At 46.1% G+C, this 69861-nt stretch overlaps 3 protein-coding genes across 12 annotated transcripts; 1 reads left to right on the top strand and 2 right to left on the bottom strand.

Annotated features, from left to right (window-relative positions):
- Positions 1-6281: 6281 nt before the first annotated feature.
- Positions 6282-9721, bottom strand: DBI (diazepam binding inhibitor, acyl-CoA binding protein). Of its 2 annotated transcripts, none has more exons than XM_030485992.1 (4): positions 9520-9721; positions 9201-9318; positions 7334-7396; positions 6282-6584 (listed from the first exon to the last, which is right to left on the bottom strand). In XM_030485992.1, exons 1-4 carry the CDS (start codon positions 9634-9636, stop codon positions 6511-6513), a joined length of 372 nt encoding a protein of 123 aa, XP_030341852.1. In that variant the 5' UTR covers positions 9637-9721; the 3' UTR covers positions 6282-6510. The 2 variants fall into 2 exon arrangements, with proteins under 2 accessions (XP_030341852.1, XP_030341853.1); XM_030485993.1 differs by having other exon boundaries at positions 9441-9694.
- On the top strand, positions 9481-20733 carry C5H2orf76 (chromosome 5 C2orf76 homolog). 6 transcript variants are annotated; one of them, XR_003991422.1, is made up of 7 exons: positions 9818-10145; positions 11619-11771; positions 13491-13541; positions 17203-17240; positions 17378-17459; positions 18589-18682; positions 20522-20733. XR_003991422.1 is itself a non-coding variant. In XM_030485987.1 (6 exons), the coding sequence occupies exons 1-6, from the start codon at positions 9617-9619 to the stop codon at positions 20596-20598; spliced, it is 426 nt and encodes a 141-aa protein (XP_030341847.1). In that variant the 5' UTR covers positions 9481-9616; the 3' UTR covers positions 20599-20733. The 6 variants fall into 6 exon arrangements, 5 of the variants coding, with proteins under 5 accessions (XP_030341847.1, XP_030341850.1, XP_030341849.1 ...); XM_030485987.1 differs by lacking the exons at positions 9818-10145; positions 18589-18682 and adding an exon at positions 9481-9641; XM_030485990.1 differs by lacking the exon at positions 18589-18682 and having other exon boundaries at positions 9795-9842.
- Positions 20734-30459: 9726 nt separating this feature from the next.
- STEAP3 (STEAP3 metalloreductase) lies at positions 30460-53413 on the bottom strand. 4 transcript variants are annotated; one of them, XM_030488147.1, is made up of 6 exons: positions 52957-53023; positions 44511-44608; positions 40656-41139; positions 39675-40202; positions 37960-38124; positions 30460-31918 (listed from the first exon to the last, which is right to left on the bottom strand). In XM_030488147.1, exons 3-6 carry the CDS (start codon positions 41136-41138, stop codon positions 31628-31630), a joined length of 1467 nt encoding a protein of 488 aa, XP_030344007.1. In that variant the 5' UTR covers position 41139; positions 44511-44608; positions 52957-53023; the 3' UTR covers positions 30460-31627. The 4 variants fall into 4 exon arrangements, with proteins under 4 accessions (XP_030344007.1, XP_030344008.1, XP_030344006.1 ...); XM_030488148.1 differs by lacking the exons at positions 44511-44608; positions 52957-53023 and adding an exon at positions 53395-53413; XM_030488146.1 differs by lacking the exon at positions 44511-44608 and having other exon boundaries at positions 52957-53060.
- Between the last annotated feature and the right edge of the window lie 16448 nt (positions 53414-69861).

Here is a 69861-nt window from a genome sequence, read left to right as displayed (position 1 = left end):
ATTGGTACTTTCATATTCACTCTTTACTGAAGTCATCGAGGACGATTGTAACAGTTGTGTAAATCAAACAGTAACAGTTTACTAGCACTTTGTTTTTGCTGTTGCTTTACTTTCTGGTAAAGGTGTCTAGATTTATGAAGCCTGCTAGAACTGTGCACCCTTGTTTCAAAGGGAAAAGGAGTGTATCTTCATTGGCTCATAACAAAACAAGCCACATATAATCTCTGTCTTTTAAAGGTTAAAAAACCAAAAAAAAAAAATTGCTTGAGAAGATGAATTGTGGGAAAATGGCTTGAGATTATTATTTTGGAAAATCGTGTGTGAAATCAGCGTTTTACAATCGAAAGAGCTCAGAGCTTTAAAAGGAAAAATAAGTTTGTTTTGGTTTCCCCCCTCCCCTGAAAAATACATTACCTATGTCATAACAACACAGTAAATGACCTTTAAAGCACTTCAGATGTATTTTTGGTTCAGCTGTGTTGAGTTCTTGGTATATTGCCAGTTTCATTATTTTGCTTAGAAAGTCCCTTTTCTCTATTGTTTAAGTGGGTATTTCACATCCTATCCCTGGACAGAAAGTTTTCAGGGAAATGTGTTCATAAATAATGGAAATTACCAGAGACTGTTGTAAAACATGGGAACAGTTTTATCTGGTTCATTTAAAGGCATGAGAAGTTTAACACTGAAGAATCTGTTCCAGCTTTTCTCCTGCAGAAGCCTGAAGAAGGTTCAGGACTGAAGCCTGAGGGCCACCAGGGCTTAGGGAACAGTTTCCTAAAGGAGTATTTCACTTCAAGGTAAAGCAAACACCAGTGACCAAACATCACCAGACTGGGTTCCTCTAATTTTGAAACTGGTTACATCTGTAAATGCATTTTTTCTGTTGAATAAAATTCTTTCTGACCATCTCTTCAGCTCTTGGCATAGCAACTGATCTGGCTAGGCATTTAAACCATCATCTTTGTCAAATCCCTATTTTAAGATGTCTTTCCAAACAGAAGTTGACTAGATCTTGGAGACAAATAGTATCTCACGGACTTGAGACTTTGGGAAATGCCCAAAGCCTATATGAGGGACAAAATGGTTTTCTTTGTGTCTTCCCCAGAAAGAGAGCATGTAGAAAATGTCATGAGGAAGACAGATGACACTAGCTGTCTCGTGTCACTGTGCTTTTACAGATTTTTATTTTCTTTTTTCTCCCCCCCCCCCCCCCCCCCCCCCCCCCCGGCAGTAGATTGAAAATCCGAGTTGAAGAAGCTGCATTCAGCTCCGCTTGGGTTCAGCCAAGCTGGGCTCAAACAGAGCTTCTGGAATGGGGCAAAAAGTCAGCAAGTTGCTGGCAAGCTGTTCAAGACTGGCAGCTTGTGGGAACACAGGCACAGTCATTATCAGTGCTCCAGGCAGCACGTATAACATAAGGGGAGTTGGGGTTGTCTCAGGGCCCATATAGCTCAGACCAACCCCCTATCACAACTACTTTAGCTCATGATTTTCCTCCTATCACTGTAAGTTACTGCAGACAAGTGGACAGCTGCCTCCTTCCAGCACATAAAATAGATGCAGTTAAATACATGAAGAGGAGAGAGCTCCTGGGCCAGATGGTTTCACTTTGCCCCCTGCCTGGACACCTCTCCTGTGCCACTGGAAGCAGACTGCTTACGCAGCCAGGGGCCGCTACATGCCGCTGCAGTCCCAGCTCTCCCACTCGCTGGTGGAGAGAGAACACCCACCACCAGGGTCTGGGATCTTGTTGTTCATCCAGATTAAACAGTACCTGTTGAAGCACTCATAGCTGGGTTAGAAACATGCCAGTAATATGCTGGTCCATTACAGTGACTTTAAGCCCTACCCCGATTAATGCAAAGAATGAATAGAGACTTTAAGCAGAAGAGGCTTAAAGGAATACATTTTGTATCCTGGAAAGAATTGTTTCTTTACTTCTGATCAGTTTCTGGACCTACTTCAGCAGCACGTTGGAGAGAACTAACGTCGGGTGCTTGCTCACTCACTCTGCTTTGGATTCAGCCCTGTTCAGGGATCTCTGGCAATAATCGTGCTGGCTTAGAACATCCCTCAAAGTATTTGCATCTGTCCATTGCAACAAATCGATGTTTTGAAATATTCACTACAGAAAATAAAACTCTAGCCCTTTCAGCACTACTAGAAAAATTGGGATCAGTATTTCAATAGTGCGTAAGCTGGGGAAATTACATTATTCAGTTTCTCAGCTGCCAGATATACATTTCTTCTCTCAGTAAAAGCTCAGATCAAGGCAGCTAAATACTCAGATTTAAAAATACCAAGTATGTTTTTTTTCAGATTCAGGACTCATTCACATGAGTGGTGTTTGTTAAGAGGAGGTGGCATCCATCTATCTCAGCCTTTTGGGGAACACAGTACAAGTCAGTGCCTTGCACGCTGTGGTAGGGACAAACAAGGTGTCTCCCTGGCTGCATTAGCCAAGCAATGTAAGCTGTGTTTAACTTTCACAGATGCGCTGGTTCTAGAGGAAATACAAGATCATTCTATAGACAACAGACTCATGCCTAGAATGGATTGATGTTATATTTGCACTTTAAATGAGCAGCTGAAGATTGGCTAATTTATAGATCAATGATCTGAGCCTGAAGATAGTTCCTAAACTTGTGGGCAGAGGGAAAAAAATAATTAGATTCTAACTTATGTTCAATTCTATCAACTTTTACAATTCTGAGTTTATTATTCCAACTCTCAGATGTTATGTCTATGTAATATCAACTTGTCTTACCTCTAAGCAGCTTCAACAATTTGCAAGACTGAATAACCCTTTTTAGGTGCCAGCTGTGCTATTCAGAAACTTAGTCAAGCCAAAATACATACTTATTTTTTTTTGTCTTTCCCAATTTATAATCAATCCCACCAAACCCACAAGATGGCTCAGATGCCCAGTCACCCAGCTCAAATGGCTAGTCACCCCAAAGTGTTATTGCCCAATACTGTTTGCTCTGAACACTCAGGGAACAGAGCAAATATTTTAAACAGCAGCAAATACAATTGTCATTTATTTTTAACAGTATCATCACAGTCAAATAAGTTCAAAGGTTAAAATGCTTGCATTGTGAAACAAGATCACTCCAGATGAGGACTGAAGAAATGTGACAGGAAGAGGCACACACTGCAGTCAGCCAGGGAGTGCTTTTTAGTTGAACACAAAAACCAGATTTTTCAACTCTGAAGTTATGGGCCTTAAGCAGCACCTCTGTAGCGATTTGTTAAATCTGTGCTGGAAGCATTGCACCTTCACATAGATTTGGTAAGAGCAACCAAAACCCAAGGAAAACAACATCCCCTTTACAGCTTATCTCTAATTGCACTGGGTGCTAACCAACTAGTTTCTCTGTCCAAGAACTAATAGCAGAAACACGATAGAAGGAACAGTCTTATCACATAAGCAAGTTAACATTTATTATTGCCATATCCAAAGTCCAGATTCTGTCCTGCGCACTCCGCTAACTCAGCAAACCAGACCTGAGTACACACATGCCAGCTGGCCTCTGACCTCCTGTGTGTTGGGCTTGTTTCAGCACACGTCTCTTCCCCTTCGCAAGCACTGTGAGGATCAGGATGTTGCTGATCTTTCTTTGAGAATACAGAGGAAATAGCAACTCCCTGAATGGGTGTCAGAACAATCCCCTGTTTTGCAGCACTGCACAGCCATCAAAAGCATCTGTTCCTCAATCAAGAAGACTTTATTGCAGACAAAGCAATGGTTCTGAAGTTGTATCTTGGTTTGAGGCTTGCCACTTCTGTTTCAAATGCCAAGGCTGTATACCTTAATGGTTGTCTATTTTTACCACTTTAATAAAGAGATAAAAAAGTTTAATAAAGGCAGTTACCTCTACCTACAAATCTGTTTGTAGATGTCCTTAAACCATTGTTCCCCTAGCATCACTACTGCCACTAGTATTTATGCAACCCAGGAGTCTCACACTCATACTAGCAAGCACTACGTGGTCAGGAAGTCAACATTTCCAGGCAGCCCAACATCCCATGCGCTTACAGACATTCATCCTGCTGCTACACAATCAGCCCCCTGACTTGGTACAGTCTTTTCCAACACTTCCCCTGCAGTGGCAGTACCCACAGTTAATAGCTGTGCAGCCAATTTCTGTGTTGCTGCTTCTCATCATGAGCACTGTGTGCAGATATTGGTACCTTTGTCTCTGCCTTAGTGCTTTTCATAGCCTCTTACTGCACAGCTCTTACTTCCACAACTTGAATTTTTCAGCTTACTCCTGATATGCCCAGTTGATTGCCAAATGGTAGATTCATTGCCAAAGGGCAAGCTAAATAGTAAAACTGCTGCTGTTATTATCCTAAGAGGGGTGAAGCTTCAAGCAGGAAAAAGGTGTTACTACAGTAAAAATAAAGTACCTGAATAAGGACATCCAAGGTAGAGCTCTCAGTCACTGCTATAGACATATTATAGCAGTGATAATTAAATAATAATAGCATTATTTAAGTACAAGACAATGTGTAACAGCCTGGCCAAGGCCAATGCCAAGGCCTTTCTGGGATTAGCACTGTGTAGACAGTGATGTCTTCCTAGTGCCAGATGGTATGAGAAGGGAAAGCAGTACTGTAACAATTACTTAAGTCTCACAGGGGAAATACAGCCAAATGTAGGACTAGGGTACAGAACTTGCTACTCGCAGCCTACTCTTTAGACAGAATCCAATTCCACTGCTTTTAGCAATCAAAAATTCTGAAAACACCAGTTTTGACAGAAAACATCTTAGCAAAGCACAGCATGCTCACAGTGCATCAGCTTCCAGCAAACAAGAGAAGTGGAAGCACTTGCCAGTATAAGCTACAGTCTGCTACAGGCTGGCAGAATCCTCCAAGGATAACCAGCTTCACAAAACACAGCTGTGAAAAAGGAGTTGGTTGTGGAATTTAGGGCTGGCAAAGAGCTAAAATGATCTCTCACACTGAACGTCTGCTTTGACCCCTCTTTTGCAAGGCGAATGTAATCAACACAATCTCTAATAACTAACAGATATACAAAAGGAGAGGAAAAAACCCTCCAAATACCTAAGTTACTTACCAAGAAAGAACAAGAATAAACCACCTTTCTCCTTATGAGACAGGAAACAAACCCTTCTTTATTGTAAGAAATTTTTACGGGTGAGCAAGTAAGTCCAAGAGCATTTCCCATTAAAAGTAGCAAAGGGAGGGAGTTATAATTTTTGAAAGCATGTGAGAAGTTATCTCTGCATCTCTTACCAGCAGCATAAGAAAGTACAAGTTAGATACTACACACAGCAAATCCTGTGTAACCTAGTACAGAACTATGTATTTATCTAAACAGACATGTAACAATAGGTTTCATCCCTATGTATTTCTATAAATCAAGTACTTATCTGAAGACAATTTCATTTGAAGCCTTCACTTGTTCAGAGGCTAACCAGTACAGCTGGAATTAGAATGTCTTATTCCTGTGAAAATCTGGGACTTGATTCTCATATGCTCTATGCTGGAATAGTTCAACGTCACATTTTAAAAGTAAATTCTCCCTTTTCAGCATCAGCAGCTCCAAGAGACTATACGAGGCAGACCATAACAGGTAAACGCCTACTAGAGATGGTCACAAGTGCAGGCTTTGTAGTAAAAATTGCTAATGGTCACTGTAAGACTTCCTGTTTGAACAGCCTTGCTAGTGTTAAGCCAGCCTATATAGAGCTGATCCACCCCTCACTGTAGCCTCAGTATATGGCAGCATCAGTACTCCCTATTTACAGCAGCACAGTATCAAGGGCATGGACTCTGCTGTCTGCAGAGCCTTTTCTTTGACAGAGGTTTTGTGTTCAACTGCCAAGTGTTTGCTTTCTCTGCAGAAGCCTAACGTTGTTGGGAAATAATACCTCCAAGAAGTGTTTATGAAAGATGATTTGGCAATTGTTAAGGAAGTCTCTGAAAGTCCCAGGCAACCAATATCAAGCACCTTGTTTTTAGTATACACAGTGTTAGACCTAGCCTCTTCACGATAATCTTTGTGGTGCTCCAGCTTTTGTGGGTCACCACTCATCTACGCGAGAAAGGAGCCAAAGCAGGATCAGGCATCAGCGGATTGGGTTGGACTCCATCGTGCGCTGCACGAAACACAGATTACTGAGCTCCCTCTAGTGGCACAACGACTGGAGAGGCTGGCTTGCGCCTTGCAAAGGGGCCCTCGGCAACTGCAACATGGCAACCGAGGGATGAGCTCAGAATAATCTCGAAGGGATGACCATCACAACAGCTAAAGTACCAAATGCACTTTAATGAGTTCCAGATTTTGTTCCCAGAAGGAATTTATACCGTGTCAGTACATTAGGTGGGTACACAACTTCCCCTGAACTACAGGCATGAGTGGAACCGACTACAATATACTAGGTATTTAAAATTATTCATTATTCTCAGAAACCGGTTTTCCACAGTATTAGAAATAAGGCATGTTTCAGGTGTGCAAGTGGCTGCTATATCCAGTTCTCAGATGCCGTATTTGCCCTTTAGCTCTTCCACTTTTGCTATGTAAGCTTTCATTGCATCTTCTTTGGACATTCCTGAAGGACAGAAGACAGGAAGCAGTGAGATACCTTTACATGCAAGTCACAATTCCTTGCTATAGCACGTAACCACATGCTACCAGAGAGCAAAGGAGCCAAGAAGGTCACTTCGCTGCAAATCTAGTAGCAGAGTTTTAAACAAATGTATTCAGCAGTCACAAAAAAACAGTGTTTCAAAGCAAAGTTATACTTGTATAGACAGTAACAGTGTTTAGTTCTATTAACTCCATTCACTATTATTAAGGAAAGCTATTCAGTCAGCTTCGGCTGCATTTAGATATAGTGCTGGCTCCTTAAAACACCAGAAAAAATAAATAAATACGAAATTCATAGATAAGACCACTTGTTTGGCTCCTCACTTAGAGGACAGCCCAGTTGCAACCTCCTGTTAGGAAAGCTTTAAAAGAAACACAACTGGGTGGATAGCTCAGCATCTGGGGTACTAGACTGGGACTTAGAAAACAGATTTAGGTTTCTGCTGCTGTGGCAGTTCTCCTTTGTGTAACATCTTGGGCCAGTTGAGCATTTTGCACCTTAATTCTTTTTCACACAGGCTACATTTTTCAGGATTACTTCTGCCTTGTAGAGGTAGTCAAAAGAGTTTATTACCACAGCATTCTGAACTTCTAGAACTCTTGTCTTATAAGGCAACACTATTTTATTTCTTGCTGAACCACATATGCCTTTTCTGACTAGTTTGCCTGCAGTTTTATTTATTTATTTTTAGCTTTTAAGCAGACACTTACCTTTCAATGCATTCCAGGCATCCCACTTTGCTTTGCCTTTGAAGTCCAGCATGCCAGGTCGGTCTGAAAGAGACAGGATAAGCAGCAGAATTAGTTTGTGTGGTCTGGGGGTAGGTAATACCCACTCCTTTCCTGAAGGCTATTTAGCTCCTAAGATAAAAATACAACAATTGGTCTTCGCAGCTATTACTTACTAACCTGTGGTCAGGAAATCACCTCAAGGGAGCATGATGGAACGCTATTGGTGGCAACTGAGGTAGTTCTCCAGTTTCCTTAAGACAGCAGCATTGGTGTGATTTGGTTTTGTTCTACTTTCTGGAGAGACTGTTGTTGTGTGACAGCTATCCAATTAAAGAACATCTGCTCCAAAGTAAAGCAGAAATGCCCTAAGGTCCTTTACACAGAGACATGAGAACAAAAGCTAATAGCATACAGCTTAGAACTCATTATCATCAAGTTAATGGTATGTTTCTAACATATAGGTCTTATTTTGTTCTGTCATTTAGGGGTATCAGCTTTGAATTCTAACTCACTTCATTGCAGGCTACATTGTGGCCAGAGAAGAAATTAATGAGACAGGCACATGTTATTCTTCATGTAAAGTCCCCTTTGGGTTTTCCCTTCCTGACTGATTCCTTAAAGACAATTCTTAGGCTTAACAAATGGAACTGGACATTAGCCACAAAAATACCCTTGGCGATATGACCTGCAGAGCTAGTTGGCAGCTTTGCTTCTCTGCAACAGGAACCCTATTAGCTTACTCTTACACAGATTGCTTTTCTAGCCAATTCATGTTATCCACCGCTTCACAAGAATGCAGCAACTTACAGAAATGTTGGTATACTAACAGCTCTAGAGCACCATTTCACCTTGACAAACATTAATAATCCTAAGGTCCAGCCACACCAAAAGGATCATACCTTAAAACCAAAGTCCATGCTGCCCATCTTGGTAAAGGGACTGCAAGCACCCATGCTTACCATTTCCCATACACTTCACTGCCAGCTTTTAATTCAAGCAACACACAATAAACTTCTCCAGCAATTGGGTCAGGAGGCCAGCACTCCAAACAAATGACCTTTTTCCCTTTCTAATTCTAGTCACTCAACCGTTACACAAGGTCAATAGAGACAAACTTCATTGTAAATACTATTCCTAGGCTGAGCTGCCACTGACAGAAGTGTAGCAGCAGAAGCAGCAGGAGAGATTTTGTACAGGCACCTGCAGAGATATTTCTGCTACAGTCTTTCCAAGATGTGATATTTAATTGCAGCTCCTATAAAAGCCTTCTCCAGCTCTTTTGTTTTGTCTTTCCAGTACTATTTTTAGCAGCCAATCCAGTTTAAACAAACTGTCCCCCTCCAGCCCATACTGCAGTTCTGCACTTCCAGAGTTTGCTCTCCTGTTTAAGCCTGTTTAACTGCAAAGTGTTTGTATTCAGGCAGCATTCCTTAACCTAGGCAGCTACTTACTGATAGAGGTCTCCTAAAGTCCCAAACCCAATATTCGTACAAAGCTAATAACAGAAAGGATTCTCAGACTGTTGGTGTACGATTTAGAAGACTGCAGCTGAGTTAATCTAAAGTTCACAAGTTGCACAAACCCTTATCAGATCAACTTATGCCTGCCTGCATATAAATCTATGCCAAGTCGGTACTGAGTCATTTCGGCTAACCCGCAGGATTGCACGAATGGAAGCACGCAATAGGGGAGAGTCTCTCAAAGTGCCTCCAGCTCGGCCCGGGCCGCAGCCGCCTCTCCCCCGCCCGCCGGGTCTCCAGCACAGGCGCAGAACCCAAGAGGGTCGCGGGGCGGCGCTGCCCGGCCGCTACCACCCCGCACGGCGGGGGACTCAGCCGGTACCTACCCGTGTTCACGTCGCCCACCGTAGCCTGCTTATAGTGGCTGTAGATGTCGAGCATCTCCTGGTCCGTGGGCTGGGACTTGAGCTGCTTCACCTCCTCGGCAGCTTTCTGAAACGCAGCCTGGAGAGGGAAAAAGCCCCAGGGCGAGGCTGGGGTGAGCACCGGCAGGCGGCAGGCTGCCGCTGCCGCCACCCGTGGGGGAAAGGGAGATACCCGCCGGCTCCCCCCGCCCAGCACCGCACCTCAGACATAGTGACGAGCCCAGCACGGTCCCGACCCCCAGGCGTCTGGCGCGCCACCCCCGCCGCTCAGCTGCCTCACCCCTCGCCAGAGCACCCGCTGGCCAATCCCAGCGCCACGGGCAGCACGGAGCCAATCGGCGCCCGACGGGGGCGGGCAGAAGCCAGGCAAAGGGCCAATGCGGAGGCGGCGCGGCATGGGTGGTGAGCCGGGACGCTGCTCGAAGGGAGGGCTTCGTGGGCAGGGGGCACCTGCTGCGGCTCCGCGGCGCTGGAGGGGGCGGGGACAGAGCGCCCAGCAGCCAATCCCGCGGTGCGGTTAGTGGCGTTGTAAGGATGTGATTGGTGAGGCTGTGTGAGGCGGGGTGACGAGAGGGACCCGGAAGTGCTGATGGGGAGTCAGTAGTAAGGCTGCGGGGCGCCGGCGGGCGCTTCGGGCGGGCCGGGCCGGGCCGGGTCGGGTTGCTGTGGGGGCCGGGGGCACGGCCTGGGCCTTGAGTAGGTGTGCTGAGGCGGGTCCTGGCGCCGCTGCCGGCGGGCAGGGGCTGGGCAGGCTGCGGAAGGTGTCCGTGTCCCTTCACGAGAGGTATCGGCCGCCAGTGCCCCGAGGAGGGTCTGCCCGGCGGAGGCGCTGCCCGGCGGAGGCGCTGCCCGGCGGAGGCGCTGGGGAGTACCTCGTCGCAGCCCTAAATCGGATCCCTCTGTGGGGTCTGTACAGTAAATGTGAAAATTGGCGATTTCCGGTTATCTGTGCTCCCAATTCTGTATTCCTGCAGCGTTCTTACCTGCTGCTCAGGAGAAAGTGACTTGAACGCTGTTCCCTTTACTCTGCTACATCTCAAGCTCTTGTAGAATAGGATCAAGATAATACCCATCTTTGCTGTTTAATGTTAATCTAGTTGTTTTCAGGTGCAAAGCATACTTTTCTTGATTGGTGTCTTTGTTTATCACAGTTTATTTACAATGAAAGTGGAATTGGAGCTCAGGGAATTATTAACCAAGGGGATGTAAAAGCAAGTTGCCCTGTGACGTGGAAGGTCTGTGTCCCCACAGTGCAGAAACTATTTGAAAAAATTACTGCTGGTTTGTTTTGTCAGGATACAGCTAGGATAAATACAGCAAAGACTGGAAGGTACCCGGATACCTGCATGACAGTGGGGTGCTTAAATAATCTCCCCCTGCAGCAACAAAGGGGGAGGAAGGGGGGAAAGACACACGCAAAAAGAACATAGAGGGATGAACAGGTAAGAGAATCCCTTGCAGGACTGAAAGTGGTGCCTGAAGAGGCTGCTAGGAGATAAGAGATGCGGACGTTGTGCTGTGCCCCTGGCTGATTTTGCAGCATTTAAGTCTGCAGTCCTTCCTTGCTGGTTGCTGCAGCACCCCTGGCAGTTTAGCTTGTGACCAGAAAGTGAGGTTGTTGAGGGATACCAAGCAACAAAAATAGAGAAGATTGTAGAGATAGGAAATAGCTTGTTTTCCTGTAGAGAGAAAGAACCCAATAGAGCCACACATTGGCTTGTTTGAAGAGGGGTTTGGATTGATAAGGGGATTCTGTTGTAGATTCTTCTCTCTGTTGAAGTAGTATATGCCCTGTAGAGCCGTTCTAGAGAACTACTATTATAAATTAAATGAAATCCCTAATTATGTAGTAGTATATGAGAATTGTTTGCATGTATATGTGGGGGAGGTTTTTCCGCTTCCTGTAGGGAGATGAAAATGAGCACTGTGTAAGAGCTTAGGCATTTTTCAGGGTATTATGCTCTCTACAACATAAGTATATTAAAAAGGTTTTGGTTTTCTTCATGTTAGTACATTCTTTTATAGCACAAGGTTAGTTGCCCAGAAGAGCCTTAAGTTCCTTAAACCCCAAACAACATACTTGCATTTAACTGCAAGGTTTTTGTGTGTTTAGTAAAGTCTGGTGCTATATTACACAGCACAGGTACAAATATGGGACTATTTGGTACACAGTATCAATAATATCCTAGGTAACCCTGTTTGTTTTGAGAGCCTGTTACTGCTTCTGTAGAAATAATAGAAGTGATGTCCTGAAAGACACAATGCTATTGAATTTCTTGCCATGTTTTAATCTTTGCGTGAGGCCCACCTGCACCTTGTTTCCTAGCTGTGCTCATACACGGAGGAAAGGCAATAATTCCTCTCTTTAATGTTTTCCAGGTTATTCAGAATTAATTCTCATGTCAGCAGAAAGCTCAACTATCACAGTTCGTCTTGTTCGCTCTTTTGAACACCGGAATTTCAGACCTGTGGTGTATCATGGAGTTAACTTGGATCAGACAGTAAAGCAGTTCATTACTTTTGTGCTGAAGGGTAAGGGGCAGTTGTCTAATTCATTCATTTCAGTCCCATGTGTTGCTGTCTCTGCGCAAGAAAGTGTAGGGGAGCAAACGAATGGGAATGCTGCAGCATTGGTAGAGATGCCAGATTTGTGTTTACATCCCCTGTGTGCTCTCTTCCCTTGGATGAGAAGTCTGGAGTTAATAAGAACTTCCATGGCCAGTGTGCCACTGCCTAAATTTGGACAGGCTGCTCTTCCTGCGCAAATCCCCATGCTTAGTCAAAAAGAGAGGAGGGCATTGCTGCATTTGGCTCAGTGCCTCAGGCTCCTTGAGTGGTGCTGTCAGGCAGCTATTCATAAGTTAATAGGAGTAAATTAGTAGAATTTAGAGAGTCTTTGATCCATAGGAAGTACACCAATATGTGGAATGTAGGAATGCAAGTCTCTTTGCTATTTGTGAGAAGAGAGGATCTTGAAAAATTGTTTTTGACACTGTGAGGTCTCACTGTGCGTGTTTGCCTCTAAGTTTCTGTTGCCATCTTGGGCTTTGTGGTGCAGATTTACTCATCTGTGGGCTTTATGTTTTAGAAGCCTTGACAGTGTATCTAAAGATTAATGTAGACCAGCCTATGCGGCGACTCAGTAGGTAGGGTGTTGCCCTGGTCTTGCGGGTCTTGCACACCTAAATAGAGACATTCAAAGGGTACAAAATAAAATCATTTGATTTTTTGCATGAAGTCAGATTAAACAAGTCTTGAACTATTATAGCTGATAACATTTGAGCAACTTCTAGGACGTTGTCCTGGGCCTCATGGCTGTATTGTGTTTTTAGCTGCTTCCATATTTCTAGACAGGGGTAGGCATGGCAAGATCTTGGGATGCTTTTAGAAAACTACAAGCATTTCCAGAACATATAGTACAGCTGTTGTTATGAAAAAGAAAATAAAAAACAATGCTAAGAAACTTGCTTTTGATGTGTGCAGAACTGCAATTCGCTGTTATTTGAGACAAAGCTAGTGTCTTGAACAAGACTTTTTTTATCCACAAACGGATAATGCTGTTCCTGGTCCAAAAGCTATGTTCTTTCCTTTCCTGTAATCTATTTTAAAGGGAGAGTTTGAGATAAATTGTTAAACTACTGGTGAAATAATGATTTCAGCCACTTTGTTGCCAAGCACCCCACAGGTGGCAGGACATTCCAAGGCCCTGGTTAAATCCCTGGGCGTCACTGGGAACGCTGGCACCGGGGAAGGAGTTAGTGTTCTCGCAGTTGCTTATGGGCTGTGTCCTGCATGTGGCTAGAGAGTTAATTTTCTACAGTTTGGCTTCCTTTTGGTGGCTGTTTCCAATGACTGTGTTTACTGAACAATTCAGTTATGAATGACAGTTTTCAGCTGTTTGTATAAGGTAGAGAGAGATGTTGTGCAAACCATTAACAGGATGTTCCTGGCAGATTTCTGAAGGATCAGACTCCAGTGATGATGTCCTAATTGCATCAATTCACTGTCCTTGTGGGCTGTTTCGTTTAGAGGGACTTCATGTTTAAGAGAAGTAATCAGATATGGAGTTACTATAGAATATGAGCCAAAGGTTGTGTTTTAGTATTTGATTCTCAAACAAGTCTTGTGTGTTGCAGATTTATTTTGATGTAAAGGATGTCCAGGATGCATACATTGCACAATCATGGAAAATAAAATGTTGGAAATAAAAAGAGACAACTTTGTTTTGACTTGGTGCTTTTATTTTAACAGATGTGTCTTCAAGAACAGGTCTTCCTCCTCCTTTTAAAAATTACAAGTATGGTAGGTGTTGTTTTTCTCCTCCCTTGTTTTAAATTCTGTAAAATGCAGATGAAACACTTTGTACCAGTTTTTATAGAATTTAAAAAATAACTGCTGTAGAATACTCATGTCGATGGCAGTGCCTGCCTATGTTTGCAACTCTGTCCAGCTCTTGTAGCTGGGGTTATGCCACTGGGATCATGTCTACGAAACTTGACCATTATTTTGAAGCTCTGTATTAATCTTTTAAGTAGGCTGCATGTTACATATTCTTTGCTAATTGATACCAGTGGGTATTGGTATTACTTTTAATTTACATGTATAAGTGCCTTTTAACTCTGTTTTTACTCTAGCGAGCAGCTTGTGACACTTTGAAATTGTAGTTCTTTATGTGCTTACATATTTCAGTCTCTATTTACTAATTGTGAAGTCAGAAAGGGTGGTGAAGCAGGAACTGAAGGCAGTAAGTAGAAAATGCTTAAGACTCATATACTTAAATAGTTTACGCAACTTAGGAGAAGCAGGGGAACTGTGCTCAGATAGGAAAGCTTTTTAAATACAAGCTGATGGAATGAAATAGCCTGGTGTGAAATTTAAGCTGACATTATCCTCTAATGTAAAGCTATGTGTATATTTCCTTTCTGTGAAGATTGGCATGAACATATGCAATTCATCTGTTCGGGACAGAATACACTTTCAAAATAGACTAAATTACTTCCTTTCTTAGAATTTGTTAACTCGAATGGCAGTAACTCATCTTTTCTTAAACTTGGCAATTCTAAAAGTTCCCTTGGAGTTTTGCTGCAAGTGATCCTCCATCTCCCATGTTCTTGGAGTTGAGAAACTCCTTCCTCTATAGTGATTCAAAGAACTGAATGAGGAACCTACTTAATACATGTGAATGATAATAGACTCTATTTGCCTTTAAAAAAAAAAAAGGCAAAATCAAGAAAAGCCAAGCATTTCATTCTGTGTTCTTGCTGATGATGAAGCAGGGCAAAATGAAGGCGGATAAGAGTTAGAAATTAAGATTTATGATATATCAGTGGCAAGGACTTGAACTATTATTTTTAATATATTACTTAAGTTCTTAAAATCTAAATCTAGGTAACTGTAAGTTTGAATTTGGAGGCGCCTTTCCTCCCTCTAGTATCTGTGGCTTTGGCTAAATGAGGGGGTCTACCTAGAACTGCAGCTATCAGTTGTGTTCCTGGTGTTGTCTCGCCCTGCTGCTAGTTCTTTCGTCACTTAAAGCATCTATTTAGTTTTTCCCAAGGCATATGTTGTGGCTTAGCACCTGATTGCATGTGTAGGACTGAGCATAATGTGGGTGAAAAACACTGCAGAACTTTAAAACCTGTTACACCAGTTAGTGCAGGCCCACTTTTAGTGGGAAGGTGCTAGCTGCGTGGAAATTTACACACAGGAAAAATCAAAGCCAAGTTCCTCACCTTCCCTTCAGGCTGTGAACCATCCAGGTTCGTATCTTTGCGATCTCTTTTGTTCTCTACTGTCTATCTTGTATTTTGGTGATGAAAGGGTAGTGAGACTTCTGCATGAATAGTGCTAGTGAGAGTCAGGTTTTTCTTTCTGCTGTGGCAGTGGCAGAAATCTCAGTTGGACCTGGCTATGTCTCACTTTACCTGTTTCAGCTAGTTTCCTTCTCTCCAGAGTTCAGCACCACTTTGTTATCTTGGCATCATATATAATACCATTGCATTTTTCCTCTTGGTTTGGTGCTCTAACTCTCATCTCAAAGCTTATGACTTACATTTCTCTTAATTTCTTTACACACATCGTTCTTGTCCTTGGTTGAACTCTTCTCAGTCAATCTTCTCATCTTCCTGCCCTGTCATTGCCATCTTTTCACTGATGGTGGCAGCTTGGGTGCCAACTTGTCTCATAGGCTGCTGCTTCAATTTTATTTTTTTTTCCCCCTCTGTGAATGTGGAGCAATATGATAGATAGTTCACAGAATCAGGCTTAGAAAGCTATTTCTTAATCACTTGTCATGGAAGATCTATTACCAGAAAAGGGAAGATAAAAATTTGGGTATATGACTGAATGGAACTAAATGGGGATGAAATAGCAAAGGCTATTTAAAGGACATAAGGCTTTAGCTAGGGTGAGAAGAGACTGCAGTTTCATCTCTGTAACAGAGTTACAGAAGCCATTTAGTAGCTCAGATGAAGACATGGTAAACTGCTGCATTTGTGAACAAGTAAAACTGAGAAATAGTTCAGAGAATGACTGGGCAAAGACTAGAGAAAAGGGAATGTCGCAAAGTAGGTGAAGAAGCTTAAAACTAACAGGCAAAGACTGGATTGTGTTTGCTGTGGTAGAAAGGTTTCATGATTGCAGTATTTTGTTTCTGTGATTGCTTGGTTTTGTTTTTTTTTTTTTTTTGCAATGCTTCTGTGCAAGATGGATCCTGGTAACTGTGATTTAATATATGTCTTGCTTCTAATACTGCAATTATTATGGCATGCTAAGGCTGCCTTCTCAGTGACCTCTGCAGTGGGAATACAGAGTCGTTTTTACCTTGTCTAATGTTTTAAATAAAATACTAAAAATGGGCCAGAGTGGTATGGAAGCAAACTTCTGAATGGGAATGTGATCTCTGTTGTTCTGAACATCTGAGTCTTTGCTCTCGATAGTTTGAAATTTGTTTTAGCCTATACTTTCTTGAATCCTTCTCTTACCAGACTATTTAAACACATGCTGTTCAGTTAATGAACAGAAACTATAAACAGAACCAACAAACTAGAACAGAGAATGAGCAGGCAAGCAGAACAGGTTTTTGCTTTTTTGCTTGGAAGGGGTTGATGTGTTACTCTGAATTTGTTCAGAGATGCTTTGGAGTCTGTCTGTTTGAAGTTTTTCCTGTTTGCTTGCGTGTTTTTTGTTTAGGGCTGCATGGGCATATTCTGACTTCCATTCTTTCTGGATTTTTGCACTCAGCTGGTTGCTTTAGCGACCACATTATTTTCCCCTGTTTTTCCCTTCTGTTAACAAAGTGCTGCCCACAATGCCAGAGGAAAGCACTATTTTCCTTTTTTTTTTTTTGTTTTGTACAGCAGAATTTCTTACAGTGCTACACTGCACAAACATATTGGAGGTAAATATTATTAAAGAGGGTATAGCATTAAGAAGAGGAGAGGCTGTACATGTTCATGGAAAATGGACTTGCTTAACAAAATTTCTACCGTGGGTGCTTTCTTCATGAGGAGGAAAATTTCAGGGAAAGATCTGAAGTGGTCAGGTTACTGTGTCTTAATCGCTTGCTGCCTATCAAATTAACTGTAGTAGTTGGCAGTGCATAAATGTTGTTTGTCCTGCTCCAGTTGCATGTGATAAACCTGTTAGGTTAAAACACCCTAACTGGCGTTTAAATTGGTGTGTTTTGACTGGCAATTGGTATGGTCATTAGTTATTGTAATTCACCCAGCAGACAGAAGCCCAATAGGATGTGGTACTTTAGTGTTGGATTGACTGGTTTAAGAGTGTGACTGCAGGACTGGGAAATTAAGATGTTTTCTTCTCTTTTAGGTTTAATACATGAAATTGTTAGTAACAAAAGATTTCGAACCTTACCCTTTTGTTTGTCTCTTTTTCCCCAAGTACAACTCTCAGTATTTCCTGCCAATTAAGTCCTATTTTAGGAAAATGTATTTTCTTTCAGATACAATGAAGATTATTCACCAAGCACACAAGTCTAAGGTATGATTATTAACTGTGTTCTTCCCCTTTTACATTCTTTAATCAAGGCAGATCTCTGCACTGTCAAACAAGACTGGGGCAGAGACAGTCAGTAAATTCTTATTCTTATCTTCGTATTCTGGTTCTCTGATTTGTAGACGGGTGAACTTGTAGTGAGTTTGGAAGATGATGACAAACTGATTTTGAAAGAAGACAGTACGCTGAAAGCAGCTGGAATAGGTAGGAGTATGTTTGTATTGACTGAAGGTGCTGTTCATTGTGGTTGTCATTAAACTGATAACTGGCTGATTATGTTTGGATAGCCTGCTGAAAAGTAAATGCTATTCCTGATGCTCTTTACTTGATAATTATTCAGGGAAGAGCGGGGGATAATGTACATTCAAATCATTGGGCTGAGGGCAGCAGGTATCTGCACTCCAAACGTTCAGAATGCAAATTGTGATTTTTAGAGGGTATGCTTATAATTCTGCTGAGAGTAATTTTAAATGATTGACAGATAGGTTATTAGTACCGTGTCTGCTTAGTCTTATCAGTAACATTTAAACTGATGTTTTGGTTAGAAATGTAAGTAGTGGAACCAGCATGGAATAATGAAATAAGATTAGATTTGTTTAATGTGCAGCATACAGTGCCTGATAGCTGGATTGCTCAGGAAGGCTCAAGCAGTATCATTTAGAGAATGTGCTGAACATAGCAAAGACTTGAAACTTGACCTGATTTCTCACATTTTGACAGGGGACTACATATAGGGCATGTCTTTTGGTAATAATGTAAAGACATGTCTGTCATGATAAAATTGATGGTCCCTGGATGTCCTTTGGGCTTCTAATAAATGTGGCTGAATGACTTTGTGGCAGCAGGGTACTTAAGGGATGTAGTTCCATTCCACCTCGATATGGACATTCACTCATTTGAATCTGATTTGCCTAGCTGGAACTCATAAGTGCCTGCGCTCTAAGTGCAGGGGTTTCACAGAGAGAGCTCCCTCCTGGTCCCAATGCCCTCTGATTGCTCCCCAGCTAGTAAATGGGATTTTTCTCTCATAGGTTTCTTGGCTCTTTTGTTTTCTCCCATTTACTTTCTGATTTTAAGTGACTTGGGGTGTCTCTCTAATGTTTTATTCTGGGCTGCACTGCAACTGGCCTCAATATACCTTTCCTAAAGTCTTTGGGTGTTCCTATGATATGAATGATAGTTATTCTCTGGCTGTACTAAACTAGGTCTTTTTATCTGGAGGGAAGAAAAAAAGGTTCCTCAGGAAGGAGGGTTACTGGCATTCAAGCCTTATAGATTTGTAATTTAGTTAGCAGAAGATTCATTTAAACGTGATTTTTTTTATCTACCAAAGGCATAAGAGGCAATGCAGTTCAAGAGAGGGACTGTTGACATACTAAGTGTTGAATTAGAAATTACATTGTCCAGAGCTGCCTTCTTTCAAAAAGGTATTGATAAATATTTGTCTGTTTGTCCACCTTTGAAGCTAGGTTTGTAGCTACAACAGTGGAGCAGTTGGATGTGATCTTCAAAAAGGTGTCAAAATACCAGAGTAAATGTTACAGTGAAAGGAGATCAGAGTTGATCAGCTTGTTCTGTGTCTCATAGGCTGCTGCTTCAAGCAAGCAAGGGGTGGCTTATTCAGAGCAGAAAACAATGTAAAGCTGTTTCCAGAATAACTAGCAGCAGTTAGTTATTAGTATATACTGGGTATTTGTAATACAAAAGAAAACCTTTCGCTTTGTAAAATGCAGCGTGCCATTTTGCCATTTTGAATTTTGATATTTTCCAGTGTATCTTGACAAAAAAGTTAGCTAAGTTAGGAGTGGGGTCTTCGTAGTAAAATCTTGACAATTTTACTTCTTTAACAAGAAGTGGAAGAGAGTGAACCAAGGAAATGAAGCCTGATAGCATATACCTCTAGTCCTCATTTTATATGGTTTCATTTAAATCAGTAAGAAGATTTGAAATCTCCTCTTGACATATTACATTTTTCCAGTATCTAGTCTGGACAAGATTTCCTAGGCTAAAGCAGAGAATTGCTTTAGAAAATCTGGGAAAGTCTGAGACACGCAGAACATTTTTTCTAAGCTGTAGTTGATTGCCCTTGGCACTTGACAGGGTTGGGCTAGAGAGTTATAAATTATGAGGACATTAGATAAGTATCCTCGGGAAAGCCTCTCTGGTAGTGATTATTATTACAGTTATTATCTAGCCAGCAAAGTTAATGCTTGCCTGATTTTTTTTTTTTTTTTTTTAAAGCGATGTGTATGTTAATCAAGTGTTCAGTATTCATTGCAAACAGTCTCGTCTGTTTTCTAGCTGAGATTCTGAACCCCCTTCTGCTCTTTTTTTCCTTTTTTTTTTTTTTATGAGACAGGCAGACTTCATTAACTTCAGGTTTAATTTAAAAAACAAATGTGGAACTTACTGGCTCAGCACCTTAAAGAATTCCATGTTTAATAATTGTGAAGGCTTTCCATCAGATTTGTCTCTGTTCTGAATTAGTAATGTTGCTGACTTATTGTTTTAGAAGAGGAAGTCCTTGACCTACTGGGTTGAAAGAATTGTGACTGCTCTGAACCTTTGTGGGTCCTTTAGCTCTACCATATCCCCTGTGAATAATTAGAGGTATTTGAAGGTATTGCTGGAGAAGCCAATTTGTGTCTTTCACTTTGCATATTGTTGAAGCCTCATGAATTAATCATCAGCAGGGCAAAAAATTAACTTCTTCAGACACATATTTTGATGTGTCATGAGGGAGAATGTAAAGTGATCTGTAAAATATTCTACTGATCCTCTAAGTATTAAATTATTATACCTACAGGCTAATTTAATGGAAAAAAATAGTTTCCTTCTCCATTTCCTAATAGAAAAATGCACACACACACACACACAAAAAAAGAGAAAATCATGCTTCATTATTTTTCTAGCATTTGAAGGTGTTAGAAATGCAATCACTTAATTTGCAGAATGCTTATACAAACAATTCTGTGAAGGCTGTGTTAAACAAATCTTGAGGAGGCTTGTGTATGTATTTACTTCTATATATTCAGGTTCTTGGGGTTTTTTTTTATTTATTTGCTTGCTTATTTGGTTTGCAGTAACGTTAAATGACATCTTTAATACTAGAATCTTTTTTGCAAAAATATGGGGGGTGAAGTGTGTGGTGGTTTATAATTGACTAAAAATTCAATTTTTTAGTGGTTTTCTAAGATTCTAAAGAGCTGCTTGCTGGATGGTTCATTTACTGCTGTGCTAAATATTTATTTTTTTATTTGTTCTAGCAAATGAGACTGAATTAGCATTCTTCTGTGAGGAAGATTACAGAAACTACAAAGCTAATCCTGTTTTGGCCTGGTGAAGATCCCAAGAGATTGTTTTGTTTTCCCATACCTGTTGTAAATTTTCCTTATTCTGCTTAATGAGATTTTTCTTAAAGATCAATAAATCCTAGAGGATTGCTTTGCAAACAGTGCAATTCTTTTCCTATAGAAATTAATTTCTGTCAATATGCTAAAACTGAGAGACAAAAACTGAGGGACTTTTTTTCTTTCTCACATTTCTTTTTCCTTTGCTTGCCTCAGGATGCAGGCAGTGCAATCTCTGACCTGTGACACACATTCTTTGTGTGATCCTACAGCAGATGTTAGCTACATATGGAGATTATATAGTGCACAGTAAGATTCCATCACAGTACTGACTTCTAATGAAAATTGAAATGTTTTGCAACCAAATCACTGGATATTTTAGAGAGCTTGAGAAGAAACTCCCCCTGTTTCAAGTCAGAGCTTTACTCCTCTCATTTTATGTTTGGTCTCTTTTGTTTAACTAGTGCAGACTGGCAAGTGTTCCATGCTCTTCACTGGTGAATGCTTTCTTTTATACTTTCTCTCAGTCCTCTTTAGCATGCTGAAAGGGACACATGACTGTTGGGAGGCTTTTTTGTTCAACGGCCAGCTCGCCTGTTTCTTACTTCATGGAGACACCTTCATGTAAGAAGTATCAACCTGAGTTGTGCCAAGTCATCAATGTACATAAGTAGGAATTGGGCATTTTTCCAAAGGAAGGGAAATCTCATGGTTTCAGTTTTAAGAATAGAACCTGAATGATTGCATTGTTGTGAGGAGAGGCACAGTCTGGGAGCCACATGTCTTAAAGACTGGAATTGATTCTTTTCTGCTTTCCATGAGCCAAATACTCTGTTAATCTGTTCTTGGTAATTCCAGGCTTTCCTACTACATTAACCAAATCAAGAATAAGAAAGAAACCAAACTTTCAGTAAACCAAAGCATCCAGTAACAAACAAAGCATCCAGTAAACTACCTTTAGATAGATACTGCTTATGAAACTGGTTTTTAGAAGGTACCAGGATGGGACACTGTGCCTTTAAGGTTCTCTTCACTGAAATAGAAGTGATGCTGGCTCTCTGCCTTAGCAGGCTTTTTGGGCATAGGCTCTGCTGAATCAAACAAGACCTCACATGCAATTGCTTTAGATGCCCACACCTACCCTCAGCTCTGGGTGACAGCTGACAACACCATTTCCACAAGAGACTTTCCAGAGAAGTAACTTACGGTTTCCTGGGCCTTTGATTTTTTTTTTTTTATTTTTTTTTTTTCCCTTTTTTATGGACATGTGATAGCGAAAGCAGATACGTGATTTCCAAAGGATCTGAATAAAAGTTCTCTTTACTTCAGATGTAGGGCCAAAGAAACCTCTATGTATTGTTCCCACCTCATTTCTTCATCCTTCTTGAAAACTCTGGTTTAGGCTGGTTTTGGTAGCTGGTGTTACTCACCAACAGCTTTGCTTCAAATAAAGTTTTATTCTCTTGAGAAAGTAGTTTACCACTTTGTCATCTGCAATTAAAAGGATGATTGAATCTTTATCTTATAAGGACGAGTCATGTATCAGTGTTCTCTTGGGATTTAGATGCAGTTATGCATGCTCTGATGAATCTGTGAGGAGAACTTACCACTTGCCTCCTCTTTCTGTCCAGGCTGCCTTTCTGTTGCTGGTACCTGCCCCCCAAACATGGGCCCATGTCTCAGTTAACTTCTTACAGTCTGTTACGTTTTCAGATTGATCAGGCTAATACAAGTTTGTACTCATCTTCTCAGATGTGTTAGCTCAGTTTAAGCTAATACATGGCATTCCAGAGTATACCAGCCTTGTTCAACTGAATTTACAATGATGAAGGTAACTTTGTAAAAAGTAGATGGCATACTGGAGAGATCAATGTCTCAGACTGTCCTATCAAGGCATCTAGGTGACATCTGTCAGCACACTCGGGCTCTAAGACTGAGCAAACACTGTCATTCTTTTCCTCCTGTTCTGGGGATTTGAATTTGGTCCCAGCCCTTTCAGACAATTTGGATTGGTTTTTCGATCCCTTTTCCCTAAGGCATTTGTGTTTGAAAGAGTCACCAAATTTTAAAAACAATCCTTTCTGGGCTAGTACAGCTACAAACATTCAGTGCCACATCGAGTGTGGCACAGTGAAAGATCAATCCTACAGCATCAACAAGAAAATGGTAAATGTTTTAATGCAAATATTCAAGAATTATGTGTCTGGACTCCAGACTAGCTTATCTTTCCAAGGGAAGAGTTAAACTACTCCTTTGTGAGCTCAGTTCACTCTGGCAATGGCACTTCACTGGCTCCTTTCTGCAGCAGCACAGTAGAGCCTTTTGTAATGCTCTCAATGGCAATACTTGTAAACTGTTTTCTTCCTGAAGTGTTTTTTACTGTTTTGGTTTTTTTTTGGGGGGGTATAATTATATTTGGCCTTTAATAATGCTGCTTTCAAATAAACCCCGCAAAACCATAGATAATAACTAAGGATTTGTTAAGATAGATGCTGTTCCAACATTTTTCGGTGGGATATGGTATAACCTTGTGTCAAAATAGGTTTGATTCCAGGACTGTTGAGTACTGAATGAAATCTGTGAACACTGGCTAATAAATTACTAAAGACTGAGATGTCTTTGCCCATGTTGTTACAAAATCCTCTTTCTATTGAAGGAAACCACTTGCAGAGTTGGTACCATGGTTTGTTATCCTGGCAGAGGTCATGAATAGCATAGAATCATAGAATGGTTAAGATTAGAAGAGACCTTAAAGCTCATCTAGTTCCAGCCCCCCTGCCATGGGCAGGGACACCTTCCACTAGACCAGGTTGACAGTTTACAATTGCAGTTAATCAAAGGCGGCTTCCCCATAATGTGTAGTGGGGTAAGTCATATAGCTTTGTTAGAGTTCTTAGACATTGTGGGGTTAATAAGGATTAATCTTTCACTATGATGCCCTTGGAGCCTTTTACCAGCCTGTGTTTTTGGTTTTGTTTTAGACAAAAAGAATAGTATCCACAATGGACACTGAAATAAGATAAAACTTCTGGGTTATAGCACTGTAGCAGGGAAAGGCAGTCAAACTGGAAGCTGGAGGGTAGGCGTAGTGGAGTGGGGCTTGGGTGTTTCTTGGAGAAAAAAAATCACTTCAGAGAGACTGGAGTTTTGTTTTGGAGGTATGAAAGAATAGCTACTAAAGGAGAAGACAGGAAATTAGGAAAGGAATTATCATGAAGAGGAAGAAGAGGTAACAGTGTAACTGAATAAACACGCAAAAAAGTAGAACACTCTTGGCACAGAAATACTGGAGTAATGCTGCTTTTTGTAGCACTAAAGGTATGGAAATGGTGCATTTTAACAATTTTTGGCATTGAACTCATAAACTGCTGGAATAGGCATCTTGTGGGTTCGTTTTTTTGTTTGTTTGTTTGTTTTTCCTGGCTTTGTCACGTTAATACTTTCTGCATGCAACAGATTTTGTGTATTTTTCTGTCCAGAGGTAGTTGTGTTGCCTCTTGAAGAAAGAGCCAAGAAAACTGCTTGACGTGGATAGCAGAGTTAAATGCTGACAGTTATCAGTGGCAAAAAGGAGTCCTCAAAGGTCTGATATGCACCACTGTTAAAGTTGGGGAACTGCTTTATCTGATGTAAACGTTCTGTCTTAAAGGTGATCTAGAGATATGCTGTAAACTGTGGTGTTTCTCTTTCACTCTCTGGGAGTATTCAGCACATCTCCTGACAATTCATTTACTTAAAAATGAGCAAGTAACAGTCCAAGAGTTAACCACAGCCATCACAGGACACCTGTGGGTTCTGTCCTTGGAAGCTAATAGCTGCAGAAATACTGAGTGTCCAGAGATCAAGAATGAAAAACCAGAACATGCAATACTCATTCTTGGTCTCATATGACTGACGGCATCCTGGCTTCAGAGTAATGGCAGCTGGCTGGAGGTATTATGAATGCTTGAGGCAAGTGCACACTTTTGCTTATTAAGCAGCTTGGACTGAGCTCTGTCTTCCTGGTTGGCACCTAGTCCTCCTTCCATGGCTTTCTTTTTGTAGTATTAGTTGGCACAGATTTGCAGATAAATAATGACTCAAGCAAGGATGCCCAGTAGACGACTGTGCTACTTTTCATATTATTAGGACATTGACTTTTCCCTGCTACTTTCCTATTGAGTTAGAGAAACATTTTTTCATGTTTTCACAGCCACTTCCCTTTCCTTCTTGCTGCCACCTCTGCTATCTGCAGTGCTGCTTTAATGGTTAGGTTTGTACCTCATTTGGTATGCAATAGCAGCATTTCCCGTGGCAGTGAATGTACATTTTTATTTTTTGTATTCATGAAGAAATATGCTTTGAAATAAAGAGGAGACTTTTTTACATTATCCCTAGTGGTGCACAACAAAGGATCCTTTGTTGATTTACAGGAGGACTTGCACAGGACAGCACTGTCCACTGGTCAGTGGAAACAAAAATGTTTTTACCATAATACTTTGTGTCTGGAAAGGAAACAAGAAGTTATACCAGGAATGTAAAAAGCAGCGAAAAGCTGAGACCTATTGCCATAAAGTCTTTGCCTGCAGAGAAAGCCAGCAGATGTCAGCACAGCCTATTCTTTCATTCTCCACAATCTGTAAACCAAGAAATACGTATGTTTATGTGCTTATCTGTGAATTGGTTTAGCCTGCAAAGTCTGCACTAGGTTTCTGGTGATGAAAGCTGAATCTTTCCTTACAGAAAGTATTTCTTTTTATATTAAAATCAAAAAGCAGCTAATTGAACTGGTATGAGTGCTTAAATTCCTCTTGTTGGAGAGCGTCCTTTGCAGAGCCATTTCCAGCGTATCTAAATCTTTGCATGCTGTGAGGAGGTATTTGCAGAACATTCATTTGAAGAATTGTCTGTAAAAGATCAGTGTTAATTTGCTGAGGTTTTGTAAAGCAGACTTTAAGTCCGCCTACTTTTTTTTTTTTTTTTTTTTAATAACACAAGGAAAACAGACACAGGTACACATGCAGACACTTATGCAGACACAGAACAGACACATATGCAAAGCAGAGCAAAACATCTTCAGCAACACAGCTTAAACACACAACAAATGTATTCTCTGTGCTTCTGACCCTAAAGTCCTACTATTTCTTCCTTATAGTGCCAAGGGATAAGGAGAACGTGGCACTGTGTTCTCTGGGCCACGCTTTCTGAGCTGTGATGAGCTGAGATGGGATATGAGTTTCAGAGCCCAAACCCAAGCACTGTGCCCAGCTTTGTGCTGTCAGTGACTGAAGTGTGAATAGATGCTGTCTGGTTAAAAGGGTAAATTTGAATTGTTGCACAGGGACAAGGTGTGACAGAGCTTTCACTGAGATTCCTGTCACTCTTCTTGTGGCAGCTTGCAGATGCCAGGGAAACTATCAAAGAGAGGGAAGTTAAGTGTCAGGTAGAGCCTGGGTGACTTAAATTGTTCCTTCCTTCTGTTTTGGGCTGCTTCTTCAGTTCCTTTCTTCTAGCCTCTCAGCACTGGTGCCATGCTGGGGGTTTACCACAGCTTGTTGTGTATGAAAAACTGCTTATTGATTCTGTGTGTATGTGTGCAGCCAGCATGGTGGTGCAGGTTGTTCGGGAAGTTGTTATCCTTGCTTCTCTTCCTTCTGCATAATACTCAGTTCTGCTTCACTGGGGACCGGGACCTTATCTTGAAGCGTGGTGTGCGTGGCAGATAGCTGAGAGGAGAGGTGGGTGTTTGGGCTGGTGATGCAGTGGGGAAGAGGATGGGGCACAGAGCTTTCATCGTCCTATAGATATGGTATTTTTAGTCAGATATGGATTATACCTTTTGTTTGCTGGCATCCTCTCTTTCTGATAACAATAGATTCTTTCCTTTGCAGTGGGCCAAAAGCAGCTAGCTAGAAGAGTGGGAGTTTTAATTGGTAGTAAATACATTCAAAAGCTCAGTATGACAGGTTAATATGAGAATTTACCTTTGTATGTCCATTCCTGCTCCTTGGCAGGTGACTTACAGAGTCATGTACCAGGAAGGTAAGCAAGTGCTGTAAGAACTGCTGCTGCCTGCTGTCATTCCACATCTTGGAAAGGTTTAATTCTGCTTTCTCACCTGAAGCCTAGGGAACATATTATTTAAGGGCAGTTTGGGAAGCCCCTATTTTTTTCAGTAAACCGAGATTTTTTAAAATGGAAGGTGTGGTATTGGTCTGTTTTTCACACTACTTTGAGGTCACATCTTTGGCTCTATGCATGTATTTGTGTCCGTCCAACTGGAGGACATCAGTTTCGTTTAGAGTCATAGCAGCAATCTGGAAATGAAAGCTTAATATCCTAGCAGTTAGTATCATGGCCATTTCTTCAGACTACTCCCCTGCCCTATCCCTCCCAAATCAAATAATCCTGGTTCTGCAGAAAGCAGACTTGAATCTTGCAGAGCAACTTTGTTTTCTAGAGGGCTGAATGAGACAGCTACTAAACGCAGACATCTGATTGTAGATAGCTCTTTAAGCCAGCAGGCTGGCATGCAGCAGCTAAAGCTAGCTAATTGCAAATCAGATATAGGAGACAGGTAACAAGAGTAACTAACCAGCTGAACAGCAGCTGTAGCGGATCCTCCAGTGCTGAGGTTTCTAAATCTAAAGCAGATTATCTTTCTAGGAGGAGTGCAGTAGTGCCACTTTAAGTCTTTGAAAGGTTCCAGTAATACTATGGCTTGTAATATGTGATCCTCATGACTGACCAAACACAATGGTTATTTTTGGTCTTTGATTATGAAAGTACTGCACATGCTCTGCTAACCAGAACTGTGCCTAATCATAGATGGTATCTTCCTGCTGCATATTGTATGCTTAGCTTTAAAATAAGCATGGGTCTGACTTGCACTAAAAAACCTTGTGCAGAAATTCTGCAAAACTGATGCTGCTTATTAAGGCAGAATGAACAGATTAAAACCAACCCTGTCCTAGAGTAACATATCTTGTTCCTCAAACCTGAGGCACAGCCTGCAGGTCCTGCTAGCCCGATGCATGAAATCTGAGCTCAAGGGTAACACCAGGCTTTTGATGCTCACTGTAGCAGATCATGGCAGTTGCACTGGCCATCTTGGGGAGACTGGAGGAAGTACATTGCATTGAGGTGCTGAAGCAAGTGCATTCCCCCAAAGATTTAACTGTAGTTTGATATATCACTTTGTAAGTAAGTCCCTGAAGAGCAAAAAACCAACTGCACTGTTAAAAGCTTTGTATTATAAAACAGAAGGAGAGAACCGTACCTCCAGAGGTTAATCTTCAGTACAGGAATTTAAATGAACTCATTAAAATCAGCTTACAAATTAGCTCATTAAAATGCAGTGCTGCAGATCCCAAAGTTGGTTGATCTGGCATGCCACTTCTATGGAGAAGTGACTTAAGAAACAGAGAACAAATTGTTAGTATTAAAACTCCCCTTTTCTTTCCAGTCGCATAAAACCTCATCTGGAACTCCTTCCTTGAACTCTGTATCAACAGCACTTTTTGTTTAGAGAATTAAGCTCTGTGTAATATCACTTGCCTCATGTAATGAAATGTATGCACACACTCGTGCCCTCCCACAAGCACAGGAACTCTGTAACTGAGGCCCTGCCACCAAGGATCACAGCGATGTTTTTTTTCCCTTTGCCGAGATGACTGTCTCCCGAGAGGAGCCTTCAAGCCCGGAGCGGGGCGAGCGCCGGGAGCCCCGAGCCCCCGCCAGGCCTTGCCCGGGAGCCGCAGCTCCGCAGGGACTCACCGGGGGCGGCGCCGGGAGGGAGGCACCGCCCGAGCGGGGAGAACCCGCCCCGGGGAGCGAGCGCTCGGCTCAGGGCAGGGCCCGCGGCGGGAGCTCTGCTCCGGCTGCCCCGGCGGTGGCAGCGGCGGCACCGGACAGAGCCGAGGGGAGGGGAGGCTGCGGCGCAGAGCTCGGGGTGCAGGAAGTGCCTCCGCTGGTCTCTTGGGGCGAGGGCGCACAATGGGCAGGGCTGCGCTCGGTGCGCCCCGGTGGAGGTCCTCCTGCAGCAGGGGCTGAGCCGCAGGACACTGTCAGTAGCCGAAAGGTGTCAGGGAAGCTGAGAGGGAGCGGGACTGCTTGCCCCAGGCGCAGACTGTGCAGGGCCACAAACGTCCATCATAGCACACACAGGAAAGGAGGAGGGCATTAACCCGGGAAGCTGGGACTAGTAACAAAAAAACAACAAAAAAAAGGAGGCAGAGCCACTGTCCATCATATTTGAAAAATCATGGCAGTCAGGTGAAGTTCCCGATGACCGGAAAAAGGGAAATATAACCCCCATTTTGAAGAAGGGGAAGGTGTAAGACCCAGGGAACTACAGACCAGTCAGTCTCACCTCTGTGCCTGGCAAAATCCTGGGGCAGATTCTCCTGGAAAGCATGCTAAGGCACATGAAAAACAACGAGGTGGTTGGTGACAGCCAACATGGCTTCACTACGGGGAAATTCTGCCTGACCAATTTGGTGGCCTTCTATGATGGGCCTACGGACCTGATGGACAGGGATAGAGCAGTTGACGTCATCTACCTGGACTTGTGCAAAGCGTTCGACACTGTCCCGCACGACATCCTTGTCTCTAAATTGAAGAGATATAAACTTGATGGATGGACCACTCAGTGGATAAAGAATTGGCTGGATGGCTGCGCACAAAGAGTTGTGGTCAACAGCTCAATATTCAGTTGGAAAACAGTAACGAGTGGTGTCCCTCAGGGATCAGTGTTGGGACTGATCTTCTTCAACATCTTTGTCGGCGACATGGACAGTGGGATTGAGTGCGCCCTCAGCAAGTTTGCTGATGACACCAAGCTGTGTGGTTCGGTTGATATGCTGGAGGGAAGGGATGCCATCCAGAGGGACCTTGACACGCTTGTGAGGTGGGCCGATGCCAACCTCATGAAGTTCAACCAAGCCCAGTGCAAGGTCCTACACCTGGGTTGGGGCAATCCCAGGCACAGCTACAGGTTGGGCAGAGAAAAGATTCAGAGCAGCCCTGCAGAGAAGGACTTGGGGTTCTTGGTTGATGAGAAACTTAACATGAGCCGGCTTCGGTGTACGCTCGCAGCCCAGAAAGCCAACCGTATCCTGGGCTGCATCAAAAGAAGCATGACCAGCAGGTCAAAGGAGGTGATCCTGCCCCTCTACTCTGCTCTTGTGAGACCTCACTTGGAGTATTGTGTACAGTTCTAGTGTCCTCAACATAAAAAGGACATGGAGCTGTTGGAGCAAATCCAGAGGAGGGCCACGAGGATGATAAGGGAGCTGGAGCACCTCTCTTATGAAGACAGGCTGAGAGAGTTGGGGCTGTTCAGCCTGGAGAAGAGAAGCTGCGTGGAGACCTTATAGAAGCCTTCCAGTGTCTGAAGGGCACCTATAAGGATGCTGGGGAGGGACTCTTCATTAGGGACTGTAGTGGTAGGACAAGGGGTAGCGGGTTCAAACTTAAACAGGGGAAGTTGAGGTTAGATCTGCGGAAGAAGTTCTTTACTGTGAGGGTGGTGAGGCGCTGGAATGGGTTGCCTAAAGAAGCTGTGAATGCTCCATCCCTGGCAGTGTTCAAGGCCAGGCTGGACGGAGTCTTGCGTGACATGGTTTAGTGTGAGGTGTCCCTGCCCATGGCAGGGGGGTTGGAACTAGATGATCTTAAGGTCTTTTCCCACCCTAACTATTCTCTGACTCTATAATGATCATTTTCACTTATTACCTTGATAATGAGACTCTACCAGCTGCTGGCAGTAGTGAGTTTTATTTGCATAAATTTTAGGTAATCATACAACTCTACTGCCATTAAAATAATGGTATTGTTTAGGGGGAGGAGGGAAGAAAGACTCAAACGAGTTCTGATATAATTATATAGACCTGTTCAGAATATCTTTTATAAACTATGGATGCCAGTGATTAAAACTGGCCTTACTCTTACAGCTTTTCAGTTGGTTCTTACATTCGCAGAGGCACATGGTAGGCAATACAGAAAATAAAAATATAAAGAATTTACATTCCAGCTATATATTCTGCAATAATATATATCGGTGTGTACATATATACAGAGAGAGAGAAACTCCAAGTACAAAACCAATTTTGGTACATTTAAAGCTAACCTCACTGAACCCCGTATCCACATTAAAAATGTGTGCGGAAAAGGTAGCTGAAAAATTCCTCAAGCTACTTCTCAGTGTTCCAGAATCCATTACACAAACAGTTGCGTCAAAGGTTTTAAGGACCAGTCGCCTACAGAGGGCACCATTTGAAATGCTGTTCTGCATTTGCAGGAATTTGTTTCAGTCCTTCAAAGGGATGGTGACTGGTTGGACAGTATCTCGGCACAGGCATTACCTGGAGACACTTGACCAGCGTTTTTCTAAAGGCCGTGGAGCTGCAGTTATTGTGGGGTTGTTGAGCTGGCTCGTCTGTCTGTCTGGGCTTGTGTCCATCTGAAGAGCACCGTGCCGACTCACTGACAGAGCCAGCTCCTCAGGAAGGTCCAGGTGCCTGACTCTGCTTCTGCTCATGAAAAACATCCCTTTGCCATCGATCTGAAAGGATATGTGGGTGTGAATGTCATGTAGGCAAAGCAGAGATGCAAACCTTACTTCTGCTGGGCAGAAAGGTGAGTTTGTAACCTTGCAGTGACTGTGCCACTTCATATTAAAAAAAAAGGCATTGAAATTTATGAGAGCAGCTAGGGAATCAACTGAGAAGTACTGGTCTGGGGAGCCGCCCGCCAGCACCTCAAGTGACTGATCTGACTAACAGAGTCCATCAGTTTCCCATGTATTAGTGCTGCTAGCTCAGCTTTCACGGTCACTTTTAAGGCAATAACTATCCTAGCAAATTGGCAACATAATTTAACTACTACTGTCTAAACTAGTTTCATGGTCATCCATTTTTCTAAAGTTACCAAATTTTATTATTTTCCCACAATACAATTATATCAAAACATATGCATATATAAGAAAAAGAAACATCTTTATAGAAATGTTGATAGTGCTTTGAAATCCTCTGTCACAGCCAGTTAGACATTGCTAGAGGTCTCCCCACTTGAATATTCCCCGGTTGCGCTGGGCAGAACAAACTTCACGTATCTCCCCTTCTCCCAGCCCCTCCTGATTCTCTGAAGTCTTTGCTGGATGCAGGGCAAATTGAAGATGACTTTTGCTAGGATCACAGTACATGGGACGAGGAGCGTGAGCGTGTAGGTTGGAGGCAGGTAGAATTTGTACTGGTTCTCATCAAAGGCTCTCGACCATCCGTACGTGAGTGTGTGCAGAGTGCTGATTACCAAGGCAATAAATCCAAGGGTGGACTAAAGGGAAGAGGAACACATGCCAGTTAGCAGGAGATCTTGTGCCTGGCTATTTTCCTGTATTTTTTACACTATTTAGTAAACGTATATAGCACAGAGAAAGCAATGAGTATTCCTGTGTTTCTCAGACAGAATAAAACATGACTGGAAGCCTTTTCTGGGTAGCGTACCAGACTGCAGTTTCCTTTTTCTAATCAGAGGTTAAGTGTGATATTAGAAACGCAGCAGGAGCTTCCCAGAAGATGCTGCCAACTCGGCTGAGAGGTGGGCTCTGCCTCCATGTGAAGCAGCAGCCCCCAGCCCCTGCCGAGCATGTAAGTGTGGGCACCTCACAAATGCTCCTCCCGAGCTGCAGCTGCCAGCTCCGCTGCCTGCTGGTCCTGGCTGGCAAGAGGCTGCTGACCGGCGGGGTGAAGCTTCAGCATTGTGGCTCTGGACCAGCAGTTGGCACTGTCAGACACTGGTGAAGCTGCAGCTTCACACAGAGCAAAGATACCTTCAGGTAACTACCATCATCTACAGGAAAATGAGATTGTGGAGACAGAAGTGCTTGTTCTGAGGTGAGCAACACCTCCGAAGGGTTTCCTTCTTTGTCCTGGAGATCTGTGTTGGTTCATAAGCCAGTCCGTCACGCATCAGGCTGTGTGATGGACTTAATTCTTGAAATGGGGAAACAAGAGCCCTTTATCACTCAAGGAGGCAGCAAGAGCCCAACCGCTGTTCCACAGACAAGAACTTACCCCATTTTCAGCTGAGACCATGGCTCCCAAGCACCCAGAGGCAATATTTTGCCTGAATGTTTCCAGCTCCCTTTAAGGGTTGCTTGCAGGAGTGTTTTTAAACTGTGGTACCCTCACTGGTGGTTTCCCACCAGCATCAGAGGTGGTGGCTCCCGAGCTTGCCCGCTGGCACTCAGCAGGAGCCAGGCACTCGCTTCTGAAGGCATCTGAAGTGCAAGCCTTTGGTGCTGTGTTTTCAAAGAAAAGCTCAGGAGTAGCATATCGCTCTGCTGCCCTGCTTTGAATGATTAGTCTAAGCCTGCAGTAACAACCAAATTTCAGGATGCCTAGATGGAAAATTTTGCTGCTGATGTCCCTAACTTAGGGAAGGAAGCCTTTACAAATCAAATACTTGGCTTGGTGCAGCTTGGCAGAGATCAGCAAGAAACATGGTCTTCCTCAAGGTATGCCCAGGGAAGACGTATCGAGCTGCTCTGAGCTTCTCTCCCACAGGCAAAAAAAAATCCTTGGGTGGCAAAAGGCTCTAAGTACCAGCTTGGGCCTCATCTGGCAGAGCAGAGATGTAAAGGAGGGCAGGGGAAAGGGGACAGAGTGAAGTCTAAGGGCAACAGATGCTTTCTGCCCTGGGTGGAGGCTGCTTTTCAGCCTGAGCAGGGCTCTATGCATAGCAGAGGTGTCCGAGCTGGAAATAATTTGTTCTTCTACAGTTCCTCTTTCAACAGCTGCTGGTACTGGGGGAGAGCAGGAGTGGAAATTAGTGGGACAAAAGGTGACAAACCATCACAGGTGCTCAGTGACCCACCTTTGTGTGTGGATGGCGGGGCGCATGAGACTAAAAAAGCTAATTGTCAAAAAACGTGGATAAACTGCTGGTGGCTGGGAACAGCACTGGCAGCGCCTCAGACAGCAGCAACGGGCTGATCTGCTTGTAACACATAGAGGGGCTGTCTGGTGAGAGCAGGGAGTGCCTGGGAAGGGTCCCAGTGCTGATGCTGGCTGAAGGACCTGTGGTCAGCAGGGCCCCATGGCTGGCCCCGCCAGGCAAGCTGTCAGCTGTGAACAGGTTGGGCTGTAAGTCCGTGAGAAACAAAAGTTTTGCTGATTGCAGCCTGGCTCAGTACATATAGCTCAATATATACTCTGTGTAGTGCAGTGCAGAGCCTGCTGAGCACCGCACAGGAACTGATTTGCCAATGTGCTTAGCCCTGGCACCACACTGAGTTTTGAAACTCTGCTCTTGTTTATCCTCCCCATGCAGATTCTGGCTATGAATCTTTTTGTTGTTGTTGTTGTTGTTGTTGTTGTTGTTTTTAATTTTGTTTTAAGCAGTGGCAGGGGTTTCTTTTGCACTGTCACAGCATGGGCAATGTGGTGCCATCACCCATGTAAGGTGTTAAAGCCCTCTGCAAGACAGCTGTATGGAGATGGTTATCTTCCTAATGCAGGCTTTGCATGTATTTTCTGTTCTGTATTAACTCTTCTATCTTCCCCATCTCCCTGGTGACTGTGAGGCTCCCTGTGAAGGTGATTCAGTCACATGTGACTCATTTAGAAATGTCTAGGCTGCATCCAAAGCAAGCAGCCCCTTCCTGACTCTGATACATTTCTGACTTCTGCTGCCATCAGTCCCATGAAGTCATTAGCTCCATGGAAGTGGCTCTGGCTCACACTTCGTCAACAGGAGGGTTAGGAAAGGTCTGATGACAGATTCTTTATATCTTGCAATACATAAGCTAATAAAGAAACCAGGTCAATTTAACCTTCAAATTCCAGGAGGATTTCTCAGGATGGGAAGGTAAAGGCAATCATACACATTTTTGCTTCTCAGCCAATTAGAATTGATTTGTAAATCACTGGGGAACATTAAAGATGTCTCCAATAAGTTGAATTACATATGAATCATTCCTGTTATCCAGTGTCTAGATTCTGTACATTTTCTGTTAATCAAAACAGGACATATAAGGGAACATATATATGGACATATAATTGGACATATAATTGTGTCCAATTTCACAAGATTTAATTGAAATTTGTATATGTGCAGAAACTACTACAAAAATTAATCGCTTTTGTTTCTAAAACCTTAGCAACAATCCAAACAGTATTTTCAGTCCACCAGGCAACAGATGTGTATTTTAAGAGTATGGCAGTATCCCATGACACTAGTACAGGCACTTACACTGCTGCTGGACAATGTCAGATTTGGGAAGCTCCAGATAAGGAGGGGACCAAAGTGGCTCCTGAATTTGTATTCAAGCCCAGTCCTCTCTCAAATGTGGCTCTTGGTGCAGTGTCTCAAACACACCAGGCTGTTCAACTGAGATGACAACGAATTGCTGCATTTTCTGGAAAACATCTGGCTGGGGCAGCTGTGCTCTGCATTTTCCCTCTCTTTCACTTTTCCCAGGCATGGGAAGCCACAATGCCTCTGATGCACTGTAAACAGATCAAGTGCTAGACATCCCAAATATTTGACAAAGCAGCCTCACACTTCACCCTTTGTATTTACATGCTGCTGCTGTGCATTAATTCAGGGAGGATCACATCATACTATGTGAATATTAACATCTAGAGTCTGGGAGCAGTAGCTATATCTGCTCTTAATTTCTTCAAGAAACTTATTGAAGAGTAAATAATTTAGAAGAGTCCTCATTTAAAACAAACAGACAACATTCCCCCCTCCCCCAAACTGGAAGCTAACATGCTAAGAGATCTGTAACCTGCTCTTTTTACACGACATTTCCACAGCAGGGCACAGTACCAGCTGTGCCTCTCCTGCATGTGATCAGCTGGGAGCTCATGTTGCGCTGTCATGCTTTGTCCCACAGGGACAGAAATAGGAATGAGTATCTTTCCATGAACTAGGCCAGCCAGTTCTCATATAGGGCAGCCAAGAGCTATTTTGGAGCTGACCATCACATATTTGGTTCCAGCACTGACATACCCTCAGAAAGATGCAGGAAAAGGTCCCAAGGGCAGATGCAGCAGTTGTGTTACATGCACTGGTAGGAGATGGCAGCACTATCTGCCACAGCAAATAACAAGCAATAGGCCAAGAGGAAATGGCCTCGAGTTGCAGCAGGGGAGGTTTAGATTGGAAATTAGGAAAAATTTCTTCCCTGAAAGGGTTATCAAGCACTGGAACAGGCTGCCCAGGGAAGTGGTGGAGTCACCATCCCTGGAGGTATTTAAAAGATGTGTAGGTGTGGCACTTCACTTAAGGACATGATTAGGTGGTGGACTTGGCAGTGCTGGGTTAATGGTTGGGCTTGATGATCTTAAGGGTCTTTTCCAATCTAAATGATTCTATGACAACTTATATACTACATGATACAATGCCAGCACTCTCCAGGAGAGCTGCCAGGCTGCCAGGGTAACCAAAAAGAAATGCAGAGGGGTTGGATGCCTCACTTCAGGCTGCAAGGAAAGACTCGTTTGGGATTCCTGGTATGAGATGCCTAAGCCAGGATCAATTTATCCAACATCCCAGCAGCTGCAGCTCTCTCCTGAGACATGGTGGCAAGAATTATTATGCTTCTGTTGTCTGATCTGAAACAGAGGTTTAAAGCTGGGTCTCCCTTCTCCCTGAGGGACAGTCTCTTGGGATCAAGCTCTCCTGGTGAGGCTCTTCTACTCAGTGTAAATAATTACTTACTAGCCCACAGCAGTAGAGGAAAAAAGACAAAAACTGACTTGCTTGTTTGGTGATTGGGGCATTTGTGGGGGAGGTGGGGGGAGCAGGCTTCAAACTCCTGCTCTAATGAGTACTGAATTATTTATATGCCATGGAAGAGCTTCAACAGGAGAGGCTGGATGGTAGATATTCACTTCTGCACCCGCGAACCCTGCCCTCCCCTTTTGAAAGTTTAGGTGTGTGCCTGTGTGATGCATAGAGAGGGTCTGCCGGAGAGATGGAGAGGACTGGGGTCCCATAGGGGCTCAAACATGTCAGGGTGTCTCATGGGTCACTGTAGCAGAACAAGAAGCCTGGTGCATGCTAGGCAGCAGTGATGTAGGAGACACAAGTAACAATGGGTTTTAGGGCTATTGGATACGACAGTGACATGGTAAGTGGAATGTGACCTCAAAATCCTCTCTAATGTGCAGGTAATACTTGAGGGTTCATTCCCTGCTATCCTCATCAGTTAGCCCTAAGCCTAGCTCCAAGCTCATCCCTGGGAATGCTGCAGCCCCTGAGTTTGGGCTTTGTGAATGTCCCATGTGGTGGACTCAGGTCACTGAGGGAATTTGGCTCTTGAGAGCTTGGACATTGCTGCAAGTGGGAAGAAGGCTCCTAAACCACTGAATGATTTTGGAGAAAGAAAAATTACATTCCTAATTCACTTTTGAGTATCAGACATGGTCTTTTCATTGAAATCATCCTCAGTTCTCTGTGCTTCTTGGGCTCTGGCATTCTTATAGACCAGCCTAAGCCTCTTTGAATCTGTCTATGAGTATTTAGGTGAACGCAAGCTCCACCAAACCTGACCTTCCCCTGCACTGTCTTCCCAGGTGCTTTCCTTTGCAGAAGCTCACTCTCTCTGAAATGCAAGGGCAGATCTGTGTCTTCCAGCCAGCCATCTCCATGGCAGGTTACCTGCCTCCTCTCTACAGTTTGGTGCAAACTCCTCACAGCAGCTCCAACATGTTGTGCATGACTGACATATAACTGACTCCAAGGGGGATCTTGCCCATGGAAGTGAACAACCCTGCCCTCTCAAAATAACCCCAAGGCTTTCTGCCTTTCTACTTTGTGTGACTTCAGGAGGTTTTTATCTGTGAATGGCAGTGCTGCTCCCAGGCACTGAGTGAGGGGGAAAAGGACTCTGCAGATGGGTGTCACGCAGGCAAAGCCCACGCTGTTTTTTTCTCAAGATCTCTAACTAATGTTGCCAAATGTAGGGTGAGAAACCAAGACATTAAAGACGCTCTTCTGCAAAGCCTGCCACTAATCCTCATGTGGGTGCCCATAGAACGTTACATTTTACCTTTCCCCCGAGAGAAGCACGCCATGCAGACAGGGTGAGCCCTGAAGGAGAGCAGCATGGCCCCCCTGGGACATCCACATCCCGCTGCCCTGCTATTGCCTCTGAGTGTCACCTCCTGGGCAGGGTATCCATGGCTCTGGGGTGCACAGGGAGGTGTGGAATGGCAGGCTTTGCCCCTGACACTGTGTGCAGCTTGCAGTTGCTGTGCTGGAGCAGGGATGGGCTGGGATGACAGGTCAACCTCTACCCTCTGGGTATATGAGGGCCTGACTCTGCAAAATCACTCTCTGGCATCGGCAAATACCAACTTTACCTGAATGAAACTGAATTCCCTCCAGTTGAGAGAGTTTGCGATGGATGGAAGTGAAGTGATGGCAAGCAACGACAGCAAGCCCAGGGCAATTATTCCAACAGAGATATAAATCTCCATCCTCCAGACTTCCTCCTCTACCCAGATATTCATCTTCTTCTCCACAGCCTGGAACAACAATGAAGGCTTGTTAAAATGGAGTGCTTAGGAATAGAGGAGCTGAATTTTCTGTATTTGTTTTGGTTTTGGAAGCAGGTTTCCTCGATGAACACTTGGTCCTATTCATGCTGCCAGCACTGTTTGCCTATTTGGGAGGTGTGGAAATGCTCTTCTATACCACCATTTGGCCAAAGCTAGACCTGATTTGAAGCCTGCTGGGAAAAACTGCTGAATGCTTTCAGCTCCCATAGCCTGTAACCACAGTAGCAAGCCCCAAAGTTGCATTTGGAAAGATAATTAGAATGAGAAGTCAGTTTAAAGCCATGAAAACAAATACAGATGCTTGAATACGCAGTAGTCTCCTAATAACTTTTGTTTTAAGTGCATTTAGGGGGGAAATTGTTCATGCTAATGGAAGGGAAGATGGGTTTTATGCTGCATGGCGAAGAGGAACATTTAGAACCATACTCTTCAGCCCATTAAATGGGTTTAATTTACTAAACAAAGATGTTGCTAGAAAACAGGAGGTAGAGGGAAATGAACACAGGATGTTTGCCTGGGATTAATGTGTGACTGTGGCAGTGAAGAAGAATCTGCTCAAGGCTGGAGCTGAGAGGTTGGGGATGTTGTTTGATGGATGCTTTGGACAGGCACTGCTGCCAAAACCAGCCACCCTGCTCCCTTCTGCCCCCACAGTCCCTTCCCTCCTCCTGAGGCAGCTATCCCAGCATAGAAAGCAGACTGGTTGTGGGGCAATCATTAGATTCCCCACTCAGCTGCACGAAGCTTGTGCCGTCCCAGGAGAAAGTGTGGTGGAGCAGCGAGAAGCCAGAGGCAGGAGAAGGGCAGAATGCCATTTCCCCATGGCACTGTCGAGTTACAGAGCTGGCTGAATTGCCTGCAGGTAGCACTCTCACACTGGATAAACACTGACAAGAGTCTCAATAAGGCAGTAAAGTCCGTTTCCATTTCCTCCTTCTCTTAGGCTATGACCAGTTCTTCATCATCCTGTTGTAAAACTCCCGGAGGCACATTGTGAGGACACACCTTCTACCAAACAATTCCCACTCCCCTAATTGTGACTTGGCCACTCCAGCAGGCACCTACTGTGAATGTCAGTGGGAGCAAACAGGGCTCTCCCAAAATACGGATAAAATTTGAGGAGTACTCTGCTTCCTCCGCTACTGCATTTCCCCTCACACTTTTCCTGCCTCTGTGCCAGTCTCAGACATGCCAGGTGCCAGGTACGGCTGGTTTTAAAGACTTGCCTGTGCTTCTGGGGAGCTATGGCACAGGGGAGTTTGATTGTGGCCCTGCTAAGATGCACGTGCAGCACCCTGCTAAGACAGCTGGTCCTCAGTGCGGATGGGTGCATGCCTGGCGCGTGGTGTGCGGTTGCCTCATGGAAGAAGAGCTCGTATAGATAACAGCTTATTCCCACTGTCACACACGTGCTTTGGAAAATGAATGCAAAAGCCAACATACTAAGCCTACTACCCAACATCTGGATGTGTGTAGAAGATTATTACAGGTGCTGACCTGAAAAGTACCCACATTACCTGCTTGACAGCTGTCTCAATTAACTGGTAGCGGTGGGAGCGGCGCATGGGCAGACAGAAGCTGTACATGGCATGCAAAGCTGCACAGAAGAAGCTGAGGAGACCAATCTGCTTTCGGTGCTGGAGCCACTGGTCGAGCCAATCTGGAAAGCGCCTGTATTTGGTGCCATAATAGAGCTGTGAGCAGGCTGCCAGCACCCCAGGCAGGTAGACAAGAGACAGCATGACGTAGGCCACGCAAGGCAGTGTTGTGTTGACCACCTCAATGGGGATCTTGTACAACTTGTTCTTCTGCTCCCTGATGGAAGGGTGGATGACCTGCCGGATCAGGTTGTAAGTGAAGAAGCAAAGAAAAAGGCCCAGAGCCAAAAAGATGGGGATTTTCCAGGCTGGCAAGAGGCGCAGTGGAATGTTCTCGATCTCAGAGGCTGATGACATGCAGCCCATATCTACAGGGGTGAATCCCATGACTTGAGCAATTTCTGCTACGGTGCGCTTGGCTTCTTGGTTATTTGAGCAAATTGGAACCTGCAATGAACAGAAATATAAACACAGGACAAAGAGAGATCAGGCTGCTGGGAATGAGTGCGGCGGGAAGGATGCTAAAGGGAGCCTATGTTATGAGCATCATGCTTCCTGGCAGGCTTTCTGATGGGAATTTACCATGGCTGCCAAAGCTCTCTCTTCTGGATAGTTTTCCTTTCATGTGTGCATCACCAGTTTGTTTTACTGGCTGTGTTTAGATAAACAAATAATTAAATAATAGTTTTCACTTAGGTAGAGGCTCCAAGGACTACAGAGCATGAAGTCAGTGAGGGTACTTAATTTCTGAGCAAAGCAATGTGGAAGCCATGGGGTGGTCTCTGAATGCCACAGCCAGCACTCAGACTCCTTCTGCTGGAGCCTAAGGCCATTTGCTGGTGCTACCAGACCCCAGCTGCTGAAAGTTGGAATTTGGCCCTTGTCAGAAGAAAATAGTACCTGCTTATTTCCATCCCTGGCACCTGACTGCAGTGTCCATGCAGAAACCACATTAAATCCTTTGACCACAGTGCAGGCTGGGAACAGGGAAGCCAAGTACTCAGCGTTGGATTCTTTGTGATGGTTGATCTCAGTGTTGTTACTAACGTCCACCAGGATCTTGCCCACCAGCACATCAGCCAGGTCACAGAGAGTGGAGTAATGTTCCCTGAAAACTGCCACAAAAATGACATCTGTCTTCTTCACCGCCTCAGCCTGCAAGGTGACTTCTGCGGCAGAAGGGAAGAGGCCAGCTTTTCGCCTTGGATTGCGGCTGCCAACTACCACCTTGAACCCAGAGCACACCAGGCGGATGGCCAACGACCGAGCGAAGTCCCCGCTCCCCAGCACCCCGATGGTGCGGCCAGCTGCAGGCGTGATGCTGGGGTCACCCTCTATGCTCTGGTGGCCCAGGAGGGGTTTGGCCATGTCTCCTCTGGACATCCTGGCAGGAAAAAAAGGGGAAATGTAAGTTCATTATGTAGCTCTAGCAGAGATCCAAACCACACCTGTGGTCATGGGGAAAAATGCCACTTGGGCCACTCGAACAGAAGTGCGTGTGGTTTTGGTCCCAATAGCCCAGGACCCAGCAACAACTGGTGGGTGCCAAACCCACCAGCAAGTGAGTGATAATGTACAAGCACCATTGGGGTGGGATAAAACACCATGCTGGGTTGGAAGGCAAAGGGTTTTAAGAGGGTTTTTTGGGTTTGTGTGGTCCAACACCTGCTGGATACACTCATCCACCCTTTGCTGTTCTTCATGCTGGCATCTCACATTGCAAAGCCAGGGCAATGCTAATGGCAACCAGGACCAGTAACTCTCAGATCCCCGTGAAGCTACCAGGCATCTTTCATAAACCCAGAGCCAGGGGTCCATGGGGATCCCTGAGCCTGCATTTGGGAAAGCCGGAGGGGTTGCTTCTGATTTGCAGAAGCAGAATCTAGGCAGAGAGTTTCAGTTGAAATGAAAGTGTCCTAAAAGAGGTAAACGAAGAGAGTTGCAGCCTTTGCTTGTTTCAATATTTGGGTCTGGCAAGTGCTGTTTGCTTCAGCTCTTCAATGAGTAATGAGAACTTACTCATGACATTTAAAAAATATATTAAAATATGATGGGATTTGCTCATGAAAGATCTTGATGAGCTTTACAAACATTAATGAATTTTGCCCTGTAACACTCTGCTCTCCATAACAGATTAGATATTGAGGCCACGGAGAGGTTTAAAGCAGATCAATAAATCCACAGACAGCACACCAGCCAGCCCTGGTGGTCAACAGAAACTCAGCCAGGGAACTGCCAGGCTGCTGCCACCAGTGGCTCAAATCTGCCTCTTGGCTTAAGGAATTGCAAATTTGCCCTTAAGGAATGGGGACCAAGACAACTTGGTTTTGGCAGAGTACAGTCTTGCCTTATAGCTAGTCAAGTTCTTTCAGAGTGAAGGTGACTACTCTGATGGGGTGACCTGGTCCCTGGCACGGGCTATATTTTTCATGGGCTTTTGGAAATGTTCTTCACCCAAGGCTTTTCTGGGATTGGTGCAGTAGTGGTGCAAAGGGGAAGGGCACTTGTGCATGAATAGTTACCAATGGGAAACAAAGGATAAGAAGAAATAAATAATTTTCATAAAGGGAATAGGTTATCAAGGGATTTCCCTGAGGATCTGTGTTGTTCAACATGCTTGTAAGTGATCTGGGAAAAGGAGTGAATATTGAGAAGATGGAGCTTGTGCGTGATGATCATTTAGGACAGTCAGTCATTATTGATGAAGAATCTGCAGAAGGATCTCCTCATTCAAAGTGCCCGAGCACCAAAATTCACTACTGACACATGGCAAGAGCTGCCTATGGGCATAACCCTCCCTAACTATATGTGCACTTTAATGAGCTGTAAATTTGTTAAAACCACTCAGAAAAATGATCTGAGGGTAGCATTACTCTGAAAATACCAGCTGGGTGCTCCCTGGCAGGCACACATCAAACAGAGCCTGAGTTACTGGGGGAGAAGATCTCACACAGAGGTATCACGATCTCTCAGTCCTGCTCTTCATGAAAAGTCTAAAAAACACCTTTGACAGATGGATGGTAAAACTGTATGATTCACTATCCTGAATACAAAAAAATCACAGCTTCAGTGACAATACTGTTTCAGTGGCAGAGGTCTGTCTGCTCTCCTTGCCTTTCACTAAGCACCCCTTGTCCCAGAGACCAAAGATACGTGTTAATGGAAGAAGCGCTTCCAGGAGAAAACAAGTGCCAAAAAAAGACATGCTGACTTCTCCCCTTTAATAACACCTTTCCTCTGCTCCCCACACATCACATAGGCTTTCTTTCATGCTCTAGATAAGAAAGTCCTGTTAAACTCAGAATTACTCATACTTCACTCTGAAGGTTTCTGCTTCTGTTCCAGACCTGCAGAAGGGTTTCTGTGCTGCAAGGCTGATTTGGTGATGCTGGCTGTGTCAGCTAGGTTAATCCAGGCAGCTGCCTGTGCACAGACCCCTGCCAGTCACTCGGATGTTTCATCCAGGAGTTAGTAGGAAAGGCATACAAAACAACACAGAAAACACTACTATACCACTGTATAAATCCGTAGACCGAACAGCACACTGCAGTGCTGCTCACTCCACTGCAAAGAAAAAAAAGGGAATAAGCCTAGAAAAAGGCCCTAGGGAAAGAGTGGGTGACATAGGGCTGTCAGCTTGGAAAAAAAACACATGGGTGAGGAGGGAGAAGGCACCACCTGGGCTTTCTCAAGGTGAAGAGCAACCTCACAAGTGGAGCTCTTGTCAATTGCTGGAGCACAACATGGAAACACCCGTCCTCTTTGTCCACAGTCAGCTGTGTTGCAAAACCCCTAGTGTAAAGTAGAGCAGCTCTATCTGAAAAGATGTTGGGTTGTTTTTCCTGGCCCCTTCTTATAAGGGGCTTTATCAAAAGCTCACTGCTTTACTTTTTAGAAACCTTCTTCCTGCACCTAAATTTATTTGTAACCAGAACTATTTGTTCTAGGGCCAACTCTATTGTTCAGCCTAATGAGCTTTCTTTCCTATACATTTCCCCACCCCCTTTTCCACCACCTGTATGCACAAAATGTTATCCCAAAATAGAGAGATGCATCTCTGGCTCTTAGCCAAGGGGAGAGAAATCAACATTCAGTGTGACAAAGCGGTTGTTACCCGCAGACACATTTCATAATCGATCTAAAGCACCTCAGAAGCTCTCTCCATGCTCCCACCGGGACATGAATTTTGCTGCAAGCTAGTTTTATTGTAATGTGTTTTCTCTGTCCTGTAACTGCCACTGAACATGTAGAGAGATGTTGGCGATGTTTGGAGATAAACAGCTTTGCTGTCTCCAGTTATTTTGATTAAAAAGAATGACAGAAGTAAATGGCCTTTGAAGTCAGCAGGATAGTTAAAGAGTAAGAAGCCTCAAAATCTTTTATGTGGATCTTGGTGTGATTATTTCAGTCTTGCTTTGACTGTTGGGGCTGTGGAGCAGGACCCATCCCTGCTGCACAGCCCTTGATGGGATGGCAGCTTGGTCCCTGCCGCTGGCTGCCACCTGCCATCACTGCCACACACCAAAACCCTCCCGAGGAAGGAGGAGAAAATCCCTCTTTCACTGCAAACGCATGTCGCCAAGATAAATGCTGTGGTCTCTGTCTAACAGATGCCTGGAAATGAAGTGTCTGATTAGACAACAGTTTCTTTCACTTCTATATCTCTGTGGAGCACGCAGACCCCCTGTCTCCTGCTGCCGTCCCTGACTTGTCATGTCTACACTGCTTTTTCTGCACCTATGGACAATGTGTTACCTGCTTAAAACTCTCCCTCCCAAAGCTAACTCTTCATGGCATGGTCAACCCATCTAAAGCCAGTGCAAAGCACCGTGGTCAGGATGCTGCAGAGTCACCTGGAAGCAGAGGCCAAGAGTGAATACCATGGTGTTCAGACACATCTTTATCATGCTGCAGCCTTAGATAAACCTCATTTACTGATCTTCCCTATCAAGGATACTGCAGCCCTTTTGAGTTATGGCACGTGCAACTCAAGATCGGTTTCTCACCAAGGAAGATACAAGATGATTTAAAGCACAGCCCTCTGGAAGTAAACTAGCTTCAAGCCTAACTGGGAAGCAGTCCCCTAATTAAAGTATCTAATGCAGTGTAAAGCTGCCCTTCAGCTAGACTATTAATGACACCCTTATATCACTGCATGGGGATGCTACGTCCAGCTCTAGCATGCTTGTTCCTGTGTGCGGTTCACTGACCGCATTGCAATTACTGCTATTATTTGCAGGACAATAGCAGTGATGGCAACGAGCAAGATGGGGAGCTCCCCTCTGCCAGGCACCCTACCAAAACTGGCCAGAAGGCCATGCCTGCCCCAGAGAATGGGATCAGACAGACAAAAGCTGGGTGAAACGAAGCAGTCAAATCTCTGTTGCCCAGGCAGAGGGAGGGAGGGGCTCTCACAGAAGAAAAACACGGATAATTCAATGTGTTTTGCACCTGAGGCTTGGCTGAGGCTGTTAGCTTAGGCTCAGCGCCAGGCAAACAAGGTTTTTCTGCCTCCCTGCCCACACTGAGCAGCCTCGCTCAGGTTTTGCAGCAGGACAGCTGGATGGGATGGAGCTGCGCTGCAGGAGCCCACTCAGGTGTCTCTGGGCTCACAGCAGAGCCAATCTGCCAAGCAGATCATCAGCCACCACTAACAGGGAGCTGGCTCAGTCGTTATCCTCCTTCAACAGACATGGGGGACTGAGATACTAATGACAACAGGACTCCAGCAAGTTTGCCTGGGAAGACCCAGATATTCTTGACCACATCTTTAACAATGAGACCACCTTTTTGGGCCCCTTTCACCTCCTCTGGTACAGCAGGATAGCCTAGCTGTCTCCTGCAACTCACAGTCTGGAGGTGCTTGAGTTGCAAACCCTGAAGAAGGATGGACTTGTGGTGGCAAGGCACAAGCTTCACTTCAGTTCTGACCAAAAGAAATCAAGACCCATTTCACTGCCTTGGTATTCAGATTTATCAGATAAAAGACAACTTAGTTTTATAGTAACTCTAATATAAAAAGCAGTGTCTTAAATATATCGCTGAGTCAAACTGTGCCAAAATACATGGCAGCAATCCCATAAGGAGCTCCAAGTAAGGATCCTGTCCCGTGCAACTGGCTCCTGTTTGCACAGAAGCTCATCTCCAAGCTCAGTCTCATGTATGGAGTCCCACCTCGCAGTGTACCTTGGCTAACACAGCCGCTTTTGTGTCTTCCCCCAAGGTCAGGTTCTGTTTAGTCTGACCACAACCGAGTCTTGAGTGTCTGTGAATTCAACTTGATGCAGGTCATCACAGAGCCTGCTCTGTGCTTCAGCTTCTGCATTGGGAGTTGTTTGAGATAAAGCACGTAATTATCATCTACATCCCCTAATGAGCATGTGGGTCGAAAGACCAGAAAGCTGCATGAGGAATCAGCTGATATAGCAGAGCGCTTGATCAAGTCATTGCAGAGGAACATCGTGCTTTCTGCACCAGGATGGTCCCTTTGGGTGCTGCCAGCCATGACTACCACCCAACTCCATGGAGCATAGCCCCACATACATGCCAGAAGAACAGGGGTGATCTTTGCCCCCAGGGGACTTTTGGTCTGCATGGAGAGACCTTTGAACCACTAAGCTGAAGCCCTACAGTTTCTGTTTGCAAAGCATCTCCTGCTGTGTTAACCCTTGAGAAGCCCCAGTGGGAAAGGAGCGTTCAATGAGGTCTCAATTCAGGTCTTACCATGAGCAGAAATGCTCACTTTTTTGGCTACAGCTGTTTTGTTTCCAGGGAAAATAAAACATTTAAGACTCTTTTCCACACCCTGGGTGTCCCATCAAGGAGCACAACAAGTACTGTGTACCTGTTGGGACTGGAACAGATTTAAAAATGAAAATGGCTTATCCAAAGCTGCTTTAACCCCAGCTCTGGTGCACATTTCAGGAGACTTTTCGGTCTTGCCCAGGCTGACTGGAAATAAGCCCTCTGCTCTGCAGGAAAGGGAAGGAAGGGGGAAACTAGGCTTTCTGCCCCTTTCCCTCTTTCTCTTTCCAAAGCAGAGGGAATTCCCCAAAGGTGCAAACCAGGAACTGGCAAAGGGAATAAATCACCCTTAGGTATTCAGCCAGAAAAGCTATGCTGCAAACCTACCTGGGACACCAGCCAGGCTGTGAGAATGAGGAAACGCTGGCAGCTGGGCTCCCCACCACCACCATCCTTTGTCCCCTTCGCCCGTGGGGCACGGAGCACTGATGGGGAACAGGGGTGGTTCACCCTGCACCCGTACTGTGGGGTGGGGAGGTGGGACAGGGACCTGCCCCAGAGGAGATGGTCGTACCCTGACTGCTGGGTGCTGAGGTTGTCCCCTGTGATATGGTGGTGACAAACCTGCTGCAGGATCCCAGGGTTGCTGTGACCCCAAACCTGCTGTGGGACCTATGGGGTTGCTACATGTCCCCCTGACACCGCTCTCCACCCTGATGCGCTTTGTATTCCCAGGTCCTCATCCCTCCCCCTGTCCAGGGAAGGTGTTTATCTGTTAAAACTGATACCATAAGCTCCTACAGAGCCTAGCTTTCTCCCCTCTGTATCTCTTGATTGAATTAACCTCATCGCTTCCCCTTGTACCCACTTGAAGTACAGAGCAAATCATTTGCTCCCTTCTCTGCAGACACATTCTGCACCTGGAGAGTGGGTTTCACATCTCCCTTCAGTTTTTCCTGCACAAGTGAAACCCAGTTCTTTCCTCAGAGCTGTTATTTGCCGGGTGTCCAACAACTCAGCCTCTCATCCTTGTTCTCATTTTTCTTAGAGGACTCCCAGAGCTGCATATTCCAATTGAGCCACTGAAAGGCACCGGCTGGAGCAGAGATGCCACTTCCCCAAGTGCCACTTTTCTTTCTTCATCTCAGCAGGCTGTTTGCTTTTGCAGAACTGCGTGACACTGTTGACTCATGAGCTGCGGTGCCCATCACCCCATTCTCTGGCTCCTCATGGCCACTGCCTGGCCGGTCGCTCACCCAGTGTCCACATGGTCAGTCAGTCCTACCACACAGGGCATAACACATGCCCTGTTTTTTTAGACCAGCTTTCCATTTGCCACAATCTTTAATTCTTTGTCTCTCCTCTAAAATGTTTCCAGTCCCTCCCAGCTCAGTATCACCTACAAACTCAGTACGTGCCTCCCTACTCCATCACCCGCTAATGAAAACATGGGCTGACAGGCACTGACCTTCCCCATTCCATACACCCTCTGGTTTAAACATTGATAAATATTGAGGATGTTGTTTTTGGAAGCCAGCAGTGAAGCCAAAGGCATGTCCCTGACCACGAGCTGTTCTTCACCACCACCAAAATTCAAAAACATCTTTCAAAACAGGGGAAAGTGGAGGATAAAGGGCTACCAGTGTTTCCCATGGAGGCAAAATAATCTCTTTTTTTACCACAAATGCTCAGACATTTTGGCTACAGTTTTCCTACAGAAATACATCAGACTCTGGGCACTTTGCAGGGACAATTTCCTTTCCCAAGGTTACACAGGCAACGTTAATGCTGAGCAGAAAAAACACCCGCCTATCATATGGAACTGGAAAACAAACTTTTGGCCCGTTCTTTTCAACAAAACTAAGCACCGTTACCAACTGATAGATAGCCCCCAAACTCTCCTCTCCCACATTTGCCTCCGAAGGCAAGGGGCCCCCCTTTGCAGTACCACTTCTCTGCAGCAAAGTCCTTGTCTGAAGGACTTCCTCTACTCTTCTGCAGAAAGATCTTGCTGCTTGTGCCTTCTGTGTTGATAGAGTAATGAGAAGCCTGAGAAGGACCTGCCCTGTAATAAAACTTCATAAAATGAAAATCTGAAAGTCTGGGAAACCCAGAAGTTTCATTGTAAAACCATGGAGAGCACAGACCTGAACCAAGACAGGGTTTTGCTACAGCAGTGCTGATGCCGACAAAGCATACAGGACTCAACACGAGTTATTTTCCCTGCTTGTCATCTCACAGTTATTAAGTGATATGAAAGGGGGGTTTTACAACAACTCCAGGTGTTCTACTTAAGTCTTATGTGGCTTCTCTTGCTTTCTTTTGGGGTCTTAATTCACTTGCTGTTCTTACCAAGTTAACAGCTATCTCAGTGAATCACCCATTTCTGAGCATTCCCCTCCCCAGAGCGCAGGGAGAGCAGGGAAGCAGCCAGAAGCCCGAATGGTGGAAGCTTCTCAGGTAGATCTAATAATGCCCTGCAGCCAGACAGGATGGGAGGAGGTGCTCCTGCCTGAAAGAAGCTCCTGAGCTGGAGAAAATCTCTTCCGCTCTCCTCTGGGCAGCATGTGTGCTGTTCTGCCAGGAGCTCGAGGGCTTCAGAGATGGTGAGACCTGACTTCAGCAGTCACTGAAGGGAGCTGGCAGGCTCCAGCTGTTTAAAGCCTCTTTGTTGCTTTCCAGGAAAGACACAGAAGAATTCTACTATGTGTGCATGGAAATATTTGGATTGGCTATTCCTGTGCTGCAGCGACTGTTAGAAGAGTCTCCAAGATCAGCATTCCCTCGCAGTTCTGATTTGCCTCTCTTGGTGACTCAGAAGATGCACAGGACCACATGGGGGGAGAAGATTGCCCAGGAGGCAGCGTGGGGTGGAGGGAAGATGCAATCTGTGGCACAGGGTCAGCCCAGATCCTACCGATCTCTTGCTTCCCTCCCTCGGTGCACAGGCACAGAACACAGTGCACAAAGGTAGCTCTGATCCAGCTCTGAATAAACACAAGGGTGAAAATGGGGTGCTCTGTCCAGGAAAGGCAACAAAGCTCATGCACGACCACGTTCTGCTTCTTCTGCCCTTCCCAGCAGCTCCTGGGAAGCTCCTGGGAGAGAAGGGGCAAACGTGACCGGCTGACGAGGTGGTCCTGTTTGTGGACCCGGGTAGGTGGGAGACATATGGGAGATGGAGACTGAAAGTCAGCTCACTACCCTGTGGTACTGGAACCCCAGAGCACTCTGCCTTCCCCTTCCTCCCCCACTGTTTGCTTGTGCCTGGCAGAAACGTGCCTTTGGTCCAACATCCTGGGGAGCAGAGCTCACTCCACCTTTTCTCCTGCACTGGCAGGGGTCTTGCAGGTCATCCCAGGGAGATGAATACACCTGATACCTTCTGTTGAGGAACACCAAGCCTCTAATGTCTTGCTCTCTGGGTGCTGTCTATTTTACATTTCTCTCTACTTTTCTTCACTCCTTCAAGTGGGTGAGACCAACAGGAAAGGAGGAAGAAGAGGGAGTGTTACTGACCTGGGACAAGATGGGAGGAGAAGCAAGGGAAGGCAGCAGGTGGCTTCACCAGGAAAGGACCACAAAAGGACGATGACTATAGTGATCATGCTGCCTTGTGAATATAGCACTTGTTTTGCCTGAGCAGACTGTGTTCCCTGGGGCATGTTCAAGGCATGCCACGGACGTACCTGCTGCGCTGGGCAGAAGAGGTGTCCAAGAAGGAGAATACCTTGGTATAAGCAGCAGCAGAAGCTTCCAACTCAAGAGTACCTTTTCTCGGAAGAGGGATTCTCGTGCACATGTCTGCACATGTACACGAGCGGGCGTGCACAGTGTGCCTTCCCCCAAGGACCGCAGCGACTTAGTGAGACCCATGTGTGCTGGATGAGTACAAACACCACTACTCAGGAGAGCCAAGCTGTGCTGGCTGCTTCAGAGGGAACTGATGCTGTCAGCCTGGTCAGTTCTGTCCATCTGGGATCCCGCTTTGATGGTCTTTAATGTGCTTTTTTAAAACCAGCTCGTATTCTAAGTACCTGAAGCGATCCATGTTGGCATCTGTTCGTGCTTGCACACGTATCAGCGTACTTTAGTGGTGGACACATTATCTACAGACCCTGATTCTTGAAGCCTACAGTCCATGGGGAGCTCTCAGAACATTTTTTCCAAAGACTACAGTGGTGTACTCATAGGAACTAAATGGAAATGCACGCGTTACCACAATCAAGGGAGAGACTCATTGAAAATCTGAGAACCTGGAAAAAGGATGGAAGGAATTTCTGTATCAGTTCCTTAAACCCTGGGCAAAATTATCAAAATGTTCAAGTGATTTAGGCCCCAAAGTACCTAAGAGCTTTTGGAAACACGATGCAAGCTCCCACGTCATCAACGTGCTTTCAAAATGTCTTATCCTTGCAGTTATGCTACATTTCACTTAAACTTAGATGACGATGGGAAACTGCTCAATCCACTGTAGGACTGCAGGGAAAACTACTCTACAAAGAAGCAGTAAATTAAAATATGAAAATAATTACCATTTTCCTCCATCATGGGCTTGAGAAAAAGCTAATTCTAATCAGTGATGGTAAAGTTATAGTTACAAATTGGTGGTATGTGACATATACTAGTTCTTGATGTATATTATTTCTTGGTATGTGATATCTCCTACCACAGCTGCCGGTGCCTTTCCCACCTCTCAAGAGAGTTGGCGCGGCTGGCCTACTTCTTCCACCATCGGAAAAAATGTGTTTCCCCTGAATCTAAACCTGCTTCTATTTATGAGTGTGATGTTACAAGGTCACAGTCAAAGCATAGTTCCTAACAATAAGAAGCGAAACAAATCAAAAACAAAAATAAAAAGCAAAATAAACAAGCAAAAAAAAAAAAAATAATTATGCTTTCCCAACGCATGTTTTCCTGGGGCTTGGTGTGGTTTTTTTAAACAAAGACTTGTTGAGTCATCAACATTTTCTTCTTTCCAATCATGGAGGAAATCGAGTACGTGCAGTGACTATGGGATCTTGTATTTCTGTGCATTCATTTCATAGCAAATGTGATTTTAGAAGAGGAGAAAACTTCAGCTTGATGGAGGACTAACAAGATTTAAATACTGCATCTCCTCAGCCCTCAGGAGTATTGATGCGGGAGGCAATGGCCTTCGTCTCCTGCTGTCTCTCAATTTTGGTTTCTTGCCACTGGAGGCAATTTTCTCTGTGTTAGTTTTATTTAGGCTACACTGAAGGAAATGATCTGGGGTCCTCAGCACCTGTCCGTCCCCCTGCTTGGCTCAGTGGGGTGCAGGCATTACAAACCTGAACGTTTCCCCAAGCTCTCCGTTGTTCATGACTGCCTCATGCACCCCTCTAGACAGACGTTACACCCTGTGGGATGGTCCTACTACAAAGTCAGCTCTCCAGTTCCTTCACAGCTTTCACCCTTCCGTACTCCAATACGAATCCCATGCAGTCCCCCCCATAGAGCACTCAACCCTTGTACCTTGTGTAAGCTCACAAGGTACATGTAGGGACCTTGCTACAGAATCCACATGTCTGCTCCCTGCCTGCCTGAGGGCCTGTGGGCCCTGGCAAAGATTTTCCCCAAGTTTTTTATATTTCAGTGCTGATTTTCCCCTGGCTGGATAAAGCCACACATCTCCTCAGAGCATATGTAGAGCTGAGAATGAAAAAGTGAAACCTAAGTGCAAACTGCCCTCTGCATGAGGGACATAACTCGACTTGCGCATCTATCTACACGTGCCACCCCACCGCACTCAGGAGAGCCACAACACAGGTCTACCTGGACAGCAAAACCCGCCCCGGTTTAGGTGGGTCTGTGCCCCGTGCCAGAGGGTTTACCTCACCTGCACGGACGTGTTCGGCAGCCCCGGGAAAGCGCCTCCAGCAGACACCCCTCATCGCGGCCCCGCGCACCGGCCGGGGACGGGCATCCCACCGGCCTCTTCCTGCTGATCGCAGCATTTGGGACACACCAGCCCCCTTGGAAATTTCTGGCCGGGACCTGGCCCGAGCCCCAAACCCAGCGCTCGCACCGAGGCGGCTACAGTCGAAACCGCCCTGGGGGCCGCTCCAGCGGCCGGCCCGGACCCCCTGCCCGAGCCCAGGGGCGGAGCGGCCGCGAGCGGGACCAGAATCCGCTCCCCATCCCCGCCGCGGGGGAGCCGGAGGGACGGGCTCCGGGACCGAGCGCTCCGTGGCGGGGGCGCTCCCCGCGGAGCCGGGACAGCCATCCCGATCGAGGCGCCCCAGGCGGCGCCTCCCTGCCGAGCCGAGCCGAGCCGAACCGAGCCACCCCCGCCCCTCACTGCACGCCCCGCGCGGCCCAGCTGCTGCCGGTTCGAGCCCCGCCGTCGCCGGGCCCTGGCCGTGGGCAGCCCTGCCGTGCCGCGCCGTCCCCGCAAGGGAGAATCCGGCTGTGCCCGTTCCCCCGCAGTGCTCACCTCTGGGCGGCGGGAGGGCGAGCGGAGCCGTCCGGTAGCCGTGAGCCGGGAGCGGTGATGTCAGGCCGCGGGCTCCGCCCTCCTGCCCATGTGCCCGGCGGCGGCCGCCAAGGCACCCGCGCCGCTCCGCTCGGCACGGCCCGGCTTGGCACGGCTCCGCTCGACACGGCACAATTCGGATCGGTACGGCGCAGCCTGGCCCTGCGCAGCTCTTCACCGCCAGGCTCACCGCATGGTGCAGCACAGCATGGCATAACCTGGCCCGGCTCCGCACAGCCTGGCGTGACATAGCCTGGCCCAGCCAAGGCTCATTGCATAGCCCAGCACTGCCCGGCCCAGGGGTGAGAGAGCAGGAGCGCTGCAGCCCTGGCCCCGCCGGCAGCCCCGTTCCCCGCTGCGCCTGCCCGGGTGGCACTGCCGTGCCGAGGTTAAACGCACCCAGGCGGGAGGGCATCGCTGCCAAGGCTGCGAGGGGAGGCGGTATCCATTACAGGTGGGAGTTGAAGGCAGACCTTAATTCTCTATTTAGAAGTGCATTTCGGAGCCAGCCAGTGTTTCATTTTAACGGGAGGGTGCGGCTTGGTGCGCCTCTCTCCGTGCTATCAGGGGCTGTGCACTTGCTCTTAAAAGCTGTGCCACGGGGCGCGGAGCAGATAATGGGTCTCACCCCGCACCGCATCGGGAAAGGAGTTGTCATGTTGCATGCACCTCTAACCCAGCCGCGCGCCCCTGCTGTTAGGCTGCCGAGAGCTGGCACTAAAGGTAGTGCTTTCAGGTAAAAACACTGGGTGAAGCCCAGAGGGATTGAAAAATACATAAATAGAAAAAATCTCTCTGGAACATTGGTTATTCAGTAGAGTAGCAGGCAGGGGAGGCACCTGAAGGGATTATCTCATCTGTCCCTAAACCGCTGCATAGTTGAGGGGTGCTGGTGTGATCTGATTCTGAAGACTGTGCAGAGGGATGTGCAGCCCCTCTGAACTGACCCTTGTGTGAATGGTCTGGGTTGGAAGGGACCCTAAAGATCATCCAGTTTCAACCCCCCTGCCACAGGCAGGGACACCTTCCACTAGACCAGGTTGCTCCAAGCCCCGTCCACCCTGGCCTTGGACACTGCCAGGGATGGGGCAGCCACAGCTTCTACGGGCAGGCTGTGATTTTAGCCATCTCAGCCCATTTTCACTGCTGGCTGCTGCAGATGTTCCCCCTCTCCCGCCTCTGTGCTGCCTGCAAATGGGGCCAGCTGCCAGCCTGGGCTTTCCCAGCCTCGGGTACCCGTTGCCTCTCACATCCACAATCACATCAATGGGGTGGGAGATACAGAAACCTGCTGACATGGGAAGGCCGCAGCAAAGATGTGGGATTGCTGGGGGATGCATTGGTGGCTCCTGGTGGCTGGGTCTTGGATAAGAGAAAGCTTCAGAGGCTAAAGATGTTCAGAAGCAAACTCTGAGATGCTGTGAGTTCCCTGGGTTTTGGGCAATACTGGAGAGGCGAGAAAACCTATTGGCATGGTTAGGAGAAGAAAGATCATTGGGATGTCTGTACTTCATTATGACCCTGCGAAGTCCATCTTTGACTCCATGCAGCTGAGAGACCTGGATTACTCCTCACCCCCTTCTTCCCTGTTGTGGCTCCTGCCTCCTCATGTGTATCTTAATGATACCTAATTTATACACCATGATCAGCCTTTGTGGAGACTGAAGGAAAGAAATCACTGAACTCTCCTGCACTTTCTGTATCTTGTTACCTGCACTCCTGCATTATGTAAAGGACAAATTTTGCCTTTTATTTATAGAACCCATAGTCATTGCCTTACTTGCCTTGGTCATTACAACTAATTTTACATGATTCCTCTTTGATCTTTCAGATCTCTGTAAAGCTGCATTTTGGTCTCTCTCTGTGCCTTTCCCTTGGATGGGGCAAGGTTATTGTTACGGCTTTATGGTCATTTCCTTGGGCAAGGACCAGCCCTCTGGGATTCCTTTATCCTGAAGTGCTGAAATCTACTTTTCTTTTCTTTTCTTTTCTTCCCCCCCCCCTTCACCAAAACTCTGCTTTTCCACCTTTCTGTCACAAAGAAGCGACTCAAAAATGAACACCCACTGTATACCGGTCTCCCTCTTCTCAAACCTGTGGCCAGCCCTGTCCAGGCCATCCATCTGCTGGATGGTTTGAGTCCTGCAGCTCCATTTTTCCTGCAGGTGCCTCAGTAGGTAGCTAAAGCCTCCCCAGCTCCTGGTCTGTGACTGGCTTTATTGGTTGCTCCAGAAATGCTCTTGGGAACTGCCTGTCTGATGGGGTGACCTGATGCGGGCTTGCAATGTGGCTTCATTTCATTTCTACCCAGAGATACCCAGTGTTCAGGGCTTGTGCTGGACTTGGCCAGTGTTTCTGTGTATTTATCTGGTTTTTTTAATTCCCCTTCTTGCTGGTCCTGAGCAAGGGTTTTCCCTGTGTCGTCTGGACCCTTCTCCCAGCAGTCATCTTTTCTGGCCCATCACTCTGTGGTCGGAGCCGTGGCTCTCCAGCAGCACCATCTGTGTCCCCATTGCCCAGCTGGCCGTGCCCCTGCTGCCCCCTCAGCCACAAAGCCACCTGTGCCCCCTCCTCCCTGGCCTTTCCCCCGCGGGGCCAGGCAGTTGCTTTGGATCTGCTCAGGGCTGGGGCTGGCAGGCTCTGCCAGTGCCCATGTGCTGGCACAGCATGGCATGGGCGAGCAGATGAACCTCGGCAGCTCCTGGCTGCCAGGCCAGGGAGCTGTGGGGAGCCCACACTTCCCACACTGTGTCTGGGGGCTCTTGCTGGGATGATCAAACCATCCAAGGTGGCCACATGGAGGGGTGCACAGGGCCAGTTCACCTCCTAATCAATAAGGTGGCAGGCCCTCCCCTGTTCCAGTGCATGCCCAGGCTTCACTGTACCCAGACACCAAGGCAGTGGTCCCTGAGCCTCCTTGTGATGCTTTCCTCTCACCAGTTCCCCTAGGTGCATCACGGTGGTGTACAGGCCAGCCCAAGGGCTGCTGTGCACTGGAGGCCACGGGGAATGCAGCAGTGGAAGCTGTACCTGAGCAAATACAGTGTCAAAAGCAGAGCTCAGAGACATGGTCTCACCCTGCCACCCACAATGCCATGACAAGGGAATGGCTCTGCTTTCCCCTGAAATCCAAGGCTAAGTGGCTGGCAAACTTACTATTTGTAAACCAAACCTATCTGGAAGGGTGGCCAGTAAACATAGCTCCTCCTCTGGCCTTTCCAGAGTTGTGTTTTGGGCTGGAAGCTGCTTTCTTAGGACCCAGTGATACAGTTTATGTTGGGAAACTGGGTTATAAGAACAACAGGAGTGTCAGGTGGGTTTGCTAGCACGATGCTCCGGGCTGGCATGTGGTCTGAGTGCCAAAACTGCTGAGCCCAGAAAGGAGCTGGTAAAGAGGCTGGAAAGGTGCACGTACAATGCAGACGAGCTGCAATTGATAACACGTGGTTAATTATTGCCAGTGAGTGCAGGCCAGAAATGAATTTGCTGTGGTTGTGAAACAGAAAGCACATGCAGGGGGAATGAGCTGGGGGCGGCAAAAATTTGTGCAGTGAGAGGAGCGATGGCAAATGGTGTGTTTGTTGGGTGAAGAAGTAGTAGCTTGTGTTGTCCCTTGACTCTGCTGGGGTTATGTGGAAGTACTGGGGCTGATGCTGAATCCTGAAGGCACTGGAAGCAGACCTGGCTGTATCCCCATGGAGCTGCAAGGAGGGAGCAGGCAGAGGGGAGCGGATTGTGGGCAGGTAGCAGGCAGGACAAAGCACTGCCATGTCCCTCTCAGAGTACCCCAGGTGGGGAGGAGTGTGCTGTACCCCCACACTCCTCCTCCCACCTGAGGGCTGTGCAGGGTCGATGGTGGCTGTATACTGCTAAAAGTTGATGGGGGTCTGCACCCACACTGATTGCCTGCTCCCCTCCGTAGGCTGCATGTTTCCTGCTGATGATCCAGAAATGCTAGGGAAATGCCTGGATTTTGGACCAGGATATTAGGGTGAGATGTGGCCAAGTGTGGATGGCTGCCCAGCTGTGCCAGACACTTTGAGCTGAACATCCTCCTTAGCACCCTGGCAGCACAGCCAGACAGTACAGCCAGGATGCTCAGGAAGATGCTCGGGCTGGAAGTGTCTGTACAGGGCTTATGCACACCTGGTGTACCCCAGATTCAGCATCTGGCTGGGCGCTGTGGCTCCCTGGGGGTCTGGCAACATCCCCTGGGGAAGCTGGAAAGCACAGTTAACGCGGTGCTGTCAGAAAACTGCTTCCTGCTACTAGTCAGCTCCCAGAAGGTGATCGGTTTGTCAGCTGCCTGTCTTTTCAGAGAAGAGTGTCATTTAGCAGCTCTTCATGAAGTAGACCTGGTAGAGATGCCCCACGCTGGCGCTGCCAAAGCTCGTCTCCGCCTGTATTGCAGGCGCCATCTAGTAGGAAAAAGAGAAAAAGACCAAAACCGTATGAAGGTGGATGTTGAAATGCAGTTTCTTTCCGGTGAACAGCTTAATCCAACGCAAAACTGCTCTGAGGCACGGCTCTAGAGTTGAGCCCGTGGGTTGGGAACCTGCAGGAGAATTCCCTGCATAGGAAATGATGAGGCATGGAGATGCCCCAGACTGGAGCACAGTTTATGCAGGATGGGTCCTGATTTATTGGATCTTAAAATAGACTTTGACAGAAAGGATCATTTCTAGGCAGCTCCTTGAAAACATTGTCAGGGATGGATTTGATTAATTAGCTGTGTGGGTTAATTGCAACATACCGGCTTGGGCTGCCGCCTTCAGCTTTGGTGGGTGGCAGATGCTCCTGTTTCCGGCACTGAGGTTGTCCTGTCAGCTGGAGGTTTTACTGCTAAAAACTTCTCTTTTCTATCCCTGCATGTGTGATTTCACATCTTGGAGGCATCTGTTTGGTCATACTGCATGATTTTATCGCAAAGTCCACACTGCTGTCATCATCTTTGAACACTCTCATGGATTTTCAATGTGATTTCCCAGACCTAGGGGTTTGCCAGAGAAAGCCTCCCAAAATCAACCCCTCCCAGGGTGAAATAAAAGGGACCTATAAGATTAACTTGCTTTAAACAACAAAATCATGGTTTTATACCAATCCTATGATTTTTACACCAGTTTGACTCACCCTTTCCAGTGTGGGAAGGAGATAATGCTGGGTGTCTGTTATCTGCTGCCCATGAATTCCTGCTGGCAGGCAGTCTGTCCTCTGCTGCAGATACACAGACACACATGCCCATGCAGCAGGTCCCTGCAATACATGTGTGATGTGGAGAGTCCTGCTCAGGGCATGTCTCCCTCTGACCTTTCCCCTTCGTGTTCCCAAAATATCAAGAACCAGAGGCCAGGGATGCTGCAGTGCGAGGGACATTGCCAAAGTCCCAGGTTCTGGTGGCTTCACCCTTCCAGGGACGGCACAAGCATCATTGTACTTTGCCCAGAGCAGAACCTTAATTCATCTCCACTTTCACAGATAAAAGCCTGAATTAATTAAAGAAGAGAATAGAAACCCCTTTGATTTCCAGAACACCAGAAACTCCTAATTATCCTAGTTCCCACAAGCGCTGCTATAATGAAGGGGCTATCACTCTTTCCACTGCAGACCCAGTTTCTGCAGGGATTTACAAACAGTGCTTATATTTTTTGCTTTTGGCGAAGTACAGTGGCTCAGGACACAGATTCTGGTTCCAGGTGCATCACTGTAAATCAGCCACAACACCACCGAAATGACATCTAATTCCCCCATGGATTTCTTATTAGAAATCCAGAGTCCCTAGTGACAGCATGCTACAGACAGCGTCTGCTCCCCAATTATACTCTGCTTATGCAAAATAATAAAACTGGCGGCCTTTTTCTTTGCCTTCTGGTCTTTCAATTTTTTAAATACACTTGGGGCCTGCTTCTAGCTTTTTATCATAACCAGAGAGAATAAGCATTTATTAGTATTTAAGAAAGATGGCAGAAACTGAATGTCTCACCTGATCACTGGCCCTCTGGTTCCTGTAACCTTTCCAGAATCCCTGAAAGCATCATGATGACACCAGTGATGAAACAGCCAGACTTTGCTACAGCAGCAAAACACCCTTAATGCAATAACTGAGCAAATCCCGCAGGAGCATCTCCCCTGTAGATGCCAGGTCTGACGGCTGCTGGGCAGGGCAGGGTGTTCCCAGCTGGTTTTATACGCTTTTATACACTTGCACTGGAGAAGTGGCCAGATAAAGATGTAGTTGACAATATACATCACCTCTGTATATGTTAAGGTTTATCCTTTGGCTGCTTCAGCTTTTCTGGCATTACCTGTTTTCTAAGTGTTTTCTGAAGTCTGCCCACTGCCAACAGTCTTCTTGATGGATGGCAGCTTTACCACCTCTGTGGTGGCTGTTTCTTCTGCTCCCTGGGTGCTTCACAGCTGTAGACAAAACTGTCCCAAAAAATCTTTCTGCTGACAGCTGCTTTCCCTCTCTGCTGAACGGCCCTGGTTTTCTCCAGGTCCCCCCATCCTGATCAGAGGTAGGGTCTGGCTGCAGAGACCCATATGGGACCACAAATTTCATGCAGAAGGGATGAGTTTGATGCAATATGGGCTGTGATTGTGTGTCTGGAGTGTTGGGTATCCTGGGGAAGGCTCTGTCAAAGGGTTTCTCAAGAAAAAAACCTCATGTATAGCTTGGAGCTACCCTGCAGCTCCATTGCAGGCATTGCAATGCGTTGAATATTGGACACTTGAAATCAGGAGTCTGACTTTCACAGAATCGTATAATCATAGAATGGTTTGGGTTGGAAAGGGCCTTAAGATCACCTAGTTCCAACCCCCCTACCACAGGCAGGGACACCACACACGAAACCATGTCACTCAAGGCTCTGTCCAACCTGACCTTGAACACTGTCAGGGATGGAGCATTCACAACTTCCTTGGGTAATCCATTCCAGTGCCTCACCAACCCTCACAGTAAAGAACTTCTTCCTTAGATCTAATCTAAACTTCCCCTGTTTAAGTTTGAACCTGCTACCCCTTGTCCTATCACTACAGTCCCTAATGAAGAGTCTCTCTCCAACATCCCTTTGTAGGCCCCCTTCAGACACTGGAAGGCTTCTATAAGGTCTCCACGCAGCCTTCTCCTCTCCAGGCTGAACAGCCCCAACTTTCTCAGCCCGTCTTCATAAGAGAGGTGCTCCAGCCCCCTTATCATCCTCGTGGCCCTCCTCTGGACTCACTCCAACAGCTCCATGTCCTTTTTATGTTGAGGACACCAGAACTGTACACAATACTCCAAGTGAGGTCTCACAAGAGTAGAGTAGAGGGGCAGGATCACCTCCTTCGACCTGCTGGTCACGCTTCTTTTGATGCAGCCCAGGACACGGTTGGCTTTCTGGGCTGCAAGCGCACACTGAAGCTGGCTCATGTAAAGTTTCTCATTGACCAAGACCCCCAAGTCCTTCTCTGCAGGGCTGCTCTGAATCTCTTCTCTGCCCAACCTGTAGCTGTGCCTGGGATTGCCCCGACCCAGGTGTAGGACCTTGCACTGGGCTTGGTTGAACTTCATGAGGTTGGCTTCGGCCCACCTCACAAGCGTGTCAAGGTCCCTCTGGATGGCATCCCTTCCCTCCAGCGCATCAACCAAACCACACAGCTCGGTGTCGTCGGCAAACTTGCTGAGGGCGCATCAATCCCACTGTCCATGTCGCCGACAGAGATGTTGAAGAAGATCGGTCCCAACACTGATCCCTGAGGGACACCACTTGTTAATGTTTTCCAACTGGACATTGAGCTGTTGACCACAACTCTTTGTGCGCAGCCATCCAGCCAATTCTTTATCCACTGAGTGGTCCATCCATCTATCAAGTTTATGTCTCTCCAATTTAGAGACAAGGATGTTGTCCGGGACAGTGTCGAACGCTTTGCACAAGTCCAGGTAGATGACGTCAACTGCTCTGCCCCAGTCCATCAGTTCTGTGGCTCCATCACAGAAGGCCACCAAATTGGTCAGGCAGGATTTCCCCTTAGTGAAGCCATGTTGGCTGTCACCAGCCACCTCGTTGTTTTTCATGTGCATTAGTATGCTTTCCAGGAGAAACTGCTCCAAGATTGTGCCAGGCACAGAGGTGAGACTGACTGGTCTGTAGTTCCCTGGGTCTTACACCTTCCCCTTCTTCAAAATGGGTGTTATATTACCCTTCTTCCAGTCATCGGGAACTTCACCTGACTGCCATGATTTTTCAAATATGATGGACAGTGGCTTAGCAACTTCATTCCCCAGCTCCTTCAGGACCCGCGGATGGATTTCATCAGGTCCCATGGACTTGTGCACGTTCAGGTTCTTAAGGCGGTCTCGAACCTGATCCTCTCCTACAGTGGGCCTAAGCTCTTCATTCTCACAGTCCCTGTATCTGCCTTCCAAGACTTCGGCGGTGTGGTCAGAGCATTTGCTAGTGAAGACTGAGGCAAAGAAGTCATTAAGAACCTCAGCCTTCTCCAAATCCAGGGTAGCCAGTTCTCCCGAGGCTTCCGGAGAGGGCCCACATTATCCCTAGTCTGTTTGCGACGTACTTATAGAAGCCTTTCCTGTTATATTTCACATCCCTTTCCAGATTTAATTCTAACTGGGCCTTAGCTTTCCTAACCTGGTCCCTAGCTTCCCAGACAATATCCCTGTATTCTTCCCAGGCTGCCTGTCTTCGCTTCTACCTTTTATAAGCTTCTTTTTTCCCCTCTAAGTTTCCTCAGCAGCTCCTTGTCCATCCATGGAGGTCTCCTGGCCCTCCTGCCACACTTCCTTCTAGTCGGGATGCAACACTCCTGAGCACGTAGCAGGTGATCCTTGAACATCAACCAGCAGTCTTGGGCCCCCCTGCCCTCTAGGGCTTTATCCCATGGAACCTTACTAAGCAGGTTCCTGAAGAGGCCAAAGTCTGCTTTCTTGAAGTCCAGGGCAGTGGGCTTGCTGCATGCTCTTCTCACTGTCCTGAGGATCTCAAACTCAACCATCTCATGATCAGTACAGCCAAGGCTGCCTTGGAGCGTCACATTTCCAACCAGTCCGTCACCATTGGTGAGCACGAGGTCAAGCATGGCACCTCTCCTTGTCGGCTCCTCCATTACTTGCAGGAAGAAGTTGTGTTCCACACAACTGAGGAACCTCCTGGATTGCTTGTGCCGGGCTGTACCGTCCCTCCAACAGATATCAGGATGGTTGAAGTCCCCCATGAGGACAAGGGCCTGCGAGTGTGAGGCTGCTCCTATCTGTCTGTAGAGCGCTTCATCCACAGAGTCCTCCTGATCAGGCAGTCTGTAACAGGTCCCCACAGTAATGTCCCCCATTGCTGTTCTCCCTTTGACCCTGACCCACGAACTCTCTGTTGACTGATCACCTGTCCCCAGACAGAGTTCCATACTCTCCAGCCTATCATCACTGACATAAATAGCAGTCTGCCTGGCCCATCTTTCATAAAGAGCCTGTAACCTTCCATTCCAGTGATAGGAGCCATCTCACCTCTGCCGTCTCACCTGAGCCATCTGTTTCTGTGATACCAATGACATCATATCCCTGTAGCCTTGCACACATCTCTAATTCCTCTTGTTTGTTCCCCATATTACGGGCGTTTGTATAGAAGCATCTGAGCCAAGCTCCAAATGAAGCCAACTCAATGGCTGGAGCAGCTGAAACATCTCTGCATTGCTCCAAGCAGTTATTATAGGTGCTGGCAACTGACCGGGAGTGTTGGGATGTATCGATGCTCCCCTCCCCCAACACATCTAGTTTAAAGCTTTCTTGACCAGCCTGGCAAGTCTTCTACTAAAACAGCTCTTCCCCTTCTTTGTCAGACCAGCTCCACCAGCCTCCAGTAGACCTGGCCTCCCAAATTGAGTCCTGTGTTCAAAATACCCAAACCCCTGAGTATGGCACCACCGTTCTAACCATTTATTAACCTGCCAAATGCGCCTAGCTTATTAAGGCCCTCCCCTTTATCCTGGAGAATTGATGAAAAAACTATCTGAGCTCCAGAGCCCCTAACCACCTCTCCCAGGGCTCTGTAGTCCTTCTTAATGTTCTCCAGGCCACTGCTACCTAAATCACTAGCACCCACATGGACCACTAGAAGGGGGTAATAGTCAGTAGGACTTGCTAGACCAGGCAGCCTCTCTGCAACATCCCTGATCCAAGCCCCTCGTAGGCAACACACCTCCCTCAAGACTGGGTCAGGACGACAGATGGGTGCCTCTGTGCCCTTCAAAGTAGAGTCTACTCTGCAGAGTAGAGCACTACTATGACCCGTCGCTCTTTCCTGGAGGAACCAGCAGTGATCCTCTTTACTGGTGCATCAGCAGGATGTTCATTTGGTGCGGTGGGTGCTTTCTCGTTAGCCCCCTGCAGAACTGCAAAGTGGTTCTGGGGGAGACATCGGATTTGGAAGGAAGCCCCTTGCTGTTAATTGTCCTCTTCCTCCTTTTTTTGTTGGTGGTTTTTTTTTTTTTTTTTTTTTTTTTTTTACTAGTCCCAGCTTCCCGGGTTAATGCCCTCCTCCTTTCCTGTGTGTGCTATGATGGACGTTTGTGGCCCTGCACAGTCTGCGCCTGGGGCAAGCAGTCCCGCTCCCTCTCAGCTTCCCTGACACCTTTCGGCTACTGACAGTGTCCTGCGGCTCAGCCCCTGCTGCAGGAGGACCTCCACCGGGGCGCACCGAGCGCAGCCCTGCCCATTGTGCGCCCTCGCCCCAAGAGACCAGCGGAGGCACTTCCTGCACCCCGAGCTCTGCGCCGCAGCCTCCCCTCCCCTCGGCTTTGTCCGGTGCCGCCGCTGCCACCGCCGGGGCAGCCGGAGCAGAGCTCCCGCCGCGGGCCCTGCCCTGAGCGGAGCGCTCGCTCCCCGGGGCGGGTTCTCCCCGCTCGGGCGGTGCCTCCCTCCCGGCGCCGCCCCCGGTGAGTCCCTGCGGAGCTGCGGCAGCGGAGCTGCGGCTCCCGGGCAAGGCCTGGCGGGGGCTCGGGGCTCCCGGCGCTCAGAGCGGAGGCTGCGGGGCGCGGGGTTTGCCCCGCTCCGGGCTTGAAGGCTCCTCTCGGGAGACAGTCATCTCGGCAAATGACTTTGAACTCTCCCAGGTACTTGTAACCGATGCTTGACAACGTGGTTTTCATGAAACATTTTCTTTTATCTCTCTAGAAAGGCTAATGAGATAAAAGCTCTGTTTCGAAGGGTCACTTCAAAGAGCAGAGGGGTGCTCCTTCTCCTCTAACCCGATGCTGACCAGTGAAGGTGGGAAGCCTGCTCCAGCCTCACCACTCCGTGTTTCCTCACTGCCCACGGGGACCACGAACACTCCGATGCCAAGCAGAGGCAGCTGGCTGGTGAAAAACATACTCCCCTCTCCCAGCAGCGTCATTTTAGTAGCCACTGCTTGTGTATGAGCAACAGAGATGTGCTTCAGGATCAGACCAGGTCGTGGCTCTGCTCTTACCTGGTTGTCTCTGCCGGAAAAAGGTTTTGTTAAGTGCAACGTCACCAGCTTGGGAAAAGAAAAGGAAAATGAAAGGAACAAATGCAAAATTTGTCCGTGTTAGACATGCAGGGAAGCATAGGAAGTTAAGAAGATCACAGACAATTGAATTTAATTGAAAAATAAGATTAAATAAGGCTTGAGTATGAAGAGCCAATTTGAATTAAAGAAAAAAGCTGATTGCCTGAAGAAAGAAGTTAGAGGATGCCTGGGTTCCAGCGCTGTTTATATTAGGATGGTTTAACACCCTCTCACCAGCAACTACCCCTGTAGTGGTTTTATGCTTGAAATCACGATTTTTTTTTGAGTGCATCACAGTGCACGGGGAAATGGGGCTTTCACCTGTCTCATGGATTTAAGGGAGATCTGGACTATGTCCAGTAAAATGGGAGAGCATTTTTAACTGCTGCACACCTGCACTTTGCACGTGCATAAGCCAATCGCAGCCTATCTATTGCCTGCCCATTCTCACCCATCCCTGCCATGTGCTTCATCCCCAGCCTCGGTCCCTGCCTGACTGGCACCTGCTCCATCCCTCTGCCATCCTGAGAAAAGAGAAAACCCGGACAGGGGTGTATTTTCTCCAAGGCTCCATGCAAGAGCATGAGCATGGCAGTGCATCTCCTGCAAACTGGTCTGGTAGCGCATCCCAGAGTGGGGCAATAACTTGCCCCGCACCCCAGAGATTATAATCTGTCCCAGTATTGCATGAGGATCTCATTTCTGAGCAAAACCCAGCTGTGATTTTGATAAAGGGGCTCTTGCTCCTGGTGCTCAATATTTAATTTAACACAAGCATGTGTGTTGAGTTCAGGGTGTTGATTAACCATGACTCTGAGATAGAGGGGAAATTACTAATATGGGAAAGCACAGTCAGTATTTCATGGCAAGGAGTAATTGAGCTAACAGTTGACATATGGAGTTGTGTGGGCAAACTAATTAAATTTTACATCTTTCCAAGCATTTGTGAGTTTTATAAGCGTTTGATTTATATATTAATTAAACCTCAGAGTGAAATAAAGAGGACATAACTATACTGCAAATGTGTCCATCAAGAGGAAGGACTTCAATGTATTTTCAAACAGATACCGCAGTATCTCTGTGAGTCCCCAGCTCAGCTCAGTGGTGGCAGAGCAGGCCGGGACCATCTCCAAGCCCATAATGTTGGTCCTGCACTGGCACAGGATGCTGAGCACCCAGTTCTTAGTGTGCTGCTGGACATCCCTTCATCCCCTAGGGTGCCTATTCCTCTTCTTCACTACCAGGAACAAGCTCTGTGCTGCCCAACGGGTTGATATCTCCCTGGCGGGCTGCAGAGCCCGAGTTACCCATTGATCTGGGTGCTTTGAAAGTAGCTAGTGAGAAAACTAATATGTGATTTAAATATTTATCTGGCCCATCAGCATGGCGCTAGAGGTGGTTACGACATGTCCTGGGATGACCTTGCTGAGGATTTCTGGAGTTGTCTTATTCATGTGATTTCATCTCTAAAGGGAACTGGCATTGTGTGTATCTGCAGCTGGACAGAAGGACACCTGGAGCATATATGGTGGTCAGCATTGTTTTCAGCCTGATTGATGCTCTGAAGCAAGGGAGCTCCTGAAGTTATGCAGTCAGTCCTGCTCCTCATGGTTTGCACCCTGGGATCTTGGGCAAGGGGCCATTTCTGCAGCTCAGAGAAAATGTTGTTTGGGTCCGGTGACAGTGACACGTCTCAGAATGCCCAGCCCGGGCGCTTTTCCTCTAGGCTGTTGGTGCACTCTCCTCTGCTGACACATCTCTCCGGAGGTCAGCACATGTCTCAAGATCTGTTTGGGTGAGCCCAGAGGCCAGTTCTGGGCTGACAATGAGGCAGCACTGGAAGGTGCAGGGCTGACTGGGGGGTTCTGGCTGCCCCTTACTGCCCTGTATTGTTTATTCCCAGTGGTTATGGTGCCCGTAAAACCCTCTGATTCCAAAATAATAGTAATAAGAAGAAACATTTCTATTCTGCTCTGCCATGTCATAGCACTCACATCTGTTTCTATATCCTGGTTCTGGCATCCTGATGCTAAAAAATGAATCTACCCTTTAAATTCCTTATTATTGATGGGTTATTTTTGCCTCTTGACTGGAGAAACAGGAGCTGTTTATGTCAGCAGTGACACAGGATTCAGAATAAATTACATTTTGGGAGGAAAGTGGAATAACAGCTAAAACATGGGTATTAAAAGTCCCTTAAATTTAGTAAACTATTCATAACAGGTACACAGCTGATATTCAAATCTATCAAAACTATGAAATAGATGGTAGCTATATTTTAAGAGTCATTCTGTGTGTCACCTCAGCATCCTACCAACCCTCCGGGGACTCCATCAATCTTGTGGCGGCCAGTGATTCCTGCTTGTGGTGTCAGTGATTAATATCTTGACCCACTGGAGAGCAAGGATTAGAAAAGCTTAATGTTTGTGTGCAGTGCAAGTTAGAGGTTGTGGGGCCAGGAGCTACCAGGACCATGTTGGAATTAAAATGGGAGGGAAAAGAGGGACTGGTGCTTTGTGTCAACTGCTTTTAAGATTCAGTATACAGGCAAGCAACCTCTCAAACCCTGCAAAAATGTAGTCCGCTGCCGAATATTTCCTGTGGGGTTTAACCCAGATCTGAAGAAAGATTCACTGTGTGAGAAGCAAACACCTACTGAAGCCCATGCCCATCCAGCTGGATGTGATTGAAAGGTGTGAAAGGTTGTGCAGGAACAACCTTACGGGAAATTAAAGGTGGGTGGGATCTTACTGTCTGGGCTCTGAAGCTCAGCTTTTGCTGCACGTACATGCTTGTGTTTGAAGGAGACCAGGGGCTAATCCACCACCGGTGATTAAGCATCCATAATTAAATGGCTGACAGCATCTATAGCAGGGCTCAGGGTATTGACAATCCCTGGAAAACCTGGGACAAACACGCTCTTGATAAGGATAAAGTCACCTCTGGTCAAACAGACCTGCATCAGTCTGCCACACAGGATCTCAAAAACATTCAGCAGCAAATACACCAACCCATTTTCCTCCCAGTTCAGCCTGACGATTGATACACCCAGGAACAACTCACATCTCTCTACACAGCATTCCATTTCATTGGCATTTTTGTTACGATATTAGAGTGTGCCATCAATTTGTGCATTCCTCATCTACAAATCAATGTAGCTAATACAACATACGGCATCTTGCTTTCAGTGGACTCTGGTTGTTTTGCTAGCAGTGCCAATGCATTAAAACTAGAAATGTAACTAGCACAATGAATTTTAATTTCATATAATAACAGGACCTGTAGATCTCCTCTTCACATGGTATTAAAACAGAGTGTTAGAATAGGGTGCTTTGGAAACAACCGCACGCTGTATGATGGAGAGACAGAGTTGGCAGATCATCTTGAAGCTGACCTAATTTAATGCTGCTGGAGCATTAGAAATCATCCTAAAGGTCCTGTAGTCAATGGAGGCTTTTGTATAATGTCACAGGTGGAATCAATAACAAACCTTGTGGACTAAAGACATGAAGCAATGTAAAACCTAAGAAGCCTCTGTCCTCTGTTGCCACTGATTTTGAATTGGTCTGTGCAAGGCTGCTCTTGGATGTCCTGCCATCTGTTCTGCCAGAGCAGGTAGCCAGGCCAATGCTGCAGTTAGTTCCCAGGCTGGGGCTCTGCAGAAGGTGGGAATGCCTGTCCTGGGATGGCTCCGCTACTCAGCATCCTTCAGCCCCCAGTGGCATTGCTTGCCTTTCCCTGCATAGTCTCTCTGCCCCTAGCTGGTTTCAGAGAAATGGGGACTGGAAGAGATTGTTGATCGAAAATAACATTTAAATAGGAAATGAAAGGTCAAGGCTTCCTACAGAGTAATTTTGCCCACAGCAACAGGAAACGTAAGGGGCGAAAGACCCACGTGATGAAGCCACTGATCAGCTCCAGGTAGCATGGCCATGGCCTTGGGCAACCTTCTGGTTTCTGTTTCCTCTCTGTTTTTTGCAGACTGGCCCGTCAGACCTCACTTACCGTGAAGATCCATGTGCAATTTTAAAGATGCTCTTAGCTGCCCCTAGTTGTGCTCTGTCCTAATGTGAAATCTGTCATCACACTCTATCAATGTGCCTTTCTGCCTGGATAGTGTATGAGCTCCAGATTGCTATTGGTAGGCTGGATAGCCACAAAAATCTTTAGGAAATTTGTATCTGGTCCTGGCATATTTGACAGATAACACTTAAAATACAAATGTCAAAACGCATTTAGGTTTTTTCCCTTTTCTAACTCACCCTGAAGAAAATGCAAACTCTTTTTGACAGAATCAGTTCAGGAGCCTCCTCTAAGCCAGGCCCTGAATGTTAGGAGAATCTGCCTCTTAAAGCCATATAGATCTATCACTGTTGTATAAAAAAAATACTTTTTACCCAGTGGCAGAATTACTTAAGAAAATCCTGACGTGATTAGGCACCACTCTTCAGAGAAAAGAGTAAGTATACTATTAAAGGATAAATGAGATACTGCATAAACTGGCAGTATTTAAATGACTTGATATTGCAGTTCTGAAATGTCAGTTTGGCATGAGAGCACAAGGAAGGACTTGAATATTTTCTTGGAACAGCTGTGCAGCTACGCTCTAGCCTGAATATGTTCTGCTGGAAGTACTTGCAGGTGCTGCAGCTGCCCTTGACCTGCTGACATGGGGTATATTTAGGCTCTGAATTGGTAAGGTTCATAAACAGGCTTGAAAAATTGAGAACAATTAATAAATAAATTGATAACAATTTATGCATGTGCGTTAGCATGCAAGAAGTCCTTTTGCCTTAAATCAGGATAATGATGTCAGTTAAACGATTATCTTACAGAATCTAAGAAGCTGGTCCCACCATTCTATTTGACAGTACACAAGTTAAACACAAAGCCAGGGTCTGGCCCCAGAAGTGCATAGGGTGAGTGTGAACAGAACAGGTTACATGCACGTGTCTACACTAGTCAGCAATAAATAATTACACATATTTAATTTTATTAAGTCAATAGATTTAAGCATAGCCTTAAATACCAAGCCCCATCAGGGCCTTAATTAAGAGCATTACTGAATTGTAGGGCCTACCAGCGGTGGTAAGGTGAGAATTTTATATGTAAAATATCATCAGGTTCAAACTTCAGTCAGAATACTTTTAAACTTAAGATACTGTGTTAAGTAATACTCCATGCATGTATATAGTTATACATAACAGTGTAGAATCCCTTTAACCTTTAACCATACCAGGTAGAAAGGCTAAGCCTATAGCACATGGATAACGACAGCCCTTGCTGGCTTGTGTAGATTTTGGGAGGCAGTATGAGTATTTTGTATTACATCAGATCTCAGATCCAACCG

The sequence above is a fragment of the Strigops habroptila genome, chromosome 5 (genome assembly GCF_004027225.2).
Source record: "Strigops habroptila isolate Jane chromosome 5, bStrHab1.2.pri, whole genome shotgun sequence".
Taxonomy (NCBI): domain Eukaryota; kingdom Metazoa; phylum Chordata; class Aves; order Psittaciformes; family Psittacidae; genus Strigops; species Strigops habroptila.
The sequence above is the reverse complement of the archived record's forward strand: the minus strand, read 5'-3'. Positions and strand labels throughout refer to the sequence as shown.

Coding starts and splice junctions, on each gene's coding strand:
- C5H2orf76 (XM_030485987.1), top strand. CDS start 9,617: ATGCGGAGGCGGCGCGGCATGGGTG. Junction 9,642..11,618: donor GAGGCGGCGCGGCATGGGTG/GTGAGCCGGGAC, acceptor AATGTTTTCCAG/GTTATTCAGAATTAATTCTC. Junction 11,772..13,490: donor CATTACTTTTGTGCTGAAGG/GTAAGGGGCAGT, acceptor TTATTTTAACAG/ATGTGTCTTCAAGAACAGGT.
- DBI (XM_030485992.1), bottom strand. CDS start 9,636: ATGCCGCGCCGCCTCCGCATTGGCCCTTTGCCTGGCTTCTGCCCGCCC. Junction 7,397..9,200: donor GGTGGGCGACGTGAACACGG/GTAGGTACCGGC, acceptor TGTCTCTTTCAG/ACCGACCTGGCATGCTGGAC. Junction 6,585..7,333: donor TGCCTGGAATGCATTGAAAG/GTAAGTGTCTGC, acceptor TCTGTCCTTCAG/GAATGTCCAAAGAAGATGCA.
- STEAP3 (XM_030488148.1), bottom strand. CDS start 41,138: ATGTCCAGAGGAGACATGGCCAAACCCCTCCTGGGCCACCAGAGCATA. Junction 40,203..40,655: donor CCAGGGATGGAAATAAGCAG/GTACTATTTTCT, acceptor TGTTCATTGCAG/GTTCCAATTTGCTCAAATAA. Junction 38,125..39,674: donor TTGAGACAGCTGTCAAGCAG/GTAATGTGGGTA, acceptor TTGTTGTTCCAG/GCTGTGGAGAAGAAGATGAA.